The sequence below is a fragment of the Macrotis lagotis genome, chromosome 1 (assembly GCF_037893015.1).
Source record: "Macrotis lagotis isolate mMagLag1 chromosome 1, bilby.v1.9.chrom.fasta, whole genome shotgun sequence".
Lineage (NCBI taxonomy): Eukaryota > Metazoa > Chordata > Mammalia > Peramelemorphia > Peramelidae > Macrotis > Macrotis lagotis.
This window is the reverse complement of record NC_133658.1, coordinates 266,189,847-266,261,935: the sequence shown is the minus strand read 5'-3', so window position 1 is coordinate 266,261,935 and position 72,089 is coordinate 266,189,847.

Below are 72,089 nucleotides of genomic sequence, written 5' to 3'. Positions count from 1 at the left end.
CCTTGATGACTTCCCTGGTCTCCTTGAAGTTTTCATATTTCATCTTCATGGAAGCCTTTATCAATTTTCCCTTTAAGGGAACTTTCTTCTCTCTGTTGTTGTCTCCAATTTTTTGACATCCATTTTGTGTTTATAATTGTTTGCCCATTTTCATTTTGTCTCTTCCATTAGACTGTGAGATCCATGAAAGCAAAGACTATTTTATCTTTCTTTGTCTCTTCAGTATTTATGAGGCACAATATCTGAAAAGTACTTAATAAATTCCTAATAATTTTCTGAATATACAAGTATTCACAGAGAAGAAATCATGGGTCCCTGAATATCTGAGGAAATAATGGCTAAAACAAAAAGGTTTCCTCTGCAGATAGTAATAGTAGACAACAGAAAGAAAGTAGAATTGCTCTTTGATTTGATTTTGCTTTGCTTTGTTCTGAACAGGATATTTCTAAAGCATTAAAGAGAAGTAAAATGATTAATTGGAGCTTGCTATTCAAAATAATGTGAGAGCAAGAAAGTACCTATATTTTCCTTATGAAATATATTTTAGGAGATCAAAAGAAGTTTGATGAGATTGCTGATCATGGAGAAAATGAAAGGTACTGCCCAACTACAGAAAGGCAAATACTGTCATAATATTCAAAAATGTAAAGAAAGTAGAGTCTCCAAACTCTCAGTCAATGAACTTGATTGATTTCTGGCAAAATGTAAGAAAATATTTTTAAAGGGATGGGCTACTAGCTCAGAGAACAAGAAAGAGAGATTGCAAAAATCCAGCCTTTCTTAATTCAATACATGGGTGTCTCCCAAGGCACTCTCCTAGATTTTCTTCTCTTGCCCCTCCATATTATCTCAATAGGTAATCTCTGTTTCATGTTCAATTTTATATGAAATCAGATTTGAACTTAAGTCTTCCTGACTCCAAACTTAGCACTCTATTCAGTGATCCCATTCTTTTAAGCATAAGAATGTAATGTAAAGGAAAGGAAGTTTAGAGACCTGAATTTCATTTGTGTCATTTACCATCTGTGGAACACTGGATAGGTTATAGACCTTTCTGACCTTTAATTTTTTGTTTATAAAAACAGTCTCTACTTCATAATGTTGTTGTTAGGAAAGTGTTTTGTAAAGTTATGAAGTGATCTAAAACTATGAACAATGATTATTTTTAAACTTTAAAGATTTATATATAAGTATGTTGGCAATTATTAGTTATTAGGGTTATTATTATTTTCTTCATTTCTTTTCCATTATATTCTTATACCAAATCAATCCAGGCGGATTTCTTATTGTATTCCCCTACTAATCCCACATTTAACTTCTGAAAAGTCTCCCACTTAGTAACTCAGATTTTCTATCCTCTCATCAAAGGGGAGCAAAAATAAAAACAGAAAATAGGATCTCAGAGTTCATCTTGTGGATAAAGAAACTGAGGTTTCAAAAGATGAAGTGACTATTAACTACTTATTCCATATGTGTATTCTTCAAATCCACTACAACAAATATTTATTAAATTCCTATTATATATGTTCAAGGCAATATTATGGTACAGTCAGGTGGCACAGTAGAGCTCTGATGCTGTAATCAGGAAAACCTGAGTTCAAATCCATTCTCAGATACTAGTTCTATGACCCCTGGGCAAGTCACCTAACTGCCTCTGTGTAAAAAATGAGTTGGAAAAAGAAGCAGCAAGACTTTCCAGTTTCTTTGCTAAGAAAACTCCAACTGGGGCCTTGAAGAGTTAGATATGACTGAATCAATTCAACAACAACAACAAAGCATCACCTCAGCAAAGACAAAAACTAGACATTTTTTTCCAAAACAAAGTTGTAAATACCTTGAGAGCAGAAGTTCCAACTTATCAGTCTTATATTTTTTCATGTTACAGAGAAAAGCATTAGATACAAAGGGAGAGGTTGGATCTGTCATTCTTTTTTTAATTTATCTATTTTGATTTTTTCAGGGCAATGGGGTTAAGCAACTTGCCCAAGGTTAAACAGCTTGGTAATTGGTAAGTGTCTGAGACTGGATTTGAACTCAGGTCCTCCTGACTCCAGGGCTGATGCTATATCCACTGAACCACCTAGCTGCCCCTGGATACTTCATTCTTGAATTGAAATGCAAAAAATGTTTTTTTAGGAGGATATATTATGGTGGGAGGGGGAAATCCTCATCTGCTAATGTAGTATGATTTTTTTCCTTAATTTTCTATTTTACATGGAAAATAACAGACACTAATATCACAGAAATCACGAAGTTGGAAGGGGTGGAAGGTGGTAAGAGAATCACATGTATCCTTTAGAAGCTCCGTAAAATGTGCTGATTATAGTTCATTTTAATGATCTCCCTATATGAAATGAGATCTTTAATTTCTTTTTGTCGGTTTATTCCAGAACTGTGAGATGCAATTAGAACAAATTTGACTAGCTGTACGAACTACTCCCAAATCACATAGTCACGGGGACCTGTTGATTTGACATATGGACTTGAATCAATGAGTGGGGTACAGCGCCAGCCTTCATAATGGATCATTATAATTGTCATCATGACAAAATTAACTAGGGAAAGGAATTTTTTTTCATGGAGAAGGATAAAATGGACATAAAGAAGTGAGTTAAGTGATGTTTTGAAATACAGTGAAGACTCCAGGGTGTGGACAGATTCTTGGAAGTCATAACCGAAGTGATCAAATATTCATTGTTTAAAAGGCACATTTATTTAAACTCATTCTAAACTCTTGGTGGTGAGTACTGTAGACCATGTGAACATTCCTTTGTCTCCCTCCCCCTACCATATACTTCAATATCCCAAAGACATACAATTTCATCAACATAGTCACTCTATCCATCGGCACAGATGACAGACTCTTCATTTTTATTAGATGAGTCTGAAGGAGATAGTTATGACCCGAGTAAACATCATCATCCTGTGGACAAGTGGCTGTAAGTGAGCTTCTCTTTACTTATCAAGCCTAACCCATAAATTGAGTAATAAGCATTCCTTAAATGTCTACTATGTTGATCAAACAACAAGCATTTATTTTGCTTCAGGTACTGTAAAGTCATTGAGGACATAAAGAAAAAAGAAGAGTTCTTTCCCCAAAGGAGCTTACCTTCTAATGGAAGAAACAAGATAGAAACAGTTATGAAAATGAAAGGATAACTGAGATAAACATAGAGGGAAACCTCTGAACAGGTAGAAATATGAGGAGAAGGAGGAGATAGAGGAGGAAGAGGTGGAAGAGGAGAGTGAAATTTTAGGTGATCTTGAAAGAACCCAGGAAAACCATGAGGACAGCATGAAGGAAAACCACTTAAAAAGATGTGGAGTTGGGGGGGCTAGGTGGCACAGTGGATAGAGCACCAGCCCCAGAGTCAGGAGTACCTGAGTTCAAATCCAGCCTCAGACACTTAATAATTCCCTAGCTGTGTGGCCTTGGGCAAGGCACTTAATCCCAATGCCTTGCAAAAACCTAAAAAAAAATGTGGAGTCAATCCTTAAAAGTATAGAGCAACTTATATGAAGAAGAACAAGGAAACCGATGTCCTTGGGAGATTTAAGTATAAGAAGGCTGAAAAGGTAGAGGGTATCAGGATGTCAAGGACTTTTGAAACCTAAACTAATGATTTTATATTTGATTTTGGGGTTTGCTGCATAGGACAATGACATTGTCAGATTCATGTGTTAGAGAAATCATTTTAGCAGTTGAATAGAGGTTGGGCTAGAGTGGGAAGAAAAATGAGAAATTGCAACCAAACAGAAGAATATCACAATAGTTCATATTCGATGCAATAAGAGTCTACATCAGGGTGGTGGTGGTATCAGAAGAGATAATGGGATGTATATGAGATGTTATGAAGGTAGAATGGGTAAAATTTGGCAATAGATTGGATGAAGGAATGGAGTTTGAGAAATTGAGAATAATGACAAGTTTATGAAATTGAGTGATTGGAAGAATAGTGATAGCTCTCCACAATACTTGAGTACAAAACAGGGGGAGAGTGGGGAGAAGATTATGTTCTCGCCATGCTTCATTTACTATGTCTGCCGGACCTCCAGTCAAGATGGACAATGTGAATTGTTTCTATAAGACTAAGTGTCAGGAAAGAGTTTAGGACTGGATAAATAGATCTGACAATCATTAGCACATAAATGAAAATCTAACAAATAGTATTGGGTTCCTCTTAGTGAAAGTCAAATAATGCAAATCCCTTAAGCAGTGAAAGTTATGAATGTGGACTCCTTAAACTGTACACACCAGGAATAATGTAAGTTTCCTTGCAAAAGTCTTTAGCAACAAAGGGCATGAATAATGTGGGTTCCCAGCAAAAGTTTCCATCAATGAGAGCCATTACAATAATATAGAATTCCTCTCAAAGAATATTGTAAACCAGGATGAAAGTCAAAAGAAAACATATTAGTTGGGTCATAGCAGTGACATGTACAAGGCCTCACCTTCTAGGGCCTCTAGCCAAAATAGAACTGATAGGAAAGTGTCTGGGACCCAAGCCCATAGATGAGTAAAGAAAAACCAAAAATATCAACCCATCCACTCTGACATACTTTGTAACTCCTCCTATCTGTGTCTATTTTCTATAATTACCATGTGAATTTTGAGGTGGTCTTTGTGAGGATCCTTAACTGTTATCTAACAACTGCCCAAAACTGCCACAATATGAGTATATCACTTTGATTATTAAACTATTTATATAATCAATCTGGAGCTCCAGGCTCATTCCTTCAATACATAGATAACTTAATTCTTTATGTGAAAAAGCCTTAAATATCCTACCGCAGGGGATTTCTGGGTACAACACTTAGGAAATAATGAGATCACCAATTGAGATAGTATGGAGGGATAAGAGAAGAAAGTTCAGAATAATGCCTTTGGGGGCACCCATATTATTGAATTTGACTTGGATGAAGTTTCTGAGAAGGAACAGAAAGGTCAGAGAGAAATAGAAGAGAGCATTGTCATGAAATATTAGAGAGGAGAGAGTATCCAGGAGAAGAAGATAAACAATGCCAAAGTCAATAAATATGAGAACATAGAAAAAGCCAATAGATTTGTCAATTAAAGAATCATTGGTAATTTGGAGAAAGTGGTTTCATTTAAATGGACAAAGTAATTTCACTTAAATGACAGATCAGAAGATAGACACAAAATATTTGGAAGAAAGTGAATGGAAGGGGTGGCTAGGTGACAGTGAATAAGCACTGGCCCTGGAGTCAGGAGTACCTGGGTTCAAATCCGGTCTCAAACTCTTAATAATTACCTAGCTGTGTGGCCTTGGGCAAGCCACTTAACCCCATTTGCCTTGCAAAAATCTAAAAAAAAAGTGAATGGAAAAAGACATGAAGTACTTTTGACTGTAATCACTTTTCTCAAGGAATTTAGCTACAAAAGAGAGGAAAGATTTGAAAAATAATAGAAATTATCAAGTGTGTTTATAGGTGGCAGGGAAGCAGTAGCTGGATAGGGAGAGATCAAAGATTATTTAATGAAACAAGGTGAGGGGCAGCAATCTACTTTAAAAGATAAGATGGAATGGGATCAAAGGTACATACTTTTTCATGAGACAGTATACTATGCTCAAGGCAAGGAATACAAGGACAACAGTGAGCTTATATTCTAACAGTCTAGAAAACATACACAAATATTCTGTGGGGATATATAATACCTTCAAAGAAGATATAAGGTCTCTTGAGGGAAACAGCATTAATAACTGGGGGGGACCTGAAAAGGTCTAATGCAAAAAGTAACCCTTGAACTGAGTTTGGAAGAAATCTAGAAATCACATGAATGAAGAAAATCAGTATACTAACTTCAAAGAATCAAACATTAAAGGTAGGAATTCCAAAGATGAGGAAATAATTGGAGAGGAGAAAATTTCCCTAGTATCCCCCCATCTTCTCCTTGCTCTACCAATAAGCAAGAATTTCTTCTACCACTCATTATTCAAAATCTAAATCTAGGGGCAAACTCCTCTAGTCTATATCTCTACCAACTGAGTATTAATTGTATTTCTAGCCAAAGAGCTGACAGAGATGCTATCACATCATATCAGTGAAAGATTATGTCTTCTTGGATACCTGCCTCCAAAAGGTAAGTCTACAAATGCTAGGAAAGCAGCAAGAAGCAATTTTAAAATGCATCCCTTGACCTAGTTCTACATCACTAAATTAAACTTCAATGACTTGCTGGGAAAATGTGTTCTTTTATGTGTTCCTATAAATCGTTCATTTCAAAGTGATATGTTTCTTTTTTATTATGAAGGAAGCTAAAAACATTTAAATAATCAACACAAGCTATATTTTACATTACAAGATATTACCTTATGGTCCTCAGTTCACTCTGGTCAAAGGAATGTGTTGGAGCTCTTGGGCATTGGCACCAACAAGTTGGAGTTGTTTTAGGTTTGTCATTAAAACTGAGTGGGTGATGACTCTTCCTGGATGTCTTGAAAAGAACAGGGGATTTGAATATAGTCAAGTCCTGAGAGCAAACCCCAGTTCTGTTAACTCACTGGCAGTGTTATACTGAAGAAGTCATGTAGCCTACCTGAGCCTTAGTTTCTTTTTCTTCAAAATGAGGAATTTGAACTAGATTATCTCCAAAAGTTTATTTGAACTCATGATTCTATGATCATATCCTCCAAGGTCCTCTGGGTAGGTTGGAAGCATGAGAAGCATGTAATAGAAGTAGTATCAGGAAGAGGCTTCATTTCTACTTTTCTGTTCTGATAGCTAACCAATAAAATGCATCAGTTGGTCATTTCAAAATATGGTCCTTAACTAGTCTTCTCAGTGTAGGAAAATGGTGATGCTTTAAAAATGCATTCTGCATTAACTGCTGCACTTTGACTAAAAGCTCCCAGTCATATAGTCACTCTCTTTTACTGACAAATAGGAAATATTAGGAAAATAAGTTGGAAGGGAGAATGTGACATTGAAAGCAAAGTATGCTTGCTAAGTCAAAGAGCTTTATAGGAATTTACTATCATCATCAAACAGTCAAAAGAAATAATGTTCTTCAGAAAAAGAGAATGACAATTGACAATATAGAGTGAAGGGATGTAGCAATACTAGTTTGGTTTAAATCTACTTATGAGACCCAAAAGAAATCACTTAATTTCTGTTTGTCTGTTTCCTCAAATGAGAGGCTTATCCTATGAAATAATAATAACAGCTAACATTTGTATGACCCTTTTTGCACAGAATATTCATCTTATCTCATCCTCACAAGTCTTAAAAGGTGTTATAAAAACCTCTATTTTACAGATGAAGAAACCAACATAAATAGAGGTTCATAGAAGAATTCTGCTACATTTTTTATTTTGCTATTTCTTTTTCTTTTGAGGCAGTTGGGTCTAAGTAACTTGCTTTGAACAAATTTTGTCCTTTAACAGACCAGTGAAAATTAAAAAAACAGTCAAAGGAGTCCCTAAGCTTTATGTATTACCCATAGAGTACCTTGAACTGTTTCTGTCCTAAAGGCTATGAGACAAGGATAAAACTGGTATTGCATATTCACTAAATTCATCTCCAATCAAATTAATAATTGCTAACTCCTACAACTACTGGTCCAGTAACACAACTAATTCTCAATTTATGTCCTTTTTATCACAACCAGGCTGGTTCTAACTTAGTAATAAAACCTAACACATATAATAATTTCATATGGCAGCAGTAATCATACAACTATTAAGTATCAAAGGCATTTGATCCTTCCTTCCTCTCAGTGCCCAACATCAGCCCTAAGGTCACTCTTGATATGTTTAAATATGCCAGAGGAATCCATAGCAGCCATTTCTCTCTTCCTTCCCTTCTCTCTGATCCAAATTCTTGAGCCCATGAACATTAATCTTTCCCATTGATCTATGGGCATGCTCAGCATACAACACTTAACAGATTTCATGGATCCCTGGAAAAGAGAGAAGGAAAAAAGAAAGTCATTTAAGTCACTTCCCCTCTTTGTGCTTTGAACTTTACACTCATCTGTAAAATGGAGGGATAGGTGGATTAGATAAAAAAAAGTCAAATACCCGGGCAACAGCCCACCATATTCCTGAGTGCAACTGAAACTAGATTAAAATGCCATTGGGGAACTTTTAACAAAATAAAATAAAGCATTGATAATACATTTTAGACTTAATTCAATTTGTGATCCACAGGGGTCTTTATGTATCAGATAGTAGCTCCAATTTTTATTTGAATTTGATACAATAGACTACATGATCTTCTAAACCTATGGTGCTATTGAATGCACTTTTTCTAATCCTCATTCAAACTCTTCCCCTGATAGTTAGAATTGTTGTGGTTATTATTGTTCAGGGTTTTTTGGTTTGGTTTGGCTTTGGGTTTTTTTAATAGTCATATCCTATTCTTCAAGATCCTATTTAGGATTTCTTGGCAAAGATACTAAAGTAGTCTGCCATTTCCTTCTCCAGTTCATTTCACAGATGAGGAAACGGAGGCAAACAGGGATAAGTGGCTTGCCTAAGTTCACACAGAAAGATTCTGATGGCAAATTTAAACTCAGATCTTCCTAACTCCAGGTTCAACACTCTATCCATTGCACCACAGGTACTACAAAGTGCTTTTCTGTATGGTTGATCTAATTAAATAATTCCAGGAGTATTATATCCATTTTGGGGGGCAGGAGGGAACTGTGGTACAGCTATTGGAGGTGGGAGAAATCATCTATTATTTGTTTACTTTTACATGTTCAACTTTATTAATTTGTTTTGTGTTTGCATTACAGATATTTACAGATTAATCCTACATATTGAGTGATCTCCAAAAACAAAATAAAATCACTATGTAAAATAAATAAAATCCACCTTACCCGAAAGTTCTATAATTAACACCTTTGCCTCTCCATTTTAAAAAGTCATCAGATCTATTTTTTCCTACCATCCTTCACTCAAAGAAGAAAGGAAAAACTATTCTTACAATACATGCACACACACATACATATATATATATATATATATATATATATAGCTATATAGCAAGCAAAATAAATTTTACTCAAAAAAATAAGTACCTCATTTCTACCACAAATCCTTCATCTCTCTATAATGTGTAGCATGTCTCAACATTGGACTTATGGAATCATGAATCATCATTATGTTGGTCATAGCTCTTACTTAATTCTTACATAACTTTCAAAGTTATTTTTTACAGTATCATCATTATATATATTCTCTTCTGTTAATTTCATTCTTCATCAATTTATAAAAGTTCACAAAATTATTCATTATATTGATATAATTCATAATATTGACTTATAAATTGTTCTTTCTTCTTCTCACCTTTCTCTCTCTCTCCTCGCTCCTTTCTCCCCTGTGTGGGTCTGTATTTGTGAGTGTGAGGGATACATGGTGAGGAGGCAGCAGGTGAAGCAGAGTTGAGTCTCACCTCTAACTGGGACCTGATACATGAGCTCAACCCTTCAAGCTCAGAGGTGAAGTGAGGCTCTGCCTCATCTGCTGTCCTGATTGTACACATATGCACACACATGTGTATGCATTTTTGTGTACAAATCATACATATTTACATATATACATCTATGCCTGTGTGGTCATGTACACATATGTAGGTGTGTGTGGAGACACACAGCTTCATGTACATCTATAAATGGACATATACACACATATATACCCAAACATATGTGTGATGTGATAGAAGAGAATATGTCAGCTGACAGAAGGAAAGGGCCTTTCCCAAGGGCAAACCTCTAATAAGTATAAGGGCTGGGATATAAACTGGAATCTCTTGACTTCAGGTTCAGGACTGTCAGTTTCATCTCAGCAGATGGACAGTCAAGAAAGGCCAAAGATTCTATTACATCTAGGTATCTAACAGCAGAAAATATTAGTATTAAGTTCAATTAATTTAACTACTTTGAAGTAGGGAAGGCTCAAAAGGAGTTCAAACAGCATCATGAAATGTTTTTTTTCCTAATGTCTTCATATGCAGTAATAGCACAAGACACTGTAGATGATAAGCACAAAACGGTAGATGAAAGAAATTAGGAATGTCTTTACTAAATGGAGTGATTCTCTAGTGGCTCCAGTATTAAAGTTTGATGAGTGTGGGTTAAGCTTCAGCTCTATATTTAGGAAATTGTTGCAGAACATTTACCTGGGTCATTACAGCTAAGCAATTGAATTGGGAAAACATTTTAAAATCTCAAAACAGGAGCACCAAGGAGACACAAATCAGCACAAGTCCTATTCCCTTTGAACACTCAAAGTCTCTTTTCATACCCAAAGTAGGAAAGGCAAAACAGGCTGAATCCAGAATGAAACTTTTCCAGAGGTAGTTTAGAATGATAATTAGGAGTAATAATAATGAAAATGGTTATAATAATATTGTTTAGAGCAGGGGTCCAAGGGATCCAAGGTTCCCAAAGAAATTTATGCATAGATTTCAGGAGGTCTAAGAACCTGGGTGGGGGAAAACTAAACTTTTGTTGTCACTAATCTTTGGTTTCCTTTGTAATCATTTTTTTTTAAGCATCCCAAGTCCAGCCAAGAAGCCTTCTGTTCACATTTTTGACAGCCTGTTTATCCAGATTAGCTGAGCATAGACCTGGGAACCTTGAAGGCCTCCTCTGCCTTCTGGAGACTAATAAGCACCTTTGCTAGGGGCATGGCCTTAGGGTTGCAGAGACTAATTGCAACTGGAACTGGTCATTCCAAGCATTTGTGACCATTTAAAATAGAATTAATGTGTCAACCAATAATGTTCAGGGAAGGAAAATTGCTGTCTTTTCTTTCTTTTCTCTTCTTTTCTTTCCAAGTAAATTGAATAGTAGACCACAGTAGTGTTTTACCTCTGAATTCTCTCCCAAGCCAGGTGAGTTGTTCTAGTAAGGGAAAGTTTCAGAGAAGAGGCAGCAGAAAAGACCTCTGAAATAGAAAATCTAGGGGCAGCTATGTGGTGCAGTGGATAGAGCACTGGCCCTGGAGTCAGGAGAACTTGAGTTCAAATCCAGTCTCAAACACTTAATTAACTAGCTATGTAACCTTGGGCAAGTCACTTAACCCTATTGCCTTAAATAAATAAAATAATTAAAAATAATAAAAAGAAGAAAGAAGAAAGAAGAAAATCTAGCTTAGAATCTATACCCATAATGTGGAGGTGGTAGAAATCTGGGTTCCATACTGGACACAAAAGTCATAATTGGCTTATAAGGATATATGAGTTCCAATGTAAAAATGAAAATGTAAGAGTCCTATAAAACCTGGAGCAACTTTGTCGGTTCCCCAGAATTAAAAAACTGAATCATAGCTTCAGCATTACAAATGACTTTTGAGATCACCTAGTCCAACCCACCTCAGTTTAAATATGAGGAAACTGAGTCCCAGAAAGTAGAAATTATTTACTCAAGGTCACACAGGGAGGCGACTCAAATCCTGTTTCCAAATCTAGTTTTCTTTCCATTAGATTAAGACAAATCATTTTTCTTTCTTTCTTACCAACAAACTTAAACCATTGCCTTGCATTTTTCCTCTTCTTCCTCCTCCTCTTTCTCCTCTTCCTCCTCTTCTTCCTCTTCTTTCTCTTTCTCACAGATATGGTCCAGAACAAAAAATTTTCAAACCTGTGACCTGTGATCTCTTATATGGCTTAGCAGTTGTTCCATAGGGTTCGTCTATAATGAATAAACACGCTTTTCTGATTCCTATTCTTAATCAATTCCATTAATTTCCTATTGCCTCTGGAATCAAATATAAACTCCTCTGTTTGACTGAAAGCCCACATTTCTGCTTCAACATTTTCAGCCTTGTTGGATGTTAATCACCCTCATACCTACAATCCTCTCAAGCTAGTTTTCTTTCTGTTCCCTGATTAACAAAACCCATCTTTCATCCCTGTGTCTTTGCTTGGCCATTCCCTCTGTTTGGAAGGCATTCCTTTCTTATCCCTACCTCAAAAATCCTTCTTCCTTTAAGATGCAACTAGGAGACTATTTTCTATTTAAAGCTTTCATGATGTTTCCAACTGCTCATATATATTTAATAGAAAGTATCAGAGGGATAGAGACAGAGAAATAGACACAGAGACAGACAGACAGAGACAGAAAAGGAGTCTGTATTTGTACTATATATTCTTCCATATGTACTTGTTTTTTCCCCAAGCCCTGGCCCATTTGAATGTGAATTCATTGTGATTAAAAATTACCTTATGTGTACTTGAATTCTTTTCAATTAACTACAGTGTCTGATACACAGCAGGTTTTTAATAAATATTTGTTGACTGATAGATAAATTAATGCAGATATAGATATATTCACATTGTACAAAAGTATATATTTGCTACTGTGAGTGAGAAACTATGATTTCATTTCTAAGTTCCTGAATTAATAGTAGCTCTGAGTCATTCTCTACTTCAAAAGAAGCAGGTGGTATCATGGGTAGAATATTAGTCTTAAAGTCAGGACAACCTGACTTCAAATCCTGCCTTACACAATTACTAGCTTTGTGACCCTAGACATGTTAACTAATCTCTTTCAGTCTCTGTTTCTTCATCTGGAAAAAGATGAGATAATAATAGTGCCTTCCCCACAAAGCTTTTGTAAGAATCAAATAAGATAGCAAATATAAAGCACTTCACAAATTTTAGACCACTATCTGCATATAGAATAAATAGAGCTGAAATTATTATGTCCTCAAAATTTAATACTGATAATGTAATTACTATCATATGGTGGTTTATGAAAGTTTTTGAGATCTAAAAGATGGAATCCTCATATCCAAAAAAAATGGGAACAGGGAGCCAACTGAACTAACAAAAAGGAAACTGTGCTAGGAATCAGAAGTGATTTCTGATCTATTTTATGATTAATGAACTATATGACCTTGAGCAAAATCTCCCTGGGCCTCTGGTATCTCATTGGTCAAATACTTTCAAAAAATCTACTTAATTCCTGATAGAATTCCATCTACCCAAAGAAATCCATCAACCCTTAATTAGTAGTTTCTGAGTTGTTGCCATCAACCATCCCCAGAAGAACCTTTAATAATTTGGCAGAAATGATCTTTGAATAATAATTATAGAGTACATTAGATAAGAGTTTATTACAAGAGGACAATTAGCACAGTAGAAAGAAAACTCGTCCTGGAGTCAGGAGGACCTAAGTTCAAATCCAGCCTCAGATACTTAATAATTACCTAGCTGTGTGACCTTGGACTTGTCACTTAACCCTATTGCTTTGCAAAAAAAGGAGTTTAATGGTAGATTTTTCTCAAAATTCCTTTGAGGTATCCACCCATGCTCCATTTTTACTGAGTTAGGCCTTTTATTTCATTCTTACTATGTGCCAAGGCACAAGTCCTTCAAGGTATCATATTAAAATAACTCTGTTTACTTCTCACATCTATCAGGTTTGTAAAGATAACATAAATAAATGACAATTGTTGGAAGAGTTATGGAAGAATAAGCTCACTGATGCACTTTTGGTAGAGCTGTGATTTTATCCAACCATTCTAAACAGCAATTTCATAGTAAATCTACAAAATCACTAAATGATACATACTCCAAATCTGGGAGATTTGACTACTAGACATAAAGAGGAAATGGGTATATATATATATATATATATATATATACATATATATATATATTCAAAGAAACTTTAAAGAATTGTATTAATCAGTGCACAGTATAATGAGAAGAGCCAATAGAAAAATCTGAACAATGACTACAACATTGAAAAGAAAAAAATCTGAAAGTTAGAATAACTCTGATTAATGTAATACTGATCATAACTCTGAAAGACTGATGATAAAATATGATTTTTACATTTTGACAGAAAAGTGAAGAGCTAAAGATTCAGAAGAGGCAAATATTTTCTAACATGATTAAAATATGACCTTATTTGATTTAATTATGCTATTTCTTACAAAAGTCTAAGGTATTTATTTATTTATTAGGGAGTGAGAGAGGTATTTTTATAGTGTTAAAAGACAGACAGATATAAAGACAGAGTTCCAGGAACCAGGAGTGGAGTGAGCAGTAAATTGCTGTCACTCTCCCATATTCACCTCCAAACATAAAATAGTCCCAAAACAAATCCTGGAATAGCAGAACCAATAAAAAGAAGAGTCAAAGCAATTTTTGAGCCCAAGAAACTTGAAAGGTTGACAAGAAGGTATCACTCAGATAAAAGTGGAAATCAGTCCAGGACAGAAAGGATCCCAGTAAACCAGCAGCGAGCCCCACCTAAGCAAAACAGTGTTAGACCCTGAGTATGGTGGGGCAGGTAAACACCAACATCAGGACACTCCACATTCCTCAGTATAACCAGGGGGATTGTGCAGACTCAAGCTCTGAAAACCAGTCTATGCTTCAGCTTAACCCAGAACAAACAATAACATCCCACAGTCAGACAGAGACTGCAGAAATACTACAAAGGCCTCAGAACCCCAGTTTAGCAAGAGGTAAGCTGCCAGACTCTTGAGACTTCCAACAGCATTAGCCAACCCCCACCCACTCCCTCAGCACAGTGTGAGACATAAGGGTCCCCCATGGGTAACATCAATGGAACTCTACATAAACAACCAGGGCACACAGCTCCATGCACAAGAAGCCTGAGACAGTACCCCTTTCATCCCAAGAGCATACCTCAAAATTAAAAGAGGAAAAAAAGGGTAAAAAGAATGAACAAAAGCAACAAAAAAAAGAATCTGACCATAGAATGTTATTATGATGATAGAGAAAATCAAAAAACAAACTCAGAAGAAGATAATTTCAAAACACTTATGAACAAAACCCCAAAGAAAAAATGGAAAGTGGTCTGAAGCCCAGAAAGAACTCATGGTAGAGGGGCGGCTACGTGGTGTAGTGGATAAAGTACTGGCCTTGGAGTCAGGAGTACCTGGGTTCAAATCCAGCTTCAGACACTTAAAAATTACCTAGCTGTGTGGCCTTGGGCAAGCCACTTAACCCCATTTGCTTTGCAAAAACCTAAAAAAGAAAAAAACAAAGAACTTATGGTAGAGCTCCAAAAGGAGCCTAAAAATCAAATGAGAGAGGTAGAAAAAAAATGGGAAAATAAATGAGAGTGATGAGATTATTAAAAAAAAAAAAAAAAGAATAGTGGGGACAGCTAGGTGATGCAGTGGATAGAGCACCAGCACCTGGAGTGAGGAGGATCAGAGTTCAAGTCCAGCCTCAGACACATAATAATTACCTGGCTGTGTGATCTTGGGCAAGTCACTTAACCCCATTGCCTTGCAAAATCCTCCCCAAAAAGAAGAGTGCCAATGAAACATTAAGACAATACACAGAAGAAAGCAGAAGGTCATTCAGCAGAGTATATGGGAAAAAATAAAGCAGTTCAGGGTGGGAACTATCACCTTAATGTTAAATATAAACAGAAGAGTTTGTATTTGATTGAAGAGGCAAGAAGGAACCATTAGAATTTCTTGAACTTGGAAGACACATGAGCAGGATCCTTTATTGGTATCCAATTGTCAGTGTGCTGGTGGTGGATTAGAAAGGGAAGAGATTAGAAACATTGACAAGTCAAGGGGCTATTTTAATAGTCTAGGTGAGCAGTTGTGGGAATCCAAAATGAGTATAGTGGCCATATGAGTACTGAAAAAAAGGACAGATGTGATAGTATGCAGGTAGATTTAATAAGGTTTGGCATCTAATTGAATGTGAAAAGATGACCATGAGGTCATGAAACTGAATAGTTGAAAAGATGATGATACCCTCAAAAGAAATAGAAAACTTAGAAAGATAGGGTGGTTTTAGTTCTATTCAAATAGGCATGCTAAAATTGGCATTCAAATGGAACATCCAGCTGGCAGATGGTACTGGAGTTAGAGAGAGAAACTATGTCTTCTTAGTTATATCTGGGAGTTGTCTTCATGAAATTAATGGCTTACTAAAATCAAGAATATGGGTAGAAAGAAATAAAATGTTCTTAGGACTGAGTCCTGGATTGCACTCATGAATGAAGGTGGAGATGGGCTTGGGGGAGGAGGGAAAGACATGTATGATGATTTAGTAAAGAAAACTGAGAATAAGTAATCATAGAGTTAGATGGAAAATGTAGAAAATGGTAGAGAAGGGTACCACAAAAATGTATGGAGTGGAGAAGGTTTAGGAGTGAATGGTCATGAGTATAGGCTGAAGGAAGTTCATTACTTTTGGGTAGCAAAATAATTAAACTTCTTGATTTTCACTGCCACTATTTTTCTGGATTTACAAATTATTGTTAAACTATATGATCCTGTAATATATACCATTGGAAACAATGTAAAGCCTGACAAATTGCCTTCTGGAGGGGGTGGGGGGAGGGAAGTAAGCTTGGGGAAAATTGTAAAACTCAAAATAAATAAAATATTTATAATTCAAAAAATGATAAAATAAAAATTTTTAAAAATTATATGATCATGGTAAGTATGTGATGGGGAATAATGGATTCAGAAATAAAGCAATATCCCAATCAGTTCTTAAAACAATGGGACCACAGGATTTAGAGATGGAAAGGATATTAGAATTAGTTTAGCCCAGGAAAGCAACTATAAAAGCCAGATCTCAGACTCAAATCCATTGTTCTTTCCATGATTATCACATTATTTGATTGAGACTATGCTACCCAAAAAGTGGAAAAGGCTTTTAGGGCTTAGTTCTAGCCAGGCAGATTGTCATTCAACAAAAAATGAAAGAAGTGGTCTTAATATGCATACAAAGGCATTTTCTTCCTTCTTCTCCATTCTCCGTCATCTGCTCTTTCATTTTCAGATACTGAAAATGGTATCTCTTTTTGCATCAATCTTTCATCTCACCTCTGCAATTGGAGTCCTAATAAGAAAGACCTAGGTGAGTTTGGCTTTAATCTATGATATGGGAGTGACAGTGTGCAGAAGAGATCTCTTGAAAGGAGCCAGCTGAAAAGTAGGTCTCTTGAAAGTTCAAAGAAACACCCAACATCAAACAACAGACTTTTTTCTTTTTTCTTTTTTAACTTCTTTAGTGCATTCTCCATTCCTCGTAAATATTGTTTAATTTGACTTTTTTGCCTTTCCTCACTTCCATTTAAAGGTACCAAGTCTGAGCCCAAGCTACTTCAATTTTTCTCCTGTGTTACAAGTAGCATGTATAGGTAGAAGAGAGAAATTCAGTCCTTCCAAATTTATTCAGTAGAAAAAAGTTAGAGGGTAGGCAGAATGTATACAATTCCTCCTCCTCCTACTATAGAGTTCCTCCCCATCCTTCTTCAGTGATGAGTGCTTAAGAGGGGAAGGAGAATAACTTGTCACTGAAGGCAAAATGTTCTTTTGCTGTTGAGAGGGTAAGACAGTCATCTTAACTGGGGATCCTCTTCATTTTAAAGAACATGTCTAACAAGATTTCCCCAGCATAGGTAGAAATCTTTATTTGAGGACATTGGGCAATGGAACAAACCCAATGCATGAGGTTCCAAAGTGGAGAAAAAAACACAACCAAGACAATCCCCAGACCCTCTTGAATTCCTTTTATCTCACTTTGTGCAGTGTCTTAAAGACAATGCCATTTCTCTTGATGGACATGAAATCAATTTTGATCAATATCCATTCCTTTCTTTTAACTTATTCTAAAATTGTCTATAGTAAAAGCATATGGCCCAGACCATGTCATGGTGCTGGGTCCTAACCATGGGTCATGCAATTCTCTAATCCAAATAGAAATATAGATATCTCAATCCATCCCATCTTCAAATGAGTAGTGTGATAGTTCTATATATTTATGGAAGGATAAGTCCTCCAGATGCTCTGATTTGTTAAAAAAAAAAACATTTTGCAGATTGCATTAGGCATCAGAGGATACAGTGACTCTTAAATGAGGTACATAACCACTCAAAAGACATTAGATTAAGAATTCTTACAGAGAAAACTCACTGTCAACCAATTAATCAATCAATAAGCATTTATCAAATGCCATTCATTACAATGTAGAGGGAATTGGGCATAAAAATACAACAAATAAAAGCATCCCTTCTCATAAGTGTAGGCAGTTGAATAAACAACCCATAAAGACAGTTCCATCAGTCTTTATCTTGTACAAATATAGCAAATGGATGAAGAGCTGGGACTAGAACTGAATATCAGTAATAAAGTATGTTGTATTGCCTTTGGAAGACTGTAAAGTTCTTTAAAGACTCCCAAACTCTTTCCTTAAATAAAAGTCATCTACTTTTCACTAATAATCTGCTGATAATGCAATATTTCTGTGAGGAATGGAATATTACTGTCTCTAAAGAATTAAAGCCAAAGTTTGTCCAAAGACAATGGAGATACACCTTTTGGATTAAAGAAGACAGTAATCTATTACAAGCAAGGTTTTTTAAAGAAAAGTACTGTGGTTACTGTCTTCAAAAGCACACCATCACAGATCTAACTGTATGACTGAAAAAAAAGTAAAAGATTGTCTGATTAATATCAATGGAACATCAAGGAAAAAATGACAAGATCTCCCTCACAACTTCTCACAAATGGTGAGACCTGGATGGACTGTTCTCTGAATCAAAGGTATCCCAACTCACAACATTATTATTAAAAACTCATGAGGGAGGCTGGAACCAGCTTTAAATGTAATTGAGAGGTATTTCACAAATTAAATAAAATATACTATAACATAGGTTATGTTATTTGTGGATTTCTAAGTCAACTATGTGGTCCACAGGGATGCATATCTATTTTCCTCTGTTATCATTCTCTCTAGATATAGATGCACACCAGTGAAACTGCAAGTCACTTAGAGTAATGTGCATACATTTATATGTTCCACCATAAAGTTCTACTGCTGTATTTCTTTGTGGCAAAGAAGCAATCTTGGGTTCTCAGGAACAATGGTATTGAACTTAAAGATCTTGCAGGTCCTACATAGTATAAACTATGATGATGATATATTGTTCTTCATTCTCAAAGAAGACCAGGATATCAAGTAAGCTTGAATGTTAGCACTTGAACCAACTTTGCTATTTGGAAGGAGACTTATAATCAGAAGGTTGGTTGACAGGTGACATTGCCATGGCAACTCATAAAACAAATAGACTGTGGAGAAATTGTAATTGCCATCTGGAGCAGGAATTCCCACAAAAATGAAATCATATATCTTTGGAAACTTAGTTTCTTTATGGATTATATGAATTCCACACTCATGTACTTGTTGGATCAATTAACAAATAATTGTTGATCAGCTACTGTATAGTGCTAGGTATTGTAGGGTATACAATATATGACACAAAGTTCTTATTATCTACTTAAGGAGAGAAGATAGTTGCACACTTAAAGATCATTTAAGATACTATACAAAGGCAATATAAGAAAATAAGTATTGTCTGACTTCAGAGGAGGAAGACATCATTGTCAGTTACAGTAGTCAGAAAGACTTCCCAAAAGCAGGAAGTAATGGAAAATTGGGCTCTAAAGGATAAGTAGGAACTATAGTGAACATTAATGAAATCCTTCTAAGATTCAGAAGATTTGGGTTCAGATGCTAGTGCTAAGAGATGTGTTCCTAGAAAAGTCATTTAATCTTTCTAATAATCAGTTTTACATCAGCCAATATGAGGAAAGAACTATACAAGGTTTTAATATGGTCTAAAAATGTGAGAAGTTATTATTATGGGTGGCATCTGGGTAGGGATCATTGCTTACCAGTAAAATGCCCCAGGAAGGAAAGAAAACATTCATTCTAAGAGGGAGAGAGGAATCATTAAATTTAAGAGAAATGATAGAGTACCACATCCTCTCTCCCAGTTAATCCAGGTCCTTTTTAATAAGTCCCTTAAGCCCTAATGACCTTGACAAATCACTAAACTTTGTCAAAAAAAAAGATGAAAGTCAGGATGGCTAGGGTACCCAATGGATAGAGTACAGGCCCTGGAGTCAGGAATACCTGAGTTCAAATCTGGCCTCAGACACTTAATAATTACCTAGCTGTGTGGCTTTGGGCAAGCCACTTAACCACTTTGCCTTGCAAAATAAAGGGGGGAAAAAAGGTGAAAGTTGAGTGTGTATCCTATATTTCATTCAATGACTTATTATTATTATTCAAAAAGTATATTACATGGAAAAAATAAAAAAATTAAACTAACACTGGGTAAAAAGATGGATTTCTATTTCATAAAAACATAACATCTCAGAAAATTGTTCTTTCATGTTTAAAACAACTTGACTCTAATTTAATTAGCTCAATTTTTTTTTATTTAAAGTATTGGCAGTATTATTAATTAGAATTTTGAGGCTCACTTTTATCCTGAATGGGTAGATGTAAAACAGTGGCTACATATGGGTCTGAAGCAAGCTTTTCATTTGCAGTTAAGGGCACTATCTCTAATTGTAATTCAGGAGATTATGACATATAATCCATCCAAAACATATACACCACTTGCCAACTAAACTAACTAATGATTTATTACATCAAGTACGAATGTCTAATTGCCACACAGGAGAGATGTCTGATGCACGTCTTCCCCAGAAGGGGAAAAAGTATTCAGGGAGTCCTTGAATTTCTGATTAAGACCTACCAATACTATAGCAGGATATGACTGCTCTGTCAGCCCTGACAGTGATTTTCAATTCATTTTAATTCATAATTTGTTCATCCCCAATTGATGGGCAACCCCTTGGTTTCTAGTTTTTCACCATTACAACAAGAGCTGCTATAAATGTTTTTGTACACATGTCCTTTTATGCTTTATTTAATCTCTCCCAGCCACAGACTTACTAGTAGTATTACTGGGCCAAAGGGTAAATACAGTTTAATGACTTTTAAAGCATAGTTCCAAATTACTCTCCAGAATGGCAGTACCAATTGATAGTTGTACCAAATGTGTGATAATTGAAAAATAAAAGAAAATGAATAATTAAAATAAAAATTAACAGCTTAGTAGAAAGTGGGCTGGGCCTAGATTCAATAAGATGAGTTCAAATCTGTTCACAGACTCTCTTTTTCAAAGCAAGTCTCTTGGTCTCAGTTTCCTTTAAATTTCCTCTTTAAAATGGGGATAATAATAGCACATATCTCACAAAGAGTTGTTGAAAATCAAATGAGATAATATTTAGAAAGCATTTTTCAAAATTTAAATCATTATATAAATGCTATCTTTTATGTTCTTAAAATATATTTCAGTTCAACATTCAATATTCATTGCTTTCTATGTATGGAGAGAACTGTGTTAGATGATTGGAAGTACAGAGAAATAAAACTAAACAGTCTCTGACCTGAAGAAGTTTACAATCTACTGAAGGGAAACAAGCAATCTATTTGTAAATAAGTGCAAAATATATACTTACTACAATCAGAGAAATTTCCATAAATCTAGAACATTATGCATGGGAAAAGTCCCAAAATATCCCCATATAGTACCTGAGCTTTAGCTTAAAACAATATGGGTATTCCACAAGGTAGAAGTGACTTTGCTAAGAAAATAACCTCAGCAGGAAATATGATGGGCAGTTAAGGCTTTACAATAAAATTATGACAACCAACATGCCTTATGTGACTGCTTCTTCTGAGAGAGGAAGGTGGAGAAAGGAGAGAGAGAGAGGAGAGAAATACAAAGGGAGGAGCAACAGTGTCAAAAACTAACCTAAAATAAAATTGCTGGTACAGTTGGAACAAAAAAATAAAGAGTAGATTTGCTTTGGGTTAGAAAGATAGTTACAGTAATACTGAAAGGACAATGGGATCCTTTTGTGGTTTTTGTTTTTTGTTTGTTTTTTTTTTTAATTTAGGAACAGTCAGTCATGGTACATGAATCACAAACTATATGAATGACAAGATAAATGAAAGAGAAACAGAAGGAAGAAACCTTCAAGTACAGAGTGAAGAGATATAATCAAAGAAAACTCATAATTTTCAACATAGTTAATTTGATGCTTTATCAGTAATAGAATTTTAGGGTTGGAAGCTTATTTTATAGAGGATAAGACAGGCCCTGAGAAGAAGAGTGACTTGTAGAAAGTTAAACAATAAACTACTGACTTGACCCAAGTCACCTGATACCCAATCTAGGGACCACGATTTAAGGTAACTCCTCAGTCTTTGGAGAATCCTTTGATAACCACAGATGACTCAAGGTCTAAGAGGATGATGAATTAGTAATGACATACCTTTCTTTTCTTTGGCCAAAGCATTGTGCCACTTTCAATGTTGTAGATATAACATCCTCGCTAGGTCCCGAAACCATTTTATTTTTTTTCTGATGATCTAGATACTTTTTTTTGGCACTGAACACAAACAAAACCCCTCACTGTTATCATGACCCAGGGTGAAAATTGGCTCAGATCACTGTTATCCTCACTGTCCTTAACATATCACCTTAGTGCTTTTTATCTTCTGGGACAAGAAGGATCATGGCATATGCCCCACACAAGAAAAATGTTTCCTGAAGGAAGAGAAAGGTTTTTTTAAATGTTTTCTCTTTATATCCCTAGCACCTAGCCCTAAGTATAATACATAGTAAGCACTTAATAGGGTCTTTTAGATTAATTAAATAACCTTTCTTTTGAGTTGTGGAAGCCAGATGGAGTTTTAGGTAACTTGAGCAATAGCTGAACATAATTAAACTGACAGAAGGTGCAATGGAACAACAAAAAGTGAATTAATCAAGGAATGATATAAAGAGAGTTCTTTTTCAAAATTCATAAGTAATATTATAAGAAAATGTGTATGTGGCTAAAAAATTAAATTTCAAAGTTCATAAGAGACAGACCATAATCCAAGTCTACAGAGTGTGAGAAAAATCCTTTGTAAACCTTAAAATTCTGTACAAATGGTCTGCAATTTGTATCCTTTCATCCAAGTCAGTTCTCATGTAAATATATGCTCTTGGTCACAAGTGGAAACTGAATAAAATTGTGTACGTGGTTTTAGGTAATGAACTTCACTACAGGAAAAGTGACTCAGGAGTCACTGATGGTGGGTCAATTTGTACAATAAAGATTATGCATTTTAATGAACTGTATGTATTTCATGCAGATGTAGAAAATTCAGTCATCAATATTTGTAGAAGTATACCGTACATAGCCATCAAAGTGAATTTAACTTTGCAATGGTTTCCTATCATCTCTAGGGATGATATAAATCATTTGTCCCCATACCCAACCTTTCCTTTCATCTTACAATAGATTCCCTAGTACTATTTATTCCAGTGACATTGTTCCCTATTGTTACTCAGACAAAAAACTCCATCTCTTGAATCTGGTGTTTTCACTGGTTGTCCGCAGGCCAACAACGTTCTGCCTCCCCATGCCTGCTTCCTGGCTTTCCTAGTTCATTTCAAAATCCAACAAAATCCAATTTTTCACAATAAGTCTTTCCTAATCCCTCTTAATTCTAGTGCCTTCCCTCTTTAAATAATTCAAGTTTATCCTGCATTATGGCTTGTTTGTACATGGTTGTTTACATGTTGTCTACCATCATTAGACTGTGAGCTCATCAAAGGTAGGGACAGCATTTTTGCCTTTCTTTGATTTCCCGGTGCTTAACATACTGCCAGTATGCAATAAGTACCTAATAAATGTTTATTGTCTAACTGACATAGAACTTGCATCAGGATCAATATTCCAATAATAAAACAGAAGGAAAATCAAAATAATTGAACTTTAGGTGACATAATCCAATAGTAAAATGCACCTATGAACTATTTCCTCAAACAAAGTAACTCTCAACCCATCCATGCTTGGCTAGCCTGCATTAACTCTCAACTATACCTTCCCATAATTTTGCCACATAGCATCATTTCCTTATGTTTGACATTTAGGGTGCCCTTCTCATGTTTTCTCAATATCACTAAGATACTATTAGAGCACACAGGCTGTCTGTCAGTTATACATCACTCTTGCCTTTTAATAACCCATTTTCTTTTTTACTTTCTTTGATGACATCCTTTTTACTTCTTTTCATTCATAATTACTTTTTTTTGGAATATGTTGCAGCTGGCTCACTCCCACTTCATTGCCCTCTGTGTGATCATCAATTTCAATTTTCCAAGAACAGGGGTGTTCTCTGACTTGCAGCCATACAACACTAGAAGAATATTGAATTAAAAAGATGAGTCTTTGTTTCTGAGAGAATTTGGGGGCCATTAATAGACCTTTGCAACATCTCAAAGGTAATCCAGTTCACTCCTCTACTCCTATTTAATAGTGTGTCTATTATAAGTACATATCTAAAACAGGTAGATAAATGATAGTTAACTAGTTAGCTAGCAGTGTAGTTGAGGGAAAAAAAAACCTAAAAAGCTCATACACTGATGTAAGCACTTATTTATTTTTTATATGTGTATAATGCTTAACGATCTATAAGTTGTTCATCTAAATGTATCTCTGTCTCTGTATGTGTGTCTGTTTCTCTGCCTTTTTCTCTCTGTGTCTTTCTCTCTTTCTCTGTACTCTCTCTCTGTCTCTCTATGTCTCTCTGTCTCTCCTCTCTCTCTCTCTCTCTCTCTCTCTCTCTCTCTCTCTCTCTCTGACTCTGTCTCTGTCTCTCTTGTCTGTCTGTCTCTGTCTCTGATGGTCTCTTTTCATTCTGTCTCTATCTGTCTGTCTGCCTGTCTGGTCTCTGTCTCTGTCTCTGTCTGTCTCTGTCTCTCTCTCTGTTTCTGTCTCTACTCCATAGAAGTGATAAATATCTTTGGCATGTATGTATCTCCTTTTTATATACCTTACCTATCAAGACTTTCTCTGTAGTTTTATCTTTTAAAGAATCTTATGTAATTCTGATTTAGTCTTGGGAGAAACCCTGCTGCAAAAGGACTTTTTTATGGTAAGAAACAATGAATACTGTTGGATCTTGTAGTCTCTATATATTCCTATAATCAATTGTAGAATATTAAAGATGCAGTCAGTCTACTTGCTTGTGAAAGCCTGCCTATTCTTTGCTAATACCTTAATTAAGGATGCCTTCAATAAAAGGGTGAATTATTCTCATAAGTTTTATATTGATAAAAATATTGTTATTATGAGATTATAGTTACTGAAGTTCTCTTGGCTGTCTTTTTGTAATTATAAGGTCAACAATTTTTTTCCATTCTTTAGTATCTCCTTCTCCATATACTTAAGAGAATTGATTTCCACAAAACCTTTAAAATTCTGTAACCTTGATCATGGACTTTATTAACACTAAACACTAAATCCCCAACACTTATCACACACACAAATACATACATACACACACACACACACGCACACACACGCACACACACACAAACTGAGCTGCCCACAAGTTGTAACACTGAACAGAAAAAGCTTAAGACAATGTCTCTGATGCCTATTTACTGCCTCCTGATGGTTTCTTTCCCGCTGATCAATATCCTCTCCTGAGTGATCTATATCCTTGGAACAGTCGAGGAACCCACTCACATACATACACACACACACACACAAAACACACAAGCACATACACTTATATGATCTCTAAATTACCTTTTAAAAATAACATGATGCAATGAAAAGAACATTGAATTTTATATTAAAAGACCCAGGGTTCTCTCTCCTCTGTACCACAAACTGTCTTACAACCTTGAGTATCATTTTACTTCTTTCTTTGTCTCATTATCTTCATCTGCCAATAAAAGGTTTGTACTATTTAGTTTTGGACTATTTTAAATAGAAAATACCTTTTTTATAAGAAGAATTACTTGTTAATGTAGACCATAGTGTCTATGATTCTAAGATCACAGCTCAGTTGAGATCAGTGAATACAGAGTCAATAATGAAGATTATTATCAAAGTTTTCATGATAGGGTTATCCCTACCAAAGCTTGCCTTCCATTGGCATAGACTCCAAAATTCCATGGCCATTATAAAATATATCAGAGCATGAAAGAAAGAATTTGGTAGCATAACTAGAAGAAGGTGGGGAAAGGGAAAATCTATTTTTAAAATCTCATTTTCCCTTGAGGATTTTTTAACATGAGAAATAATAAGGATAATATATCTTAGAGCTCTTAATGATTGATTGATGTTCATCCCTTCTAGCTCAGACACAGTGAAATTAAGAAATTAAAGATGATGATGATGATGATGATGATGATGATGATGATGATGATGTTTGCCCTTCATTCTCAAAGGTGATCATGACCTCAGGGAAATGATGCCATGTCAAGCAAATGATTTGAGTGAAGGGATGCTGTGCTAAGTCACCAGCCTCACTTTCTACTTCAGAGTTATCTGGATCTAGTGGTCAGATATGAATCAGGATAATGGTAGATAGCCCTGGATTCCAGACAATCAAGATTAAGTGACTTGACCAAGGTAACATAGCTAGTGAGTGTCAAGTATTGGATGTCATATTTGAACTCAGGTTCTCCTTACTTCAGGGTTGGTACTCTATCCACTGCATCACCCAACTGCCTAAAGCTCTTGACTATTAGGGAATATATAATCAAACTTTAATTTTTATAGTGAAGATAAAAAGATGAAATGACTTGCCCAAAATTATAAAACTAATAAATAGAAAATTCTTGATTCTTGATTCAAACCCAGGTCCTCTGGCATTGAATCAATTGTTTTTCAGATAGCACATTATTCTGGGCAAAGAATGGATACTTTCCTTTCTATCATCCATTCCAGATATCATGCCTAACAAACAAATCAAGCTTAACATTTGTGAAAAAAATGCATCACACATCATGGAAAACTCTTTTCTCAGTAGAAACAATAATTATTGCTTTGTCACAAGCTTCACTGAGCATCATATATAAATATATATATAGATATAGATATAGATATAGATATAGATATAGATATAGATATAGATATAGATATAGATATATCATTTGATCTTCTTATAGAAAGAGAATGGTGTTTCTCCCTGGTTAAAACATTGTACCAAGCAGAGGAAATGAGTTAGAATGTTGTTGACAAATATACATAATAAAAACAAGAATACTCACAATGTATATTGAGGATAATAACTTTGCCACTCAAGAACAATGAGCTTGCCTCCTGACATACTTTTTATTCTGGATCCAATTAATTTGCATGCAACCCTGGAAAGTGTTGGGGGGTTTCCAACCCTAAATTGCATATTTATCTGAGGCTAAAGACTGACATTTAACTCCAACCAATGTCTCAAGTTTTAATCTTGATCAGAATGCACTCTGACTGTTTTTTGTTAACTTGGCCCATGACCCCAGGATACAGTTCAAGAACTGTCATACTACCGTAATAAGGGACACATTCTCTGTTTACCATACCCTAGCAGAGGGAAACTGAGATGACTGGTCACTATTTCAGAGAAGTTAAATTACAGGTACTAGTAGATAGGAGTAAAGCTAACTGCTTTGTTCAATGAAGATCTGAGGCAGAAGGTCATATCAGAGAAACAAAGTGATGCCCAGATTTAGCCTCAATAAAGATCACTAATGAAGAAGGAGCAGATCCCAAAAATGTAGTGTGCTATATTACTGGGAACCCTATTTCATAGGAACTGAATTACCCCCTCAACATATGTATGTGTGTATATATGTATGTGTGTGTATATACATATATATGTATATATACACACACACATATAGTCATGGTTCCTATGTGTATTCTCCTCTGAATATCTGCCCTAGTTATATGTTTCTATACATGAGCTTCTGGGTGTGATTCTCATATTGTATGTCTGTATTTAATGAAGGAGTGGGATGAGTTTATTGAGGGGGAGGGACACACTGTCATAACTTTTCTCAAAATATCATGTCATTAAGTATTTTTGCTTTGAACTAATTTTGACACTTGGAGACAAAGAAAAAAAAATATCTGTAGAGTCTTGTGGGCTATGACTTTGAGTTGATTGCCCGACAGAGCACTTTGAACAAAGGATGATATTTTCTGAAGTCTTCACATACAAAATGAAGATATCCCAGGTGTTATACTCAATTCCATAAAATAAATTGGTCAAGTAGTAATGATCATTTTATTTTTATGCTCCTTTTAGAGTGCTTTTTTTTTGCCCTGTATCCCTATGATTTAAATAGTTCTTATTCTACAAGGGAAAAAATTACATGGAAAATTATGATTCTTTTTTGCAAAATTTTTCAAAAGATTTTACTAATGAATTTAGGATAAAATTAAATTTACAAAGGCATGTTTATATACAGCTTTTTCCAAATAGCCACTGTATGGAAAATGATGCTCACTTTAGCCTTTTAATGAAAAAGTAGTTTAATTATAAGTGTTCAATTACGTGTTATTGAATAATCCCAAAGGTACACTGTGTGTCAGTTTACATAAGGAACTGGGATTTTCTAATATTTCATATTTTTCCTATAATAATTTTATCTAATATTCTTAGTGAATGACACTCCAACTTTCTCTAACAGGAGTAAGAATGAAAAGGAATATTGCATCACTATGAAACTACTATACCACTTTTAAGTATTCTTTGTGTTACTGTTGAGTATTATGTGTTTCCCTTACCTATAAGTACACCTTTTGAACTTTGGAAACTTTTTTCCTATTTATTGTTTGATAATTCAGTAGCTATATTTATCTGAGATATAATTCTTTAATATCAAATGTTTGCTATAAATATAAATCTCTTCATTGTCTTCCAAGGACCAATGAAGATTTGCTACAGTTACCTCTTAATGGCCTTATTAATTAAAAATCCAAGGGGTATCCCTAAAGCTCCCCAAAATTGCTTCTTTGGGAGTACACTATAGATAACAGAGAAAATTTTTAGATTATTAGACATTATGTTAGCAGTAGTTCACAATTCAATCTATTTAATAAAAGTTGTCAAATAAGTGGCATTAAATATATCATAATAAGCTGTAAAAGTTACAGCTAAGCCCAATTAATGAGTGAAACTATGAAGACAAAATCTATTCTCTGGGTGCTCAATAATTGCCCACGCAGGAAAATTAAAGTCCTTTAAAGTGAATACCCATTACAGAAATGAATATATGGACACAATGGAAAAAGAAGTGTTTTTCCAAGGCACCAAAAAGGTACTGTTTGAGTTGAGAAAATGAAGACTAATCAAAGGAACATATCCAAATCATTTAAAGACAAACTTTGCTGTCAAAAATTCAAGCAATTAATACAGCTCATTAAAAAGTAATAAATGCCAAAGATAATGTGGTAACAAAATAGGAATAGATGATTTTTTTCTGTTACTGGTTAGATTCTTTTTCTTACTGTAGATGGAGGTAGCCTTTGTAGTGGAGACTGGCCAGGATCAGATTGGGTGATGGGAGGAGAGGGAAGGGGGTGAAAGAAAGCAGGGGGGAGGTGGAGCAGTAAACAGACAATCATTGAAAAGGGAAGGCTGTGGCTAAAACTTGATTTTCTTTTTTTTCCCCTATCGACAAAGTGCTGTTTCACTCTATTTGCATTTTAATGGTTACCCTAGTTCCAAACTTAAAACTGTAGGCTTTTCCCAGCTGCTTTTTAAATGCTACATTATAATTTCGAGGAAGCATCATACGTAATTACATTTAATAGACACGGAATTGATTGAAACACTTAACAGAAACAAAAAGCCCAGACCTAATTTCGTAAACATGTTATTGTACAGTAACCCCCAATGAGTTTGTTCTTAAATCTCCTAATTAATTTTTAATTAAAAAGCTCAAAGATGCTATTATACTTGTTGTTGTAAATGGCAACCTTATGTAAGTGTAAACGACTTAGCAGTGCAGACAAATATCTCCCATTAAAATCCATGTTAATGAGAGATACTGCTTTTCCTACTTCTCGGATTTAAACAGAGCCAGAAATCATCATTCAGGGTAAACATCAGATGGAGAGGGGATTGTTGAAGGGTATGGTGTATATGTATATATGTGTACATGTGTTTAAACTCCTAGAAATAAGCTTTTCCAGAACATGAGAGAGGTTTGTATATGACAAGCTGTCCAAACCTTTATTTAAACATATCCTTCTTCTACCCTTTCTAAGATGTAGCTAAATATAGCCTTCTACATTCAGCTTCAAATTATATTTAATATTATCACAAGTCAAAGAAGCCTATTGCTTCCCTAAATGATGAATTTTTCGCTCTAGCTTGAGCTTTGTCCCCATGCTAAATTAAAATGCCCCCTCCTCACTTCCCTTCATAGGGTCAGAAATCTTCCTACACGTTTCATTTTAACATCTCTATCTATCTCATACAGCAAGAGATGGTTGTAATGCAGTAATTGAAACCCATTGTTGCTGTGGGGATGTTGGTGATGTCACAAATGGAGAATTATTAATAGCATCAAAAAAAGTAACAAGTCTCTTTTTCAAATCACTATCTTAATAACAAGGGGGAAATGTTTCAGAGACTACCAGAGCAGTTTGCTTTTCTTGTGATTTTACCAAGAAGGGAAAATCATCTAGAGCGGGATTGTTTTCCTTCATCATTGCATAAGGAGTGTGACATTTAACAGACTGCCATCTAGAAATTATAAAATCATGCTTATAAGTAATACTTTTTATTTGCCATTAGTAGTTTTGATAGATAATACAATATTTATGTCTATGCAGTTCATTTTCTTAAAATGGAATTTTTTCTCCTTTTCTAAAGATAACATCCTCTGACACAAAACTCTGAACCAAATTCTACGACAATAACTAATTTTTGAACATTAAATCCCTGTAACAGAATCTCAGAGTTGGAAGGTATCTAAAAAATTATCTAGTCTAGCCTCTTCCTGATTAGGATTCTACTATCTAATGATCAAGTCTTGACATAAATGAGCAACCTCCAATGTTTCAAGGTAACCTAATTTATTTAGGATTAGCTCCATCAACAAGCTTTCCTTCAATAAAAGGAGCTGAAATCTGTATTTCAATGACTGTTCTTGGTTCTAACTTTGTGGTCCAATCTATCCAACCTGCTTCGTTGGGATAGCTGTCCATATATTTAAAGATAGTCAGCATGTTCCCCTCCAAGTCTCCTCCACTTCCTTCAAATGCTCATCTAATGTCAATGTTTCAAGTTCTTTATTGTCTCCTCTTATAAAAAGTAAACAATGTTAGCCCTAATTAAAGAATCATAACTCTCCAGTTGGAAAAGACCTCAGAAATCCATATGTCGTTGATTAATTTTTCAGTCATGTCTGACTCTTCATGAGCCCATTTGTGGTTTTCTAAGCAAAAATACTAGAGTGCTTTGTCATTTCCTTTTTCAGTTCATTTTACAGATTAGAAAACTGAGGCAAAAGAATTAAGTGACTTGCCCAGGGTCACACTGGTAAGTGTCTAAGACCAGATTTGAATTTAGGAATATGAGTCTTCCTGACTTCAAGTCTGGAACTCTATCTAACCTCCTTTAAAGACAAGCATCTTGACATAAGAACCATTTCAATTTTAACTTCATATCTACAATGTCTGAATACAGAGTCATATACATTGTAAGCACTTAATACATATTTCTTTAATTAATCAATTGCTTTCCTTCTTTGCAAAAGGATTCACTAGATGATTCATTAAGTTTCTCCAGTTTATTTATTTATTTTTAACTTTGACAATAGTCAGATGGGAAAAGGAAAGGGGAGAAACTAGAAAAAAAGTCTTAAAACTGCAATACTTTTAACTTCAATTTGTGCATTATTCATTTGACAACACAGACTATAACCCTTCCCTGCCTTAGTAAATAGCTTCATTTGCTTCTGAGACAGAACAAAAATTATCTACTGGCCAATATTTTATGATGAACTTTTCTATCCTTCTGAACCTGGTCAAAATTTAACCAAATTAGGGTAAAAGTTGCAGGATTCATTGACCTTCTAACAGTCTTCAAGAATACAGGGTTACATTAATGCTTAGAAAGAAGATACTGAGTGAAGCTAAATTTCTAAGAAGTTCAGAAATCTATAATTATCTAGCATCATTATAAATAGAAACATAAAGTAAAATGTGTAATTTATGAATTATTCCATTCATGAACCATATTAGAGGAAGAGAATTGTATGATTACTCAGAGAGGGCAATAAGTTAGGAAGGAATGAGGTCTTCAGATTAGGAAGAATTTATCCTAAATATTTAATCAAATTTCCTTTTACTAAAATTTCAAAGGTGTTTAGATGGAAAATAGTATTCAATATAGAATACAAAGACATTAATATAAATCCTACCTCTAGCACTTATTACTTATAAGACCTTGAATAAGTCATTTATTCTTTCTGGACCTCAGTTTTTCCATCTGTAAAAATAAAGCATTTGTCTTAGATTATCCCAAAGATTTCTTCCAGTTCTTAATCTCAAAGCCAAAAATACTGAGGCAGAATGAAGTGAGCAGAACTAGAAGAACAATTTATACTATAAAATAAGTTTGTTGAAAATGAATATGTCAGAAACTTAAGAACTCAAAGTGATGAACTGATCAACCATGTTTCCAGGAAAATACTGTCCACTTCATGATGGAAATATGATAGAATAATATGCCAAAAAAAAATATGTTTTTGATGAAGCCAACTTCACTATACTTATGTGATACAAGGGTTTTATATGGTATAAGCACATAAACGTGTTTGTGTGTGTGTGTGTGTGTGTGTGTGTGTGTGTGTGTGTGTGTGTGTGTAAAGTTTCTTTCTGCCTCTCTCTTTCCCTTAGATGGAAAGAGATAGGAGGAACCAGGTCTGCACTTCTAAGAACCCTCATTATTTCCCAATTTCAATCATTTTCCCTTTTTTATCAACTTTGTCAATCATGCATATCCTTTGACCCAATGATGCTGCTATTAAGTTGATATACTAAAGAGATCAAAGAAAAAGGGAAAATATTCAGACACAATTGAAACCAAACAACAAATCTATCCCAATAGAATATAAGCTTCTTGTGAACACAGACTATATTAATGGTCTTTGTACTCCCCAGAATCTAAATAATGTGTAGCACATTATGAGATCTTAATAACTTCTGACTGGTTGCTTTCTAAATACACATTGCAATTACACAAAAAGGACACAGAATAGGGGAGCTAGGTGGCACTGGGACAACTAGGTGGTGCAGTATATAGAGAACCAGACCTGGAGTCAGGAGGACCTGAGTTCAAATCCAGCCTCAAATTCTTAATAATTGCCTAGCTGTGTGACCTTGGGCAAGTCACTTAACCCCACTGCCTTGCCAAAAACCCCAAAAAAAGTCACAGAATGAAATCTGTGAGAAAGAGTTTACTTGAAAGTAAACTTACACAACAGATCTTTCTGTGCAGTGGCTCAAACTACCTCACCTCAAATTACCGAAGTTGCTTTACAGTTACAAAATGCTCTCCACTCTCCTACAATAAATCCACATGGTAGATAGAATTGGTCTTCCCATTTAATAGATAAAGATGGTGAGATTCAAAAAGGTTCAATAACTTGCCTACGTTAGTGCTGGACCAAGGACGTGAACTCATCTTAGCCTCAAGTCCAGTGTTCTTTTCAGTACTCTATGGTGCCTCCAGTTTGTAAAAAATCAAATCACATTTTAAATTAAGAGAGATGTGTTTGCTGTCTTCAGGTATTTGAAAGACTATCATAGAGTAAAGTGATTAATTAGACATATTTGACTTTTCTGCAAAGAGTAGAAATAGGGGCAATGGGTAGAAGGTTACAGAGAAGCAAATCTCATCTAGATAAAAAGAAAACAACTAAATTGATTAAATGAAATTGTTATTTAAAGAAACCCTATAATGAATCCTTTTGTAAAGCTAAAAAATCTTTTTTGTGAATCAAATTAAGATACTCTGTCCATTGATATCTTTTGGAGGGTTGATTTTTTTCTGTTTTTTTTTCAAATAATTCCTACTATTCAGGGAGAATGATAGCCAACTGTTCTTTAACAGAATTAAGGACTAGATAAGACTGAAAAAAAAAGTTTACCCTTCAGAACAAGGGATTTAATAGAAAATCACTTCCTTTAAAAAGTATTGTTAAGCACCAAAATAGATTAGCCAGAAGATTCTGTAAAGAAAATGACCTTCTCAGGACACCTATCTGAATCAGCCGGAGGATTCAGTCTTTGACCCTGTTCTGCCCCACATTTTTATCAATGAATTGGTGAAAGGCTTATCAGAGTTTCAGATGACATAAACCCATGAGGGCTTCACTGGATGACAGATTCAGGAACCAAAGAAATCTAGAGCCTGGAATATTAGCACCATAGTCCAGTTCCTTTCCAGTTTTAATATTTCTGGGTCTAGTATTCTTTTTTTTCTCATACTGAATTCCCCTAGTTTTATTTTTTAAGGTCAACTTATAAATGTCAAAATCTCAACAACTTGTATTACCCTAATCCATTATATGGGACAGTACAGAAAGGAACTGAGCTAGGGTTTACTTTAATACTATCTATATTTAAAAGTTTGACTAAGTGAATTTATATTATAAATATATTTATATTTATATACATATATTATTTTATATTATAAATAATTGGGAGTTATGTGGAAGGAAAAAATATTTAAATCACTAGTATAAAGATCACATTTTGAGAGTTGAAAAGTAATCTAAAGGTCATCTAATCCAGCCACTCATTTTACAAATGAAGAAACTGATATTCAGAGATGATAAGTGACTTAACATTATGTGGGATAAATTTACCCTAAAAGAAATTCTCAGAGACTGGATCTGAGCAAAAGAAGTCTTTGTTTATTGTCTTTCTCAAAAAAGGGCAAAATCAAAACTTTACAGCAAAAGTGGTAAAAGTTAGAACTGCACCCAAAGGACACTCAAGCAAGATTATATAGGTCCTAATGCAGGTTCCCCGTCCTTAACCACCTTCTCCTTTAACCCATTGGCTGGGTCTCTGGAAGTACAATCTAAGTCAAAGAAAATCTACCATAGTAACAGAGAAAAGAATGAAATGTTTTCATAATATTTTCCTCACCAGATGGTAACTTGGAACCTTCATCACTATCTTAATGAAGTAAAGTCTGTGGTTAAACTGTCCTCCCAGTTTGCAAAAATAGTCTTATCATAAAGCAAGTGGCTCATGAGCTACTCTTTTTGGAATGCAAAGCCTTTCTAGAACTAGTCCAATAATAATAGTTGTTTTTTTCCTAAATTTTTCTTAACCCTGAGAGGACTTCACTAAGAATATTAACCCTGTGAGGGTTTGCCTGGGAATATTCCACTCAACATCCAATAAACAGCTGAGTGAGAATTTGAACCCAGGTTCTCTGACTCCAAACTCAGTGCCAACATAGCTTGTCATGACAGCTGCCTCTCATACTCAAGTCCTTTTAAATATTCAGAAGTACCTATGTACTTAACAGGTTTTAGGTTTGTTTTTTTTATTTTTTAGGTTTTTGCAAAGCAATTGGGGTTAAGTGGCTTGCATAAGCCACACAGCTAGGTAATTATTTATTAAGTGTCTGAGACCAGATTTGAACTCAGGTACTCCTGATTCCAGGGCTGGTGCTCTATCCACTGTGCCACCTAGCTGCCCCTTAACAGGTTTTAATGGAAGAAGTTCATGCAATGCAGCCTCATGTCTGGGATGGACTCGGCAACATCTGAGCTCCCATCCTCTTTTGAGATTCTAGGATTCCACAATCCTAAACTGAGTCATTCCTGAAAATTTACCTAGTTATTACCAGATCTAGCATTAAAATCCAGTCTTGTACTCCTTGGTCTCATATAGTTTCAGAATCATCACATTTAATCAATGCATACTGACAATATGTTCTGACTTGGCATTTAGTCTGTTACTTAATGTCTCTGACATATGCTTCCAGAAATGGAAACATCCTGAATAAAATATGTGTATGAGTGAAGAACAGATTTAGGGAGGATGTGATTGCTGTCACCAAATATTTGAAGGGCCATCACAGAGAAGAATTTGACCTCTTCTACTTGGTTTCAAATGGCAGAGGTAGAAACTAGAGGAGGAAGGTGCAAATAGGTAGATTTTAGTAAATATTAAGAAAAATCTCCTAATAACTGACGAAAGTGGAAGGGGTTCCCTCAAGAGGCAGTGGGATTACCACCTTGGAGGTCCCCAAAGTCGAAGCTATCAAAGATACTGCAGAGGATTAATTCTTCAGATAAAGTTTAGACTCAGTGACTTCTATGTTCCTTTTTTTAAGCATTGTTAATTATTTTATTTTTAACTTATGAAATAAAACAAGAATTTCTATAATATGATATAATAAATGTATGATTGCACATGAAACTACAAATTATGTATAACTTGTCATTTCTTTTAATATATATATATATATATATATATATATATATATATATATATATATATATAAAGTTATATCTTTTTCCTTTTTTCTCTCCCCCTACCCCACCCTAGAGAGGTCTACTATTAGATACAAGAAGGTATGTTTGTGTGTGTGTGTAAATCATTCTAGACACATTTGTAACATTTCTATTGGTCACTATCTTCCTTCAAATATCCTTTGTAGTTAACTTGGGAGTTTATAATGGTCAAATGATTATGCATTCAAAGTTCTTCTTCAAACAATATTGCTGTTACTGTGTACAATGTTTTCTTGGTTCTGTTCATTTTATTGTTCATGAAAGTCTACCAAGTTTTTATAAGACCATCAAGCTCATTATTTCTTATACAATTTATTCAACCATTCCCCAATTGATGGACATACCTGCAATTTTCAGGTCTATGAAACTCTTAAGATCCTTAGAAATGTTCATCATTAAAAGTGGGTAGATTTGATACTGAGTAGCCAGATCCAAAAAGTAGTGATCAATAAATTGATATCAACCTGGAGGGATGTCTCCAACAAAATATCATTGGGTTATATCTTTGACTCTATTGTACTGAAAGCTTTTATCAATGACTTAAAAAGAGGTTTACCAAATTTTCAGATGGCATGAAACACTAAGGGACATACTGGGTAGTAGAATCATAAACAAAGAAAACCAAGAGTGAAACCACAGACCAAATCTAATAAGGTGGAAAGTATTATAGATGAATAATAAATAAAAGAATTATAAATTGAGAGCTAAAAAAGGCTTTAAAGGATATCTAATCCAAAACCATAATTTTACAATTGAGAAAATTGAAACTATGGGAGATAAAGTTACTTGCAGTACATGATAATACTAGATTGTAGACCAATGGATCTGACTTAGAAAAAAAAATAGAAGTTTAAATCTTTCCCTAGATACTAACTGTGTGATCCTGTACATTTACCTGTACTTTCAGTCTCACTTTCCTTATGTGTAAAATAAGGGTAATTATAGCACCCAGCTGATAGATCTGTTTTAAAGATCAAATTAAAGAATGTATTTGAAATGCTTTGCAAATGACAATGCATTATATAAACATTAGTTATTATTATCATTATTATTTCCTCCATACTATGTGCTCTCAAGCCTTACACATGTAGGATTATATAGGTGCAATAAACAAATCAATTATAAAAGCAAGAGAAATTCCATCAAACAATGTAAAAATAAAAATGGGATGGGGTGGTAGAAAGGGGTGGATTGATATATTTTTATCTCCTTCTGAATTAACAGAGCAAAGAAAAGTCCCAGAAATTATTTGTGTCTTAGGCTACCTTCAAGGAATTGTAGTATCCAGAGTAAGGATGACGACAGTCATGCTGTGCTCTCCTTGGTCAAAACCTCATTAGGAATATGGGGAATTCAGTAATGAGTAATACATTTTATTTAAAAAATGTAAAAAAGTAGAAGAATAAAGAATGGTCAGGGTGGCAACAACCTTGACATTAGTGAAAGAACTAGGAATGATTAGGCTGAAGAGAATTCTTAGAAGGAGAAGAATAACTATCTTCACATCTTTTAAGGGATTTTATGTGGAAGAGGGGTATTAGATTTTTTCTACTTTACCTCCCCAGAGAACAGAGCTAAAACCAATATTTGAACATTATAGAAAGACATATTTTGGTTCAATAAAAGGGGGAAAAGGTCCAATGATTGTACTGAAACTTAATATAGAAGTAATTTAAGTGTATTGATTAATTGTCTAACCTTCCAAAGTCTTCTAGATTTCAAGAAGAAAAGAGAGATTATCTCTATTTTGTATATGCTATAGAGAAGATACCTTTTCCATTTTTGATTAGCTCTCTATGTCCCTTCATCTCTGCAATTCTATTCTTTTTCGTTACACTGCCTCAGTTTACCTAATTTGACCTTTCTTTTGTCTAGGCAAATTTTAGTGGAGTTTTTCTAAATGCTTATTGTTTTAGTAACACCACTGAGCTCAAAGCAGGTTTTCACATGTATATTTCACCTCTCACCTTGCTCTTTCTGGCTCTGACATCCAGTATCTCTTATGAATGCCTTGCAGGTATTTGAGCTCAAATTATCTAGGTTACTGCAGTCTTCAGTTCCAGAGAATTTGAGCTGCAGCTTTGAAAATGGAATGTGTGTCAGCATTTCTTAGGGTATGAACATCAGTGCTGTTTGCATTGAACAGGACTGAGTGCTGGGTGAGTTTTAACTAAGATCAGGCAAAATCTCTCATGTCTGAACTTTCTCAAATTCCTTACATGCTCTGCTGGGTCACAACTTGCATCTGATCTGCTGGATGTGAGTTATTAAGAAAAGATCCCATTGTTCTATCCTCCCTCCACTAAGCTGACAAAAAACAACTAATCCTACCTGTCTCAACCTTTCACTGATCACTGGAAAATCTGCTCACCAAATGTCATTGTGCACCCATTGCATTGACCCAAAGAAAGAACAGGCTGTGATGAATTCTTGTTTCAGAAACTACTTAGTGATCAAATTTATCTCAATGTCTAAAAAGTATCATCTTGAAAAATGTTTTCAAAATCAATACAAAATAATGGAAGAGTATTCTGGTTGGAGAAAATGGGAGAAAATATGTAAAAAGACAGATACAAGAGAAACCCACTCCAAGTATTGGGGATGACTTAACAAGCATCAACAGTTTTTAGTAACCTCAAGTTCAGCATTTCATACAAATCATTGGCCCTTTTTCCAAGTGAAGATAACTGAATTCAACTCTCATCCAAGATTCTCTAAGTATAGCTTCTTAGAAAAATCAATTCGTCTCTCTGAGCCTCAGTTTATTCATCAATAGAGTAGTGACAATATAATTGAACCACCTACTTTAGGGGGTTGTTAAAAAGAAAAAAAAAACCTTCCAATTTAAAGTATAAGGTAATTATATTTTTCTCTTTCAGAAAAAAATAGCCATTGAATTAATGTGTGTGAAAAAAAAGAAACAGATTTCGATAGCAAGGCAAATAGATGATGTAACATTTTGTTTTGAGGTCATTTGAATTATGAAAGAAAAACACAGGTCTATTATTATGGATACCTGTATTTGGGTATTGACTTCATCACCTTGTGTGTGACCTTTAATTGTCACACCCTCTGAGTTTCAGCTTTCTCATCTGCAAAATAGAGAACTTATCTGTCTTAAACACAAGGTTGTTTGTTTTTTTTTGTTTGGGGGGAAGGGAAGGGAGTGAGAATTAAATGAGATTTGTATAAGATAATGTATAAATGAAATAATGTATAAAACTGTAAATTATAATTTGTTATAAAAATTTAAGTTCTTTTCCCCTTCAGTGTTATTCCTAAGTGAAAGTCAAAATATGGAAGAAAGTAGGAAAAGAAGGTAACTCACTGCAGTATGATTGGGTATTCTTTATTTTATTATGATTGCATATGAATTAAATCTCAAGTCCTAATTTTCCATTGACTTAGTTGATCATTTGAAGGCTGTTGTATCTTTATTTTTAATTGTTCATTAATACTTACTTTCCATTTGGAAAATAATTTATCCATAAATTCATTCATAAATAACAATCAATATCATTAAGTGTTTATCATTTGAAGAAACTCTAGAAAGAGCCCTGGGCAAAAACTCCTACTTCTTTCAAGCTCTGTTTTAAAAGTTAAATTTTTAGATATTGACTTTTGTTCTAAAATTGCTTCTCATCTATAGTCTACGGAGTTTTTGAAAATGGTCATCTAGTAAACCAAGAACTTTTTTTTTAGGTTTTTTTGCAAGGCAAATGAGGTTAAGTGGCTTGCCCAAGGCCACATAGCTAGGTAATTATTAGGTGTCTGAGACGGGATTTGAACCCAGGTACTCCTGACTCCAGGGCTGGTGCTTTATCCACTGCACCACCTAGACACCCCCTAAACCAAGAACTTTGATCAAAAAAAGTAAACAAAGAATTTTCATGAAGAAGAAGGTAAGATACTCAAGAGGAAATAGAATTGGATATGGAGTCAGAAGATCTGAATTCCAAAGGCTGGATGACCACTGGTCAGATATATTATAGAGATTTCTTCATGTAGTGGTTATACCAGAAGGTCACTAAGGTTCTAGGTAACTCTCAAACTCTATTATTCTGTAACCTTAGGGAAGTCACTTAACTTCTCTATGGCTTCTGAATTTATTTGAGTACTGGACTATCTGACCTTTTACATTCCTTCTACTTAAGATCCTATTCTCCTATGTCATCGAAAGTAGAGAAAGGAGTAGCCCAGGATCTGGTCATTAATTTAAAGATACAGATGTGAATATGTATATATGCATTTTGTGCATAGATATAAATATATATATATATATATATATATATATGGGGGGAGTTCATCTTTTGACAACCTTGTCAATACTAGATATGAAGTTCAGATATGCTTTTATTTATATTATAATTATTACAAATTTGGCACAATCATTTATATGTTAATAATGTGCAATTCTTTTATTTTTATTATATAAAATGGAAATTATAGAATTGCCTATCAACTGTGGAATGATGAAACAAATCATGTCACATCAACTTATTGCAACATTACTCAAACATAAGAATATGATGAAAATAGAGCAGCAATATTTTGTGGTTTGCTAAGTCAATATATGGCCCTCAGATTTCTATTTGAGTTTTACACCACTAGTAAAGAGTAATTGCCATATATCTCTATCTCCCATTATTCTGTAAATTAATTTGAGGTCTCAACAGAAATAGATTTTGAGTTTTGTTTTCTAAAATAGTTGGTGTTTCTGTTGGGTACTTAGAACTTCAAATAAATACAAATACTTTTCTGAAAAAAATAAAAATAATACAGAACAGCATAAGAAGACTTATATGAACTGATGCAAATAAAATTAGCAGAATAAATGACGGTTATTAAAACGATGCAAATGAAAAGAAAATTAATTGAATAACATGAAATTATAATTTCCAAGCTTAGTTTGAAAGAAGTTATATGAAAACATCTTTCATGCAGAAATGGTGGGGGTGGTATGAGTATGCAATAGAGTGTGTTAGTATTTAGTAATTCCATATTGGTTAATGTGTAGATTGGTGTTGCTTAATCACTTTTTTCCTTTCTTTTTTTATTCTTTGTTATAAAGAATAGATCTGTATGGAAGCAGAAGGAAATGAAAGTGTCATAAAGAATATATAGTAATAAAAATTTCAAAATAATAATTAATATTTGGGGAAAACAGAAAATATTCCTAGGCATTAAAGTAATTCAAAAGTGCCATAAGCTATTTCATAAGGTATTAAACTCTCCCCTTAATCAAGATCTTCAAGAAACTTATCTGGCATATTATAGAAGGATTATTGTTCAGATACAGATGATACTAGAAGACTACTGAGGTCCCAATGATGACTACAAATACAAAATAGTAGGGGATCAATCATTGCTATATCATTTTTTTGGCAAAAACACTAGTTCTGTTAACTCAAACCAAATTGGTCTAATTCTTCCATTATGGATTAAAGACCAGAATAGTTCAAAACTATATAGAAAACCTCTGTGGAATTTGGAGAATTTGGTTTCATTGACCTCCCTTATGTGTCTAGAGCACTAGGTTTGGAATGATACAATCTCATCTTCCTGAGTTCAAATATGATCTCAGAGAGTTACTAGCTACATAACCCTAGGCAAGTCATTTAACCCTATTTGCCTCCATTTTCTTATCTGCAAAAATTAATTAGAAAAGAAAAATGGGAAACCATTCCAGTATTTTTGCTAAGAAAATCCCAAATGTGGTCACAAAGTCAAATGACTGAAATGACTCAACAACAAGCAGTCACCATTATGGCAAAAATGACAAGATAATTTCTGGAGGTAAATACATAAATCTTTCTATAATACTGAAAAGGACAGGCAATATAACAGCCTTTTATCTCCATTACATTTGCATACAAGAGCCATTTAATAGTACTGAGAAAAAAATAGTATTGAGAAAGACAGTACCTTCAACTTGGACAAATACTAATGGTCAAGTGCAAAGTCAAGGATCCCTAATAAATCAATAACAACAGTTTGGTAGATCTTGAGGATTTACTTGATCACCTTCAAGGCAGTTGTCATCATATGATCACTCTTCTCAGTCCTTAGTCACATTCTTTCTTCTCCCTCATCCCATCTCACCCTATCAACAACTAAAGGAATCAGAAGAAATCAAGAATGACTTGCCATTAAGAAATAGCTAAGTTCTAATTTAAAAAATCATGAAAATGGTAATATTCTCAGGAGAAACCAGAGAAGTTTCCTTTTTTTTTAGATAAAAGTAAATAGGTAACTATGGATAGAACCAGTGGGGAGTCAGAAAAACCTACGTTCAAAGTCTGTTTCTGATGCACACTGATTAAGTGACACTGGACAAGTCACTTAATCTTTCAGTGTCCCTAAGGAACACTTCTAGATTATACAGCAAAACAGTTGCTAATCTATATTGTCAGAAAAAAGTTTTCTCATGGGAATTTCCATATACCTATAAAATCACAGGTCCTGGATCAAAAGAAAAAAAGTGACCTTCAAGATTTTTCATGATTCCAAGGGATAATCAATTTGTGATATTTGTTTTGAAGGCATAATATGTTCGCCTAGTGAAAAGAGACTGGAGAAGCAAAGGAGGAGAGGAAGATTTTTTTTTCCTGGTTTCGATAAAACCGTCCCAGCAAAAATAAGACAGAGTTAAGTAATGACATCTTTTGTCTTGGTGTGGAAAGATGCCATTATACAAGAATAATTCATAGCTCAAAACTGTCATTCTTATTTATGTAGAACTCAACTGGCCAGTTTCATGAAACAAGACTCCATATAGCTCTTGATTCATTTTACTTACATTTTTGAAATTCTAAGGGTTATGAATTTTTATCCATTTGACAAGGGCTATTATTGGCTTGAGTATTTTTAGCTAGGCAGAAATACTGTTCCATTCTTTAAATCCAAAGGTTTGGGGGAAATGATATGTTTTACTTTTATCCTAAAACATGGACTCAATTTATATCATAACCCCAGGGTCATCTCCACTTGATTATAAATAATTGTCAATTTCTCCCCTGTGGAAAAACAAAGTTGTCCTTTATCCTCAAGACTCAGGCATAAAAATATGCTTCCACTTTATGAGAAAGAATGGGTAACCTGAGGAATTTTCATTAGCCTGTATATGATATGAAAGAATTATTAGGAAGAATTATTCTCAGCACTTTAAAAATACATTTGTTTCATTTTAAATTTAAGACCTTGTTATCACTAGATAAAAGCTTCATTCATAGAGACCCTCCCTTCCTTTAAGATGCAAGTCAGGTACCATTTTTTGCATGAAACTTTTCCTGTAACCCCTGTTAGTGCCCTCTCTCACCCCACCCCTAAAACTATCTTGAACTTAACTACTTTATATGAGGATATATGTATCCATGGGCAACTAGGTGATGCAGTGGATATGGTTCCAGGTCTGGAATCTGAAAGACCTAAGTTAAAATCAAATTCTGTACCCTTCCATACTGTCTACCCCTTGGGCAGGTCATTTAACCCTATTTGCCTCAGTTTCTCATCTGTAACATGAGGCAGAGAATCACTCCAATATCTTTGTCAAGAAAATCCCATATGGGATCACAAAACATTGAACATGACTGAAACAACCGTTACAATGAAAAATATTCATGCATGTAAAATGCATGTACACATGTATCTATGTGTATGTATAGTCTGTGTATAAACACATATACATTTTATATTTGCTCTCTATATAGTTTTGTATTTACTTTTCTTCCCGATTACACTATAAACTCTTTGAGAGTAGGGATTGTTTTCTTATTTGAAATGTATCCTCAATGCTTAGCACAGTGTATCTACACATAGTTGATACTTAATAAATACTTGCTGCTTGGTTGATTGATTGATATAATATTGTGGCGACTTTGAATCCAAGAAACTAACTAAAAGTACAGTACCAAGACAGACAGAGAAAGGGCAGGACCCAGACAGCTAACTCAATGGTTTTGATCCGTCTATTCCAGCTCCCTTCACTACTCCTACCCTACTTCCAAAAAAGTTGAGAGAATGGTCACCTGCCCTCAGTGGTTCTGAAGAGTTCATAAAAGTGGAGCGTGTTCTTTGAGATTCTGCATGAAAGCAGCCCAGGAACCTTCACTTTCTACTCCTCCCTTGATATAGCCTTTTATCTCCCCCAGATGTTTTGGAGAGTAATCTTATTCCTCTGGAGTACTTCAAGAATGAGTGACTAACTCAGTTTTCATTAATGTATTTTCCATTAATTCTAGATGCTTCTTGCTTTGTCCTTGGTTCTTCAACTGTTTAATGGACAGCTACTTCTAACATCCATTCTCCAAATTCTTTTTCAAATATTGCCATTACAAAACCTCTGGACTTTCCAACTTTATTATTTTTGCCTTTTCAAACATGGAAAGAGGAAGGAAGAAAAATAAATTAAAACAAATGGTTACCAAATCATCAATCATATTAAGTTAAACATGCAATTATATATATATATATATATGTGTGTGTGTGTGTGTGTGTATGTTTGCATGTATGTATATACATTAGTACTGGAAGGGGCCTGAAAAATAACCTAATCCAAACCTTTTATTTCCTCATTAAAGAAACAGAATCCCTGAAAGGTTAAATAATTATCAAAAATCAAGAAGTCAGTTTAGCAGCAGAATGCAGATAGAACTAAACTCAGTAGAATGCAAACTGGTTGACAAGAGTCATATTCCCGATGACTAGTATACTATCTTACATAGAATACTTAAATATTTGTATTAGACTGGATTTTATGCCTGGGCTCATATGCAAACAGTTTGGTAGTATAAGTATAGTACAGTCAATCTATAAATTGACAAGCATTTATTAAATGCTTCCTCTTGCCAAGCATTGAGAATTTAGAGGCAAAAGTGAAATACTTCTTGCTCTCTAAGAGCTTATGTTCTAAAATGATAAACAACATATGCATAGTAATCAGGTTTAGATCTAATATTTCAATGGTATAGAGAACTCCCGTGGGAGGAAATGCCTTCCACCACTGTTGTCTTTTCTCTGCATTATAGTCCTAAAGAACACTGCAAAGAACAGCGATGTAAAATTCAAATAGCAAAGTGGATACTAATCCATACTTAAAGATCCCTGCTGGCAACATATGTACTGAGGATACTGTATATTAACATTATCTATATTTCATTGAATTTCATTTATTGCATTAAATTAAATCAATTTATTTATTTATAAAAATTGCAGGCCTATAGGGAGTTTTGCAGGGGGGAAGATATTCGATATCTCTTACCTACGTTACGGAGAGGTTAAAAAGTAACTGGTCAGGGTAACACAACTAAGAAATATCAGATGTAAGATTTGAATCTAGATATTCCTGACTCCCCAGCCCAATTCCCTATCCTGCATGTCATACTTTCTTTCCAATATGTATATGCATGAGTACACAACAATTACATACAATGCAGAATCAAGTTAACCTTGGATGATAGGACATTGGAAATTTGTTCAAAAAAAAGGTACACTGGGGTTCACTAAACAGCTTTTGAAATCCCAGGATGATCCTCATGCTACATTGAATCAGAGGAGAATTTTGGTAGAAGATCAATCTCATAGCATACACACTATTAAATAGTACAACAGTAACCCTCATGAGGCTAAGTGGGTATTCACTCATTCAAGAGAAGGGCAGGTCAAACTCCATTATGATGAGTGCTCTTCCAAAGAAAATCCCTAGGCAAGAATTTATATAAGCTTCAGTCAAAGAGACTTAATTTTAACAATATTTGATGTGACACAATCTGATCACTGCCCAAGAATATGAACAGATACTTATAGTTTCTTAGAAACTTTGCTGCCATGGGGTAGATATTTTCAGGGTCAGGAGTCAGACCAAAAGACTTTATCATGTGCCAATTAACACCAACAGAACTGAACAGGTAGTGAGACAAGCAAAGTGTAGGTATCAGGAGTTAAGGTAGGTTATGTGTCAGCAGTAGAGTAGACAAGCAAGGAAGAGGGAAAGACCAATCTGACATCTAAGGTCAAAATTCAAGGGCCCAGGGACTCTAAAAAATGAAACTAGAATTAAAAAGAACAAGGAAAACTCATGAAAGTAGTTTTATGACTCTATTTGGGGGCTTTAATAGGGCTAGGGAAGGGGAGAGAACCATCCCAGTAGAGCTGTTCTAAGTCCTGAATGGGGCTAATTGAAGTCATAAGGCAGAGGGGGTGTGAGCAAATGAATGAAATGAATATCAACATATCTATTAAATGATGATGATGATGATGATTAAGGTTTTCTGCAAGGCAATGGGGTTAAGTGGCTTGCCCAAGACCACACAGCTAGGTAATTATTAAGTGTCTGAGGCTGGATTTGAATTCAGGTACTCCTGACTCCAGGGCCGGTGCTCTATCTACTGCACCACCTAGCCACCCTTAGATTTATTATTATTATTTAGATAGTTCTTACTTTCAAGGAGCCCCGACACTAACTGGTAGACAGTATATAAAGATAAGATAGAAAGTCCCAAAAATTCTAAGCATGCCATGATGACATAGATTCCTAAAAGTTTCCGGGTATTATATAGTATAGAGACAAAGTAGATGATGAGGCCAGAAAGATCTTAAAAGACAATCTTGTATCACATGATTGTTGTTGGTCTTCTATATCCTCAGAAGAAATGGAGTTGTTAACGCTCATCTCAAATAAATTCTGTGAGCAATCTAGCAGCCCAGGTAAGAAAAAACACCTCTGGTATTAATGTTTATTTTTCCTGACTATCCCAGATAGGTTTTGAGACAACCAAAGCTGTAAGGAGAAAGAAAACAATGGCAGTAGAGTACCCTGACAACAGTGGCTTTTTCCACCACCATCCCTCACCGATGAGTTCTAGTTCAACCTGGAGCCAGGTGGGGGGATGCAAGGAAAGAAGGCAAGAAAGTGAAATCAAGAAGGATTAGAAACAGTTTTTGATTATGTCATTCTGATAGACATAATTATATGTCATGTAGAAGATATAGCAGTATGCTAGAACTTTCCTTGTTGCAAGCTGTAAGATAACGTGGCGTCCAAAATGTCATTACTAATTAAGTTCAGTGTCTCTTTCTTCAGAGAAATAGCCTCCTAATTGGCTTCCCTGACTCATGTCTCTCCCTTCCCCAATCCACTTTACATACAGATACCAAAATATTATTTCTAAAAGCATGGATCTGGTCATGTCACTCCCTTGTTCAAAAAGCTCCAGTGGTTCCCAGTTTTTTTCTATATGATTTAAATAAAAATTCCTCTATTTGGAATTTAAAACCTTTTATGATCTAGTTTTAACCCATCTTTCCAACTTTATTGTGAATAGCTTCCCTTAACATGTATTTATTGGGGTAATAAAAGTAACCTTCTTGCTCTTCCTCAAGCACACAATTTTATCATTTCTCTTCATGCCTTTACATGCCAGGCTTTCCCCCATGTCTGTATTGTACTTCTTTTTTCCCCTTTGCCTCAGAATCTCCAATTTCCTTCAAATCATAGCTCCATCTAAATGAAGGCTTTCCTTATCCTCCTGCTGCCAATGCTTCACCCTCAAAATATTTTTTGCATATACCTATCCAGCCACGATGTGGCATCTGTGGTGCTATGCAGGATTGTTAGGGCTATCACTCTTACCCCAACCCTTGTGCGGTTAAGAACTACTCTTCCCGGGGCGGCTAGGTGGCGCAGTGGATAAAGCACCGGCCTTGGAGTCAGGAGTACCTGGGTTCAAATCCGGTTTCAGACATTTAATAATTACCTAGCTGTGTGGCCTTGGGCAAGCCACTTAACCCCATTTGCCTTGCAAAAACCTTAAAAAAAAAAAAAGAACTACTCTTCCCTAACAAGTCCCTCAGTTTCTGCCATTTAGAGGAATGATTTTTCTTTCAAACAGTTCCACAATGAGAAATAATGGTAAGAAAATGGTTACTTTCCTGCCAATGACTGCCAGCTAGTCACAGCCTCCTCTAGTCAAATTGCTGACTCTGCTTAGAAAGCCCCCAGAATATTTCTTCTCTCTACTCTGGAAAGTTATAAAAATATGAATCAATAATTCTATATCTACAGCTCTTAGCCCCCAGCCAGGAAACTGTTCTAGTTAAATAGATTATAGTTATAAAATACATTTTTCTTACCTTCTATATGTTCCTTTCTTATATCTCCCTATATGCTCCATTTGTACAGTGGCCCACATAAGTCATCAATATGGAGTTTAACTCTATTTGTCTTATTAATTGACTTTTTTTAAAAAATCAAGTAAGCAAAGAGGTAAATAACCTCTTAGAGAAAGAAGATGCATCTTAGAAAATGCAAAAAGAAAATGGAAGAAGAAAAGATAATAAAATAATCATCATTTGTAGATATATAGCACCAAGGAGGATTTTATCAATAGACCCCAAATCAATAGTTCTCATCCACCTTCCTCAAACACTGCTATTGTACTGCAGGTCACCACTGAGGACCTAATGTTAGCATTGTCTCCTTCCCATCTCCTACACTCTGAATTTTGGGTACTGGTCAAAGTGGTTCTCCAGTAGTTAGCTCTCTTCTCCTCCTCTTAGTCCTAGTTCAGAATGGCAGGTTTTGCTCCTCCAAAATACCTTAGAATGAAACTCTTCAGTCAAGGTCAGAACATCTACCTGGGAATCCAGAATAGAAACACTGAGAGATCTCTGTATGAACCAGCAAACATTCATCTTAAAAATTCTGATCTTCTTTACAGTTATTTGAAATATTCTATTACATATTTATGTATGTAATGGGGAAGGGAAAAGACAAGAGAGACTGGTGGGCAACACAGAGTAATACAGTCCTTTTTGAGTCATATAGACATTTTGTAATTAGTTCAGATACATAAATATATTGGAGACAAGATCGGAGTGCATTTAAAAGGTACTAACCAGGCAAAGGACAATTAGATTGCCCAATGGTAGAAGATGAGGAGGCAGGAAGACTCCTCTTCCTGAGTTCAAATCTGACCTCAGAAACTTACTAGCTGTGTGAGCCTAGGCAAGTCATTTAACCTTGTTTGCCTCAGATCTTCATCTGTAAAGTAATTTAGAGAAGGAAATGACAGACCACTTTAGTTTCTTTGCCAAGAAAATCCCAAATGGGGTCATAAAGAATCACTCATAACTGAAAATAATAGAACAGCAATAAAAACCCAGACAAAGTGATTCACTTGGTATGGATCTTTCTTTCCTATGGTAGATTGAGGAAACAAGTAATGCTATTTAAAAAAGAGAGGGAGAGAGAGAGAGAGAGAGAGAGAGAGAGAGAGAGAGAGAGAGAGAGAGAGAGAGAGAGAGGTCTCAGGCTTTATCTCTCTTCAATAGATGGTCCATTAGCACCAAGACAGGTTGCTGATTCTATTTTAATTGTGTCTACTCATGCTTTGGGGTGAAGAAATATTAGAGATGACTACAACCTGGTCATCTTGAAAAATTCAGGAGAGCAATCCATCAGTGGTCCAGGAGCCAGGGTCAAAGTCAAGATTTTAAACCATTTTAACTAGGGCAGCAACAGTACCCTGAGGAATGATATGAAGGACAGACTAGTGATACAGATGAGGATTCAAGCAATGGTACTATCACATTTGGAAATTAACTCAGAGGGAGCAATGCTGTTTAAAAACTCCTTTTACTTTGAGCCCAATCTTCTCAGGACCTAATGGGAAATGATAACCCTGGATTTTTGTATGTGTGTGTGTATGTGTGTGTGTGTGTATCTGTGTGTGTGTGTTAGGGAGTGGAGGAAATATCTATACTTCTTGCTATTGTGATCAATAAATATCCCTTTGTAAAAGTTAATTGATGTTAATTGACTAAATGCAATTGGTGGTTAACCCTAGTGGATAGAGAACTGGCCTCTGAATCAGGAAGACATGAATTCAAAGCCAGTGTAAGAAACTTCCTAGGTGTGTAATCTTGGGAAAGTCACTTAATCTCTATTTGCCTATGGCAAAATATGAAAAAGAAATGGCAAACCACTCTAGTACCTTTAACAAGAAAACCCCATGGCAGAAGTCCAAGTATCACAGTAGCATTAGGAAAAATGCTTCCCACTACTCATCTCCCAGAACAACTTAGAAACCTGAAAAAGAACGATAACTGGCCTCTTTGTAGGAGTTTAGAGTCTGGCTCCATGGATACATATTTTCTTTTCCTATCAAATATGCATTCTTCGAGGACAGGGATTGTCCCATATACTTCTTTGTCTCTCTAATCCTTGACACAGACTGGTATATAGGAGGTGCTAAATAAATGATGATTGATTGATTGAAGTTCTTCTGGTACTGGGAACAGTGCCTTTGAGATTCCTGTTGGGTGGGTTCTGAGGCAAAATCTTGTTATACTAAATGCTTTTCTCCAAGTATACAATGATGAAGGACGTTCTAGTCTGTTTCTAAGACATACAGAAGTTCAGTCGAATGTGTATTGTCTAAGCAGTTGGGTAGCAGATGGTGTCTCAAGCACTCAGAACAGATGAATTAGAGCTACCTCTAGAGTACAGAAAATTATCAAAGGACTTAGACTTAATGATGAATTACTGAGGCACAAAAAGTAAAACTGCCCCAGATCACATGGCATGAGTATTAGAGCCAGAATTGGAATTCAGGTCCTTGAAATCCAAATCCAAAATTGTATCTATCATTTCCCCAATATTTCTATATTAGTTGGAAGTGAGAAAAATCTAGGAGTCATTTCTCAATTCATGTAAAAATGCCTTTAGATAAGGAAATTTAGGAAATGACAAAGTTCCTCCATCCCTTATCTCTTAGTCTCTTAACCTGTGTCTCATTTTAGTATACACCCTCCACTCTTTTATGATGGAATATGCCCAGTCTATATTTCTCAAATGGACTCTGGACTTTTATCTTAAAGAGAGTTAAAAAATTAAAGAGACAGTAAACTGAACTCCTCTCAGTACTGCTAAGATAGAACTTCTCTTCTGAAATCCAGAGGTCATCCCTTAGCAGAAATACAGTGTTCCCAAAATCTTAGTATATTTTAAGCTTTTTTAAATGGGCAGCAAGGTGTGCAGTGGGGAATATCTGATTTCAAATTTTGCTCCAGACACTAGCTGTGTAACCTAGGCAAGTCACTCAATCCTTTTTTGCCTCAGTTTCCTCATCTGTAAAATGAGCTGGAGAAAGAAATGAGAAACTTCTCCAGAATTTTTGCAAAGAAAACCCCATTGGGGTCACAAAGAGTCAAGCAAGACTGAAACAACTGAACATCAGCAACCACCACCACCACCACAACAACAATTAAATAATTTAATAATTATCAAAGTTTTAAATTGCACTAAGACTTTTAGGATGACTTGTACTCCACCTAATGTACCATTTTGTCCATGACTGTTCCAAGCCCTAGGCATCTAAAGGGCCAAAGTAAAATTTTTAAACAATCCATGTGCCTTAGAAGGAGAAAGACCATGAGCCAAGATGACAAACCTTAGGATTTGACTCCAAAGTTGAAAGTTACCCACTTTCCCTCTTTTTAAATTTGGAGAAAAAGATAAAGACTCTATCTTCTTATGAATGTTTGTCTTATTTATCTCTATACCATCACTGCCTGACTTGGCTTGGGAAAATTTGCCTTCCTGATTTACTTTACTACAAAGTTTAAATTCTCCCATTGGAGAATCAATAAGGATATAGTTTCCTGAGACTCATTTGTCAATCACTCAGTCACTTCTGAGACATGTACATCGAACTCTTACCACCACCCTTGACTATTTGAAGAACTGTTGAGGAAAAGTCGAATCCTAAAGGTCATTTTGCACACAGAATTCATTTTTTATTTAATGGACTGAGAGGGGGCAGGAGTTGCTTTTGAATGACATGTTTTTCTTTGTTCTCTGCTGTAGACTAACACATTCAGTAACTAATCAATACTCTAGTTCTGAAGCACTGTTAACTTTACCCCTCTTTCCTCCCAAAAGATTTTTTTTTAATTGGTGGCCTTTTCAGTTCCTAACTGGTCTCCCTGCCTCCATTCTCTATCCTCTCCAATTCATCTTTCATTGCACTGACAGATCAATATTCCTAAGACACTGCCATCATCTTGTCACTTTAAAAGCTACCTATCAAATAAATGTAAAATTCATAAAACTGGGATGGACCTTGGTGCTCATTTAGTCCAATGCTCTAGATTTACAGATAAAGAAAATTAGAACAATTTGCCCAATGTCCCCTAATTAGTAAATAGAAGACTCAGAAGTTCAATTAGGTCTTCTAATTCCACAACCTTTTTAATTATAGGATCATTCCATTTCTATTTGAAGGAGACATAGAGTTGATATCAGTAAAGAACTAATTGGAAGAAGAATGAGATCCTTCCACAATTCCCATATTTGCTAACCATCTTGTACTAATGCAACCAATCCCTTCAAAGAAGCATATCCTTTTCTAGTGAATAAACCTGACCCTTTTATATAGTTGAAGTGATAAAGGGCACCTAATTAATTTTTGAGGGTATCTATTGGCCTTATATTGTGCTCTCCTAGTAATGTATAACAATGGATGGAATGTCAAACTATTTATGATGCATGAAAAGCTACACCCATGTGTCTCCAGAAGATGTTTGAGAAAAGGTAAATATCTTCAGATGGAGGCATAATTAACCAACAAATATTTATTAAATGCTTACTATGTGCCTGATAGGGCAGCTTGGTAGCCCAGTAGATAGAGTGTTGGATCTAAAGTCAAGCAGCTTCATCTTCATGAGCTCAGATCTGGCCTCAGACACTTATTAGCTCTGTAACCCTGGGCAAATCCCTAGTTACTCATCTATAAAATATGACAGAATAGGAAACGGTAAACCACTCCAATACCTATTGCCAAGAAAACCCCAAATCGGGTAAATAAATGTTTGGCACAACAAAATAACTTAACAAAAACAACAATAATGTGCCTGGCACTCTCTGGTATGCTAGGAATCCAATTATATCCAACAAACAGAGCCTGGTTACAACTCAGTGGATATATTTACCCATTACCCATCCCTGAGAATGGATATGTTGAGAAAGCAAATTAGAAGATAGAAAATGTTCAAAAAGTGGGACATTGAAGGCTTTGAGTAAGGAAGCAAATCAGAGAGAAAAAGAAAGAACAACATTGTCCCTCTCCAGATATTGGAAAAAGATATGCAAGTTCAAGAGTATTCCCTACCATGCTATATAATGAGTATGTGTATGCTATTGAGGGGATAGGGAGAAGTGTGAAAACAAATGGCATGACCAAACCAACACCAACAACATCCCTTTTCAATCCATAATAACCATCTAGGGAAAGAGACTCAAGATCAAGTCACTGAAGCACTATTACTGCTTTGATGTTCTTCCATGATGAGCTGCATCATTCTTAGAATGACCTTTCATCAAGTAATAACACTTCTTCTTCAAATCCACTTAGTTTCAAACAATGCCCTAGCATCACTCCCTCTCTGTACAATAACATGCATGTCATTTTTCCATCACCATTTACTATACACCCATATGTTGTCACTTCCTGGAACCCCTAAATAACTGTAAGCAACTATAATTAATATTTCTCCTTTCCAGCTGGTCGCTCAATGATAAGTATTGTGGAATAATAGTATGAATAATAGCATTTGGACACCATATGCACAGATCCTTGGCATAAGGGGAATGCTTAAATTAAGAGGAGATAGTAAGTTTTCCCAGTATCCTGTAGGATATCACAATTGTTATCTAGGAGGTGACAAAAATGCCTCCAGGGAAAAAGAAAAAAGAAGAAAATTTTCTTGACAGTCACTTTAAACAAGCTCCATGTTCTTTATTTTCTCTTTGGTATGACCAGTATTAGGTATCCCTCCTCTCCAATATTATTACTTGCCTCAGGGCCTAGGAAAATGGTAGGTCCTGTGATACTAACCCATAGTGATTTTCCAGTCCAGTGTTTTCCCCTTTGACTACAGGAGACAAAAACAAAGGTCCGAGGACCAAGCCCTTAAAAATTCGAGGCATCTCTCAACAAACAGGTTAAGTTCACCAGAAAATGACTGTCACATCCTCCTAAAATATTGACTCATGATCTCCAATCATTGTGAAGATATTTATTTGATCAGCATAGTAAGATTTATAATTTAATATATCTCCAGTAAAATTACAGCATACCCTCCTACAAATATACAAATTATTAATGTAAGAGTTAGTAAGTACAGAGGTCACCCATGAAACTGGACAATTCAAATCCCTGATATCACAAAGCATTTAATGTCATCTTATCATGCTTTCTGTACACTCCTTATTGGGAGAGGTCATAGCTAAGCATGTTCTGTTGTATACCTTGGGGCTGTCCTTTCTAAAACACTCAGCTTCACCAATTAGTCATATTCTCTGAGGTCTACAACTTTCAGGTAAGCCAAAATCCAGGGTCAGGACACTTACTAGTCTCTTTCAGAGAGACTAGTAGCTTCTATAGCTTCATTTGAGTCTCTCTAACAATCTCAACTCCCTTGGACTCTCAGATCTGAGACCTGAAATCTCCCAAAAGCCAAATCATCCTCTCCAAATACAAACTTCTCTCTCTTCAAACATTTCTACTAGCATAAGCTATCTTGTTTCTAAGTTCTCATTCACTCTTTCCCCACATAAATGAAGGAATCGAAAAAAGACACCTAGGTAGCCATACCCAGGGTTAGTCCATTATCTATGCCAATCCTCACTGCTTTTCTGATCTCTCCATTGGTAAATTTAGCCAGTCTATTAGTCACAACATTGTCTGATGACTGTGCATCCACTTAGTAGTTCCTGAGCAGAAAACAATGCCAGCAAAAATGCCATTCATTTTATAAAACCTTCATTGTCCTCCAAGTTGATAATAATCTTTCTCTTTGGACCTCACATAACATTCAGTTTTGAAATTATTTGTGGACTTATCATGTACTACTATGGATTATAGTTAACTGTACTTATCCCTTATTCCATAATTAAGAGGAATCTATGAAATCTGGGAATGAATCTTACATTTTTCTTTCTTTCCCTAATACCTAGCACAATCCAATGCATATAGAAGGCTCTTAATAAATGGTGAAATACTGAATAAGAAATTTTAACTAGGGTTGTACTCAATCTCATCATGGAAGCATTCGTTTAATACATAGACACAAAGTCTCTTCCTATGTCTAGTTTGGAAGTTCCTAGAAGCCTCGATTGATTATGTTGAACTTTTCTTGTACAGACATCATTTAACCTGAAACCAAATAGAAAGAATTAAATAAGAGAAACAAGAATCTCATATTTGATGACTTGACCAGAAACAACCAAGGCACTCCAAAATCATTGTTAGTTCCTGCATTTTAATTATCTGCCATTTACAAGGCTCATCACTGTGTAGTAAATATCCTGCTTGGGTTCTCTATTTTAAAATTATAATGATTCACAAGGAAAATTTAATATATTTGATAAATTCAGATAAAATCTTATTTCAGGTTTTTTTCCAAGTTTTTATTTTTTTTTAAGTTTTTGCAAGGCAATGGGGTTAAGTGGCTTGCCCAAGGCCACACAGCTAGGTAATTATTGAGTGTCTGAGGTTGGATTTGAACTCAGGTACTCCTGATTCCAGGGCCAGTGTCCTATCCACTGTGCCACCTAGCCACCCCTTTTTCCAGGTTTTTAAATAGAGCTAAACGAATTTAACAATAATAAACAATAAGGTGCCTTTGCTTTACTCCCACATGGTATCTGAAATTCTACCATCTTTGACTTTCTCCTCCTCTTCTTTTCTAGAAACAGCTAGGTGTCACAATAAAGTTAGAAAGACCTAAGATTAAATACAGTCTCAAATACTTGCTATATTACACTGGAAAAATCACAGTTTCTGTTAAACTCAATTTCTTCAACTCTAAAAAATGGGGATAATAAACAATATCTATCTCACAGGGTTATTTGTGAGGATCAAATGAAATATTTGTAGAGTACCTAGCAAAGGGTGTGACATATAATAGGTGATTTTATACATGTACACATATACATATAGATATGTTGTTTTCATTTATTTGCTATTACTTTAGAGTATTACACATAGAGTTATTGTCTGATTTGTCATGATCCACTTTTGGAAGTTTTCTAAGCAAAGATACTACAGTTGTTTGCCATTTCCTTCTCCAGCTTTAAAAAAGAAAAACGAGGAATTGAGACAGAGTTTAGTGACTTACACAGGATCACAAAGCTACTAAGAATCTGAATCTGAATTTGAATTCGTAAAGATGAGTCTTCCTAATTCTTAAACTTATGCTCTATCCATTGTACTACCTGGATACTTTGCTACTTTGCTATCTCTCTCTCTCTCTCTCTCTCTCTATATATATATATATATATATATATATGTATATATATATATATATACATATATATATATATATATATGTATATATATATAACTATCTGTCTGTCTATCTATATATCTTTCTGCTCACCTCCTCCATTTTCCCTTTTGCATCATTCATGCAGTTCTGTGCCTGTTTTTTTTCATTCTCAGAGATAACATCTTTTCATATTTCCACCATGTTTTGCATTTATATTTTTCATAATACCATAACATTCATTACATTAATGTCATAATTTATTTAGCCATTTTTCAATTATTGAAATATAGGTTGTTTCCAATTATTTTCCATTACACATAGAGTAGTTGTGAATACATTCATACAGATAGGTCTTCCCCCCTTTATTATGCTTTGAAATAAAGTCTAAGCTATGGAATCTATGGATCAAAATACATGAGTAGTTTACACAAATTGTCACATTATTCTCTAAGATGGTAGCACCGATTTTCAATCCTACCAATAATGTATTAGAATATTTACCCACAATCCCAATGACATTGAACATTTTTTCTTATTTTTTTCATACTCTTGACATTCTAGTGGGTATAAGATAGTATCTTGAAAGCATTTTTCTGATGATTAAGATTTAGCATCTTGTCATGTGATCATTTCCAGTTTTCTTATTTGTAAATTTTCTAGTCACATCTTAAGTGTTATTTCTTTTCCCCAGTTTTGGACCCTGAAGAGTTGATGACTGACTTTAGTCATACAGATGAAAGAAGAGGACAAGGACAGGTCAAACGTACTATGACCAGCTTCAGGGCAAATATTATATGAGTTAGGTTTAAAAGGGGATAACTTTAGAGATCTGATAAATTGTTTATTCTTTTGCAGGAAGTTATTTTTTATTGAACTGTAGGCCACCTGCTAAGCAGATACCTGGACAGCTTCATCTATATAAATTTGTTCTTTGTTTATATTCAATTAACGATAATGGGATTTTAAAAAATTATTTTCCCCATTAAGTTAATCTCTTTAGATCATAAATGTAAGCCGGTGGGTACACGACCCAAGATAATATCCTTTTGACTATTGATTGAACCTGTGGCAAGTATGTATAATTAGTCTCATAGTTACTTGTTTGTTTCTCATAGATTTTTAATGTCCTACTTTTATTTGAGATCTTAAATTCCTGAATGTCTACACTGGCAGAATTCAGGTTGTAGTAGACCATTGCAAATAAGAAAGGCATAGGACTTGATGAACTGTACATCCTCTGGTCTGGGACAATCTAGTTAAATTCTGAATATTTATTAACAAACTAGCTGGAGAGTATAATTTTGTTTTGGTTATAGAAACTGTCAAAGATCATCCATCAAAGCATAGCTGTGTCTAGTTTACATCCAGTCTTTCCCCTCTCCAATCCATCCTCCATACAATTGCCAAACTGGTGCTTCTTAAGCATTTGACTACAATACTCCTCTGCTCAGGAAAATTCTCCATTTAGAATTTAAAGCCTCTCATAATATGTCTGCAGACTTTTTTCCTAGATTGATTACAGATTGCATATTGTTCTCTCTCAAGTTTTCTACCTTCTGGCCCAACTAGATATCTTGATTTTGCCTTTTTTACAATCACTTATCTCCCACTCCTCTGCTTTTGCACAGGTTTACCACTACCCTCTCACCCTGCTTCCTCATTTCTTTCTTTCCTCACTTCTGCCTCTTGGAACTCTAGTTTGTATCATGATCTTCCAATGATTGCCCCCATTATTAACCCCCACAAGAAGTATGTATTTTGTATATTGTCTGGATTGACTTAACTGTGAATATTTTGGTTCATTCTAACAGAATATACTGCTGCTAAGGACAGGGAATGTGTTTTTTTTTTTTACTTTTATCCCAAATGCTAATCCAGCCCAGGACCTAATATATAGTGGGTGCTTAATTTATACTTGTTAATATCTTTTGATATCTTTTTATTAAATGAAGAAATATACTTTGTATTACTGGAAGGAGGATACATGAAACAAAGTAGTTTGTTGATAGACACATTAATTGATTCAAGTATGTAAAAAATCCTGAGCTAATCATTAGCCATACAAAGGCTTTTTGAGGAAAAGGTGTGCATGCTATTAAAACAGAATGTGATAGAGGAAGAGGAGAAATCTGGGAAAAGAACCATAAGGCTCATGAAGGAAGTAGTTCCTGAATTGAACCTTGAAGAAAGAAAAGAATTTCAAATCAAAGCTGATATGAAGACATTTTCAGGAATAGGATGCATCTAGTGTGAATGCACAGAGATAGAAAAGGAAAGATTGTAGAGGGTCTTAAATGCTAGACTTAAGGGTTTGCATTTTTGTCCTCTAGACAGTAGGGAATGAGTGAAGGTTTATGAACACAAGAATGAGATGGTCAGATTCATGGAATAAGAAGATAATTGTGCAGCTCCATGAAAGTTAGAGATGGAGAAACTGGAGGTGGAGAAAGGCCTAAAAAAACCAGTAAGAAAATCATAACAAAGGAGAGTTGAGAGCCCTAACCTAGAGACAGTAATGGAGCAGGACCAATACGTCATTATTCCCCTCCAAATATCTAATTCATCTGGGAGTCATGTCCTTCCCATTAAAGACCCTTCTTCCTTTCTGGTTGTCATGACAATCAGACAGGACTATGACATAAAGAATAGACCACAGTCCCCAAAACATCATTCCTTGGCCTCTTCTACCTATGAAGTTTTATTTTAATTTGGTTCCATTTGAGATAAAGGTACAAGCCAATTCTCCCTTGGCCTAAACTGCTTACCTTGGATGTTTTCATTCTGTGTAAAAGGGTAAAGCAATTATTTCTTTTCTGGGTGATTTTTCCTGGAAACGAGGTCGCTGTTCTCATTCTCTCCTCCTCCTCCTTCCTCTGCCTGAGCTCTGGGAACATTTTACCTTTATTCTCAGTTCCTGATGCTATTTATGCCTTTTCAAATAAGTGTTACAAAAACAGCTTCCTCCAGCTGTATTTACGATGGAACAAAACCGTTGCTTTGACTGCCATCGCAATCTGCCGAGGAAAAATCTGAACCTGCGAATCCACTTTGCAAACCATAAAATGTAATCGTTAATGTTCTTGCTTCAAACTGAAATGTTTAGTTTAAATAAGGGAATAATGTTGGCAGTATTTTCAAGTGGCTGGGATCGTTTCTTCATACCTCCATAGAAAAGAAGATACCAGTGATCCTAACGAGCTTGGTCTTCTGACATTACATGAAATATTAAGAAGATATGAGGAATGCTAATGTCAAGAAAATGTTTTCTTTGGGAAAGTCACATGACTGTGGCAGTTTGAATTGTATGGAAAGGACCTAGTAATGATTCTGTTCCATAGGCATAAGTATAAGTCAGCACAGACGTGAACAAATGAATACATTGTAATTTTATACTTTCTGTTTTTTTAGTGTCTTCAATTTATTCCAGAAAAGAGCCGAGATATTTAGCAATTACTTAGCAGCTTCTTTAAAGGGAAAGCATGAATACAGATAACACAGAGAAGTATTATTGAAAGCAAAGACTTGAATTATCTGTGGATCTGAGTGAGCATATGAATAATTCACTCTCCCTACCTCTGCTAGCTGCCCCCCCCAGTAACAAATAGGAGCAAAGGTCTTTCACTAGGGCCCTCGGGACCTTAGGCTCTTCTTCTAATTGATATACTCTGTGCTTGGGTTAGATCACTTCTACCTTTTTTTCCAACCTTCCTATAATCCAAATAATGTGATGACATTATGAAAATCAAAATTAGCTATGTAAGAACAGTTCAGTACTTTTGGCAAGTATATTCAATCCAGGCATCACTGTGGACATTAATCAGTAATGAAGTCATTAAATGGAAGTGAGGTGGAGAAAGATCTATCTGCCAACAACTGCCATTAAATTCAGATACATTGGCACATCTCTAATTAAAGTACTGAGACTTAAGTTCCAATTGACAAAGCACTGCACCTAGACAAAATACTGTCAAAAGTGCTTAAGGGTATGAGTAATGTTTTGTGAAGGAAATGGTTTAGGTAATGGTGATAAAGATAGAAAGTTAAACTCAGTTTCACAGGTAAACTGGAAGTGCTACTGAGATCATTAGCAAAGAGCAATAGGACTGCCATTGAGGTGGGGTGGATTTGCTTCCTTAAATAAAGGACAGATTTAATTTTCACAGCACTGCTATTAAATGATTTGTACAAGGTGGGTTGGGGCTGGCTTCTGACTCCATGGTGCTGACAATCAACCAGAAATCCTACTCATCACTCCCTATCATCCAGATCTTCCTCTATTTCCAAAATAAAATCTTGCATTCTGGACTCAGTCTGGACAACAAGGAATATTCCTGTGATATCACTGATAAAGAGTATGGGTGAAGTTTTCTCGAGGGGAGCACCCAGATTCAAAATTTGAAGAAAATATTTCGACACTGACAAATTGTCCTGTTTCCTTCTGAGACTAAGGGAGTTGGAGGTTGGTTAGGGGGAGATTAAAAAGGCATTAGGTTCATTAGTTTTAGATCTGTATTCAAGCAATATAGATTTTGTTATATGACTATGTTTGTGTGTGTGTGTGTGTGTGTGTGTGTGTGTCTGTGTGTCTGTGTGTGTGTGTGTGTGCGCGCGCGTGTGCCAGGGAAGTATGACTGGTGTGCTATTTCTATAGAAATTAATTGCTAATTAATGTATGGAAAAGAGTAAGAAGGTAGAAGAACTACAGATAGGGCACACAAAATGAGGGATACAGGAAATCAAATCAAATAGGGAACTGAAAATACAGTGATGGGCTCACCAAGGAGGGGACTTCAAGGATGACCTTGTGGCCTCACACCAAGATGGCTCCTACTGGGTGGTTAATATATTTTCAAAATAAACCAATAGAACCAACAATGAACATGACTCAGCTTCTTTAAATGACATTTGACTGTCTACCAAAGCAGTCATTGTAACTTATTTCTATGATCATGAAATCTCTTTTAGAACCATAGAGGCAATGATCATTGGAATTTAGGTCTTAGAGATCACATTTAGATCACAGCTTTCTATATTTTGTGTACATACATGGTATTTTATATAGCTATATGTAGCTATATATAACTGTATATTGCTAAAAACAAGCAAAGATGGAATAGGAAATCTCTTTATGTAAGTTGTCCATCATTGAAATTGTTCTAATAAAATGACCATTCATCCAGTATGCTATTAAAGGAGATTCTTGGGCAGGTGTGAATTGGATTAGATATCCTCTAAGGTTACTTACAACTCTGAAATTATGTCATTCTAAGAGTGCCATTATGAATTTTTTTTTCACCACAAGTGAAAAGTTGTAACCATAGGCATTTGTGTCTGTGATATCTAGCTGTAATTCTACAGAATTTAATGAAAATCTACCTTCAGGATTCCTGACTGCAGCTATGCCAAATAACTTTACAGAAAGTTAAAATCTCCATTACCACAAACTGTTGAATTTTGCACAGCTCTAACATTTACACAATTTTCATCTGTGGAAACTGTCATCTGGCCAAATAAAAGATGTGCGGTCTTTTTAATGTGCTTCATATAGCACTTGTCATGTTTCTATTTCATGGAAAGAATATAACTACCTTTGGAAATGCTTATAATGATGAAAACATTATGAGTCTAGGAAGCTTTAAACTTAGAGTTGGAAAAGTTGAAGTTTCTTGCCAATTGAAAAGAAATACACTTATTAATCAATTTTCAAAATATAATAAAGTACTTGTGAAGGTAGTAGTAAAGCAAGAGAGAAAAACCAGATAAAATTATCCAAATGAACATGGCCACACCAGAAATTAATCTAAATGACACAAAAGCATAAGTAAAGTAGCTGACAGTATAGAAATCAGTTGCAGGAAAATCTAATGAACTTCCCACTAAAAGTAACAATATGGAATAATTTATGTGAAAAGTGCTGGTATATTGAACATGGAATTAGATGACTTTCTTGCCATAAAGAGGTTTAAAAGATAGGAAAATTGAAAAGGAGAAAGTTAAAAGATAGGAATAAAAGAAACGATATCGAACAATTTCTTATTAATTCTCTAAGTCCCCCATATAGATAAATCAGATATCTTTTAAAAGGACAGCCATTCTTTGTCAAACAAGTAGCATCAAGACCAGTTTTGTGGACAAAAACTGTGGCTTTTTTTAGATCCAGAGTAGATATTGTTTAAACTAATCTCCCTTGGAACTGATGAATTAGAAAGCTTTTCTATATATTAAAAAAAAAAAGACATTAGGTTAGAACAGGAAGCCAAAATGCTCAGTTGCTTGATACTTTAATAGAATTGTAATCTGGATAGAATTCTGATCCTGCTCTTGGAAGACTCATCTTCCTGAACTCAAATCCTGCTTCAGACACTTTCTAGCTGTGTAACCCTATTTGCCTCAGTTTCTTCATATATAAAATGAGCTGGAGAAGGAATTGGCAAACTACTCCATATCTAAACTAAGAAACCCTAAATGGTGTCACAAAGCGACAGATACAACTAAAAATGACTGAACATACACAATCTTATTCACACAGATACTCCCATCATTTGGGAAAATCCCAAACCATCCACGAATTTTCTTCCTGAGAGTTTCTTGTCCATATCTTCCCAGGTATCATCCACAGGGAGTCCATTCCACATGCAAAGGGACATGCTCTCTAGATTCCTGAATCCTGTTGCTACCAAAGGAGGACATAGACACTTAAATGGATATTCCTTACTTTTGTAACACTGTAGGCTTTCCTACATTCTGAACATCTATTTTACTGATGATGGAGTGAAATAATAAAGTGAATCAATTAATTGCCTATGACTCCACTCTACCATACTTATGATGTCCCAAACTAAAATTATTCTCTCTCTGTTCAGTACTCTCCTCTGTGAATTCCCCATTTAAATGTAATTTCATTGAGGGCAGGGATTGTCTTGTATTTGTCATGTGTATACCTAAATAGTATCTACCTAAATAGTACATACATAAAAGTGTCTGGCAAATAGTTGCCACTATAAATGATTTTTCATTCATCCATTCATTTATGAAAGTATTTATGCAACTTCTCTTACATATTTCTTCCTTGGTCCTGCCCACCTTGGCTCTTTTTCCCTGCCCTTTCAGTGATCCATAACTTTAATTCTTCAGTGACTATGGCATTCCATAACTCACAAACATATGGAATCCTCCATAATTCACAAACATACAGAATTGTCAGAAAAAGTAATATTATTAAAGAGATGAGTCTTTGTTTCATGGAGTCCTTTAGGATCATTTATAACATCTTCCCAAAGCAAATTCACCTTTCCTTCTTCCCCCTATTTAGTTATGGCCACAGTAATTATCTATCCACAGTTTCTGTCCTATATGTGTGTGTGTGTGTATATATATATATATATATATATATATATATATATATATATGTATATATACATATACATATATGTAGATATATATAAAATCATATGCATGTGTATACAATATACACTCAGATTTAATAGTGATATTAATAATGACCATATTTATTTATAGAGATTATGTTTATATAAAGATTTAAGGTTTGCAATGTATTTTACAAATGTTATCTTATTTTATCCTCACAATAACCATAAGAGGTGTGTGCTAGTTTTTATAACTCTTTTAACGAAAAGGCAAACTCAGGCAGACAAATTAAATGACTTTCACAGAAACACACAACTAGTAAGTATCAGAAGTTGAATTTGAATTCAGATTGTCTGAAAGTGTCTAACTACAGGTCTGGTGCTATATCTACTGGATTACCTAACAATTCTAGACAACAGGAATTTTTCATCCATTTTATATGGATTATTATTCTTTTGCACAGTCATAAGTCTTTTGGAGGAGACCCTATCATATTCTGATGTTGAATGCAATAAACAAAATAGCATTTACAAACAGAAGGTCCCAGGGGATCACACGATTTATGGAAAATATCTCCATCATTTAGATTCTTTCCTACATATCCCCCCTGACAGTGGAAAATATTTTGATAAGCATATTTCTAACTAACTTATTCCTTGATTTATATTCATAATTTAAGGAGTTTGAATAGAGTAATCTCTATTGTTGTATCTTACAAGTTATTCTGCATGAGTTTAACATATTGTGGTAGACAACTGTTTGAAGGAGTGCTTTTAAGGCAGGAAGTTTTCATGGTAATTCCACTGATTATTTGATCTGGTTTGTCAATGTGTCTCCTAAACCCCACCCAAAAAAAATCCTTTTACTTGTGTATGAGAGCTTGTTTAGAAGAGAACCTTTGAATTTATAAGCTACAAACAATAAACTAGTATGGTGCTGTATTCTTTTCCCCATCTGAAAACTGTGTGATTTTTTTTAAAGATATGATCAGTAATAGAGATTCATTTACAAAGTCTGCCTATATTCAAAATGCAAAATCATGCAAAAAATGTTGGACATGGTCAATGGAGAAAGTTGTTTTGATCTATTATACATATTTGTGATAGGTTTTGTTTCTTTTCTGTTCTCAATAGCAGAGGGATAAGAAGGCAGATCTTAGATAATTAAAACAAGCAAAATACATTTTTTAAAAGCCTCCCTACTCCTTTCTTAGTCTTTTCTCACCTATGATATGTGTGTGTAAGTGAATATCAGATTATGCAAGTAAGAAATGGGCTTGGTAGTCCTTTGCTGTTATATCCATTTCCTGGTTTTGTATACTAATATTATCCATTTTTTTGTTCATTTGATATCTTTCCCAATTTGAGACATCTTACAAAATACTGCCTCAATAGTATACTCATTCTGTGGTCTTTGTCATTGATTTCATAAAAATACACTTGTTCTGACCCAGTCATTCATTTTACATTCATCTTCCCAAATATTATTTCCTTGGACAGCATATTGAGGACTTTCTTTTAGGGTCCAAATTGATGGTAAAGTCCCAAGACGATGAACAGATGGTGAAAATTGATCATTATATAAACATATACAAATTTCTTCCTTTTTCCGTCTATTCATTGTTCTCCAGGCTTTTTTTTTCCTATGAATATTTTTAGAATGCATTTGCATGCTTTTCACTTCCAAAGCTTCTACAGACTATAAAATCCTTCCTTCCTTGACTGTTAGGCAGAGAAGCTCAAATTTTACTCAAAAGTCAAATCAGTAAGTGTTCATTGAGAAGATAGTAAAGACTTTAAGAAAACTGGAAAGAAAATTCATTTTAACTGTGCCATAAAAATTGTGAAGCTTTGTAAGACCTTTAATCAAGCAACAATGCTGCTAAGCTTATTTTGGGATGAAAAGAAAGAAAGTGAAAATGGATATATGCAATATATCTATATGTACATATATGTATGGTATCCATGTGTATAAATATATGTATATACATACATGTTATTGGCAAAAAACTAGAAACCAAAAAGAGTGATCTGAAATGGCTGAATGAATTATATTAATGCATTTGAATATTATTATGTATGCCTTAAGAAATGTTAAAGAGAAAGTTTGAGAGAATCTTGAGAGAAGAAAACTTGTATAAACTGATGCAGAGTAAGTGAAAAAACTAGGAAAATAATTTATACAATAACATCACTAAGGCAAAGTACTTTGAATGATTTAAGAATTTGATTAATTTAATGAGCAATGATGAATCCAAAAGAGATTTCTTCAAAAAAATTCTACCCACCTCTTGATAGAGAGGTAATGGACACAAATGCCAAAAGAAACATAAATTTTGAAACATGGACAATATGGGAATATTTTTGATTGTCTTCATATTTAACACAAGAATTTTGTTTTTCTTTTTTTCCAACTTGAGAGGAGGTAAGAGGGAGAGAAAAATAATTTTAATTAAAAAACTAAAATTGCTTTTCTAAATTTGGGGAAAATGAGGTAGGTAGAAGCTATTAAAGAACACTCTGCTATCCTCTAAAAAGGAAAAGTCACTGAAGGACAGTATTATCCTAGTAGTCTGAGAAATGATGAAAAAACAGTTTCAGAAAAACATGGAAAGACAAACATGAACTGATACATAGAGGTAAACAGAATCAAGAAAACAATGTACTCAGTTATAGAAATACTGTAGAGAAATTTAACTGTGAAAGACTCAGCAACTTTCATCAATAAATTGATCCACAAAATTTTCAAAGGATTCATAATGAAAAATTTTATCCATCTCCAGAAAGAGATTGAATGAACTCTGAATTCAGTTAAATCATTTTTTATCTCTATTTTTCTTACTTTTTTGCATCATGGTTAAGGGGAAAATAGATTTTACATAAATTCTAATATATGAAGTGTATCAATATTTGCTTTCTTGATGGAACAGGAAAGGAGGAAGGAGAGAATTTGGAACTGAAAGTGAAATATTATATAAGGTTTTAAAAAAAGAGAGGGGAAAACAATAATCTGGCTGGGGCAATGGTCAGCAAGCTATATACTGATCCTGTTTTTTCAGATCCTGTAAGTCAGAATTCAAGAAAGAGAATGGGGGGAAAAGAATCCAATGTAGAACTTTTAAGGAATATGGAGGCTTTATAGGAGAGTTAGGTTTAATTAAAGAGACATGAAGAATGATGGTTGAAAAGTTGGAAGAGAGGAGAATTTATAATATGTCAGGTATTCTAAAGAGTAAAAATAAAATGAAGTAGGTATTGGATAAATTGGGTTGGAAGAGACCGATTTAAAACAACATAATTAGAAAAAAGATAAGGTACTGAAGGAGGTAGTGTCAAATTCAAATTCAGTGGTGTCAAATTCAAATAGAAATGAATCCCTGTGGGCTACATATTCACTTGGAAAACCTCAAATTAACATTATTGGCTTTGAAATATATTTTTTATTTATTTTCTTAAACATTTCTCAAATTTATTTCTAATTGGTTTCCTTCCTATTCTGTGCAGTTTTGCTAATGCAAGTCTCTAGAAGGCCCAGTGTTTGACACTTAAATCATTCAGACTCTACCTATACTGGAGAGCCAGTATAATAGGGGATAGAATGACATCTATTGGCCGAATTTACTGCATAAATGATTCCCATAATTAATCTGATTCATAATTTGAGAAAATTGAGACCCTTATTGCTTATAGCATGGGCTTCTTCATGCTCTGTTTGCTTGGTGTTTTCTTTGACTGACAGAGTAGAGTCCTGGGACTCTGGACATGAGGCTTCCCTGTTCTCAGTAAAGAAAGACTGAAGCATTGATAAATGGGTATTCATTCTGATGGCCTTAATTTCTGTTCATATCCAAACTGAAAAAAATTTGAATATTACTATATGACAGTTTGTGTATTAGTCACTGGGGACAAGTCTATTTAAAGTAGACAGCTAGGTGACAGCCAATGTATATTAAGATGAACTTAAAATCTGGAACTTCCAAGTTAAAAGCCCTGCTTCAGATACTTCCTATCTGTGTGATCCTGGGCAAGTTACTTAAACTCTCTCAGCTTCAATTTCCTCTTCTGAAAAAAGAAGATCAATATAGCACCTCTCTCACAGAATTACTGGGAGGATCAAATAAGATAACATATATAAAGGACTTTGCCAATATTAAAGTAATGGAAAAGAATCAGAAAAAGAAAATTATTATCATGGTAAACCACTCCAGTATTTGTGCCAAGAAAACCCTAAATGAGGGTCACAAAGAGTGGGGCACAAGTCAAATTATTATATGTAAAGAAGCATGCCATCAGAGAGCTAAACCACAGGTAATGAATTTGAATTATTTGACCATAGTAATATTGAAATATTTTGATCTGAGTTAAACTCTTGGCTCTGCTAGCTATCATCTATCTGACTTTCTGCACATCACTTTCGTTTTATTCCCTATACTCATCTTCCATCATTTACTTTGCTACTAGGACTAATAGTCATGATCTGGAAAGCTTAATTCTTATATTTCTGGAATTTCCGATAGGGCATCCCCTTCTTTATTGAGGTATTCACCACTTCTGACCTACCAAATCAGACCAGGATGATTCCATTCATGCTTTTCAAGATAACATCATTTCCTCAGCAGGCACCTAGATGATACAGTGGATAGATCACTGGCCTTGGAGTCAGGAGGACAAGAGTTCGAATCCAGCCTCAGACACAGATTCTTACTAACTGTGTTACCATGGGCAAGTCACTCTGATTCATATCTGGCCACTGGACCCAGATGGTTCTGCAGGAGGAAGTGAGGTTGGTGAATTAGCTCAGCTACCCTCAATCAAATCCAATTCACATGCTTGTCATGAAATTACTTATCTGAAGCTGTAGTCTTCTTCAGAAATGAAAGACAAACATTATTATTTCCTCAACACACCTCACTACTGCTATCTTCCCTCTCTCGCCCCCCTTTCTAATTAATTAACTTAGCCATATTTCTACCAATATTGCAAAAGCTCTATCAGTCTCACCCCTATTACTAACAATACCTCTTTCCAGTTACCAATTCTCCTTGATAGTCCTACCTTCTACTGAAATCTTGTAACTACTTGTTCCCAATCACCAATGTCTTATTGGCTAAGATTGCCTCAAATCTCTGTGTGTCTGTCTCTCTCAGCTTATAGATCTAGATTTAAATTGCATCTTAATATATTTTAGAGTCATTTATATAATGATTCTCTCCATTAGAAGGTGAGCTTCTTAGAGCTTTTACCTATCTTTGTGACTATGCACATAATGAATGCTTGCTGATTAAGATTTGTCTTCTCCTTTATCTAAACTTCTTAAAGTCCAGGACTATCTCTCCATTTTTATTTGGTATCCTCAACCCTCAGCATAGTTCTTGGCAACTAGTACTTATAAATGTTTTTAAATTCATTCTTTTTTCCATTAATTCCATTCAAATCATTCCTCATTTCTAAGGATCATTTTACTCTTCAAATCAATAGATTTGGAATTGAAGCTCCCTTCAAATCTGAATCAGATTCCTATAATTCTCTCCCTCTACATCAGTAGCAACTAGTTTCCCTGGCTTTCTTCAAGTTTCAGCAAAAATTCCACCCCTAGATAGAATTTCCATGTCCTCCTCAATTCTAGTTCCCTTTTTTTTTAATCCCTCATTTATATGCATGAATCCTGTATGGTTGCTTGCCTATCTCCCCAATGAGACTGCACACTTATTGAGAACTATTTTTGCCTTTCTTTATGTCTTAGTGCTTAGTATAGACACATAATAAACAATTAATACATGGTGACTGATTTAACATGTGGAGAGGAAGCTAAGAGTAAGAGACTGGTTCCTATGTATGAGAGCTGACCTTGAAAGTAGACTTGTGAGGCAGCTAAGACCTGAGTGAAACTTAAAATAGCAATCCCAACATAATTCTTTCTTCCACCAGTAACAACTTCAATACTTTATCACAAAGACCAAGCATACCATGAAATCTCTTTGACTGCAACAAGAATTGTTCCCCCCACCCCGCCAGGGACTCTGTGTGGGTAGGAGTTAATTAAAGAGTTATTTCTCAAATGGAAATTCTTTTCCTGTATTTCTGGCATCTGGGTGGCTAGTAATTGATTAAATACATGGATAGCTAGCCACCATTAGAAATTTATTACAATTCTGCTTCAGGCCACCTTCCCACCAGTCTTCCTAAACTTGCAGGTCAGCCTTGAGTGATATCACTACATATTTATCTCCACCATCAAATCAATATGTGGTGGTGGAGAGGTAAACAATATGAACATTGCAATTACTGGTCTAGTTAGGCCCCCCAGTTGAAGCAGTAAAAATAAATTTGTTTCAGGGTCCATTTTTGCTATGGCAGAAAATCTTCATTACTTCTCCATCTGTGATCCTGTTGGCATGAGAAAGGATGGTGAGAGCCAGTCTAAATTGATTTTATTAAGGAGCAGGAATAAGATCATTTAAACAGTTCTCAAGGGAAGTCTCCTTCCTGGGATGAATTTTTTCTGGCTTTGTTCTTTTTTTAATCAGGTAGGTCTTTATTTTGGTGAATTAACTCCCACAGACTCCCCCTCAACCAACTTATGGAAAAAACATTAAAATTCCAAGTGCATCTCTTTCCCCACTTTCTGTTTAACATTTCTGAGTTGAACATTCAATTATATTGACTAAAGCCCTCTTGCCTTGCCTATTGCCTCTATTCTTTATTATGATATACATGTTGGAAAGCAGTGATTCCAATTTTTTTTCTTTTTTCCAAATAAAACTTGCCAGACAAAGCCTTAAAACTTTCTTAATCATGTGAAGATATCTAAATCTCTGTCTTCCCTAAGTGTTTAGCACAATACAATGTATATAATAGGCACTAAATAAATATCATAAATCACAGAATCATAGAGTTTGAAGAGATCTTAATGATCATTGATTCAACTCACCTGTCTTAAAAACGAGAAAACTGAGTTCCAGAAAAACAAAGAGTCTTGTCTAATATTACCATGGTAGCAAGTGATGGGAACTGTGCTATCTAATAAAACAAGAATTAGATTTTTAATCAGAGGACCTAGGTTGCTTTTACTACTAATCACATTGGTTGAGGAAGTAAACCCTTCTGAGTTTCAATTTCTTCTCCTTTGAAAATACATTTTTCCTAAAGGATATCTTTTTATATCATTCTTCTATAATTCTGTCTTCATCTAGTCAAGTCAATAAGCATTTATTAAGTCATGCTGTGCCAAACGCGATGCTAACTGCTAGGGATACCTCAGAAGGCCAAGCATAGTCCCTGCCTTTAAAGAACTCACACTCTAATAGGGGAGATAGAAGTAAATAACAATGTACAAGCAAGCTGCATAGGGGATACATAGAAAATAGTCAACAGAAAGAAAGAACTAAAATTAAGAGAGACTGGTAAAAATTTCCTCCATAAGGTGGGAGTTTAGCTACATCTTTAATAAAATCAGGTAAATGTGTCATGGAACACTATTGTTCTATTAGAAACCAGGAGGGATGGGAATTCAGAGAGGCCTGGAAGGATTTGCATGAACTGATGCTGAGTGAGATGAGCAGAACCAGAGAATCATTGTACACCCTAACAGCAACATGTGGGTGATGATCAACACTGATTGACTTGCTCAGTCCATCAGTGCAACAACCAGGGACAATTTTGGGCTATCTGTGTTGGAGAATACCATCTGTTTCCAGAGGAAGAACTGTGGAGTTTAAACAAAGAGCAAAGACTGTTAGCTTTAACTTAGAAAAAAATGTTATCTTATTATATAATTTTGCTATCTTTTATACTATTTTTCTTCCTTAAGGATATGATTTCTCTCTCATAACATTCAACTTAGATCAATGTGTACCATGGAAACAATGTAAAGACTAACAGACTGCCTTCTGTGGGGGTGGGAGAGGGAAGCAAGATTGGGGGAAAATTGCAAAACTCAAAATAAATAAAATCTTACAAATAAAAAAGAGAAAATCAGGTAAAACAAAAAGTAGTGATGAGGAAGAAGAGAAGTCCAGCCCCAGAAAACAGACAATGTAAATTCTTGGAGCCAAAAGATGATGCAAGTCTTGTTGAAAGAACAAAAAGGTCAAGATGCTAGGTAAGAATATATGGGATGAAAACATACTACAATCTTCAAGTACCCCACAGACATGTCGGGGAAGCTAGCTAGATGGCACAGTGTTCAGAGCACCGTCCCTGAA